The sequence below is a fragment of the Hyperolius riggenbachi genome, chromosome 1 (assembly GCF_040937935.1).
Source record: "Hyperolius riggenbachi isolate aHypRig1 chromosome 1, aHypRig1.pri, whole genome shotgun sequence".
NCBI lineage: Eukaryota > Metazoa > Chordata > Amphibia > Anura > Hyperoliidae > Hyperolius > Hyperolius riggenbachi.
The window spans coordinates 7361256-7432891 of record NC_090646.1 but is presented as its reverse complement, the minus strand read 5'-3'; the positions used below and the strand labels follow the sequence as shown (position 1 = coordinate 7432891).

At 50.6% G+C, this 71636-nt stretch overlaps 1 protein-coding gene across 2 annotated transcripts; it reads left to right on the top strand.

Annotated features, from left to right (window-relative positions):
* The first annotated feature begins 34677 nt into the window (after positions 1-34677).
* LOC137544907 (vomeronasal type-2 receptor 26-like) lies at positions 34678-68483 on the top strand. 2 transcript variants are annotated; one of them, XM_068266012.1, is made up of 4 exons: positions 34678-34794; positions 35690-35789; positions 58669-58792; positions 67544-68483. In XM_068266012.1, the coding sequence occupies exon 4, from the start codon at positions 67573-67575 to the stop codon at positions 68440-68442; it is 870 nt and encodes a 289-aa protein (XP_068122113.1). In that variant the 5' UTR covers positions 34678-34794; positions 35690-35789; positions 58669-58792; positions 67544-67572; the 3' UTR covers positions 68443-68483. The 2 variants fall into 2 exon arrangements, with proteins under 2 accessions (XP_068122113.1, XP_068122109.1); XM_068266008.1 differs by lacking the exon at positions 35690-35789.
* The last annotated feature ends 3153 nt before the right edge of the window (positions 68484-71636 follow it).

Genomic DNA, 71636 nt, shown 5'->3' with positions numbered 1-71636 from the left:
CCTGGACGAGTGCGTTCGGCCAGGGTCGATACATCTCCCTTACCGCGCACTGGGTGAACCTTGTGGAGCCTGGCAGCGATTCCTCACCTGCTACGGCGCGGGTGTTGCCCACGCCGCAAACAGCTGGATAACAGCAGCACCTACCTCTCTGACTCCTTCTCCTCCAACGCATCTCAAAGCTGTACCTCATCCGGAAATGCTAACCCAGCACCAGCAGCAGTAGGATCGTGGAAGCAGTGCAGCACAGCTGTTGGCATGCGTCAGCAAGCGTTGCTGAAGCTGATCTGCCTTGGGGATAAGCAGCACACAGGGGAGGAAATTTGGAGGGGAATAAAGGAACAGACGGATTTGTGGCTGGCACCGCTGGACCTGAAACCGGGCATGAAGCTAGACACCTGGCACGAACTGGCAATGTACGCAATAGAGGTGCTGGCTTGCCCGGCAGCCAGCGTTATGTCGGAACGCTGTTTCAGTGCTGCCGGAGGCATCATCACAGATCGGCGTATCCGCCTCTCCACAGAAAATGCAGACCGTCTGACTCAAATTAAAATGAATCAATCCTGGATTGGAAACGACTACGCAACACTCCTGGACCCCAACCAAGTAACATGACCGATGAACATCTGGGATGGTTTAGCGTTTCCGGTCCCTGTTTATTGAACCTCTCATCTGTATTACATTTATGACTGCATGGCGGCAAAAAGCATTGCTGCTATATCCGCACGCTTTTTGTCCTCATGCAAGGCCTGGGTTGTTGTGTCTCACAAAGCGTGGCCTTCTCCTCCTGCGCCTCCTCCTGTTCCATCACGTGTGCTGCTGCTGCTGCTGCTGCTGGGTTACCGTTGCCGCGTGGTCCCTGTTTATTGAACCTCTTATCTTTATTACATTTATGACTACATGGCGGTACAAAGCATGCTATCCGCACGCTTTTTGTCCTCATGCAAGGCCTGGGTTGTTGTGTCTCACAAAGCGTGGCCTTCTCCTCCTGCGCCTCCTCCTGTTCCATCACGTGTGCTGCTGCTGCTGCTGCTGGGTTACCGTTGCCGCGTGGTCCCTGTTTATTGAACCTCTTATCTTTATTACATTTATGACTACATGGCGGTACAAAGCATGCTATCCGCACGCTTTTTGTCCTCATGCAAGGCCTGGGTTGTTGTGTCTCACAAAGCGTGGCCTTCTCCTCCTGCGCCTCCTCCTGTTCCATCACGTGTGCTGCTGCTGCTGCTGCTGCTGCTGGGTTACCGTTGCCGCGTGGTCCCTGTTTATTGAACCTCTTATCTTTATTACATTTATGACTACATGGCGGTACAAAGCATGCTATCCGCACGCTTTTTGTCCTCATGCAAGGCCTGGGTTGTTGTGTCTCACAAAGCGTGGCCTTCTCCTCCTGCGCCTCCTCCTGTTCCATCACGTGTGCTGCTGCTGGGTTAGCGTTGCCGCGTGGTCCCTGTTTATTGAACCACTTATCTTTATTACATTTATGACTGCATGGTGGTACAAAGCATGCTATCCGCACGCTTCTTGTCCTCATGCAAGGCCTGGGTTGTTGTGTCTCAAAGCGTGGCCTTCTCCTCCTGCGCCACCCTCCTCCTGTTCCATCACGTGTGCTGCTGCTGGGTTAGCATTACCGGTCCCTTTTCCTGGAACCTCTTATATGTATTACATTTATGACTGCATGCCGACAAAAAGCATGTTACCTGTGCAAAGAAAACAGACATTTCCCGCATTTAAAAGACAGTTTTCCCTTTGAAACTTTAAAATCGATTTTCTCAAAAACTATAAGCTCTTTTTGCTAAATTTTTTTTTCCTCTTGTACCCACTCCCAAGGTGCACATACCCTGTAAATTTGGGGTATGTAGCATATAAGGAGGCTTTACAAAGCACAAAAGTTCGGGTCCCCATTGACTTCCATTATGTTCGGAGTTCGGGTCGAACACCCGAACATCGCGGCCATGTTCGGCCTGTTCGGCCCGAACCCGAACATCTAGATGTTCGCCCAACACTAGTCCTGACCTGCAGAGTTACCCTCCTATAGGAAGACCGCAGAGTCCTGACCTGCAGAGTTACCCCTCCAATAGGAAGACCACAGAGTCCTGAGCTGCAGAGTTATCCCTCCTATAGGAAGACTGCAGAGTCCTGACCTGCGGAGTTACCCCTCCTATACGAAAACCACAGAGCCCTGACCTGCAGAGTTACCCCTCCTATAGGAAGACAGCAGAGTCCTGACCTGCAGAGTTACCCCTCCTATAGGAAGACTGCAGAGTCCTGACTGCAGAGTTACCCCTCCTATTGGAAGACCGCAGAGTCCTGACCAGCAGAGTTACCTCTCCTATAGGAAGACCGCAGAGTCCTGACCTGCAGAGTTACCCCTCCTATAGGAAGACCGCAGAGTCCTGACCTGCAGAGTTACCCCTCCTATAGGAAGACCGCAGAGTCCTGACCTGCAGAGTTACCCTCCTATAGGAAGACTGCAGAGTCCTGACCTGCAGAGTTACCCTCCTATAGGAAGACCGCAGAGTCCTGACCTGCAGAGTTACCCCTCCTATAGGAAGACCACAGAGTCCTGAGCTGCAGAGTTATCCCTCCTATAGGAAGACTGCAGAGTCCTGACCTGCGGAGTTACCCCTCCTATACGAAAACCACAGAGCCCTGACCTGCAGAGTTACCCCTCCTATAGGAAGACAGCAGAGTCCTGACCTGCAGAGTTACCCCTCCTATAGGAAGACTGCAGAGTCCTGACTGCAGAGTTACCCCTCCTATTGGAAGACCGCAGAGTCCTGACCAGAAGAGTTACCTCTCCTATAGGAAGACCGCAGAGTCCTGACCTGCAGAGTTACCCCTCCTATTGGAAGACCGCAGAGTCCTGACCTGCAGAGTTACCCCTCCTATAGGAAGACCGCAGAGTCCTGACCTGCAGAGTTACCCTCCTATAGGAAGACCGCAGAGTCCTGACCTGCAGAGTTACCCCTCCTATAGGAAGACTGCAGAGTCCTGACCTGCAGAGTTACCCCTCCTATAGGAAGACTGCACAGTCCTTAGCTGCAGAGTTACCCCTCCTATCGGAAGACAGCAGACTCCTGACATGCAGAGGTACCCCTCCTATAGGAAGACTGCAGGGTACTGACCTGCAGAGTAACCCTTCCTATAGGAAGACCGCAGAGTCCTGACCTGCAGAGTTACCCCTCCTATAGGAAGACCGCAGAGTCCTGACCTGCAGAGTTACCCCTCCTATAGGAAGACCGCAGAGTCCTGACCTGCAGAGTTACCCCTCCTATAGGAAGACCGCAGAGTCCTGACCTGCAGAGTTACCCCTCCTATAGGAAGACTGCAGAGTCCTGACTGCAGAGTTACCCCTCCTATTGGAAGACCGCAGAGTCCTGACCAGCAGAGTTACCTCTCCTATAGGAAGACCGCAGAGTCCTGACCTGCAGAGTTATCCCTCCTATAGGAAGACCGCAGAGTCCTGACCTGCAGAGTTATCCCTCCTATAGGAAGACCGCAGAGTCCTGACCTGCAGAGTTACCCTCCTATAGGAAGACTGCAGAGTCCTGACCTGCAGAGTTACCCTCCTATAGGAAGACCGCAGAGTCCTGACCTGCAGAGTTACCCCTCCTATAGGAAGACCACAGAGTCCTGACCTGCAGAGTTACCCCTCCTATAGGAAGACCGCAGAGTCCTGACATGCAGAGTTACCCCTCCTATAGGAAGACTGCACAGTCCTGAGCTGCAGAGTTATCCCTCCTATAGGAAGACTGCAGAGTCCTGACCTGCAGAGTTACCCCTCCTATACGAAAACCACAGAGCCCTGACCTGCAGAGTTACCCCTCCTATAGGAAGACAGCAGAGTCCTGACCTGCAGAGTTACCCCTCCTATAGGAAGACTGCAGAGTCCTGACTGCAGAGTTACCCCTCCTATTGGAAGACCCCAGAGTCCTGACCAGCAGAGTTACCTCTCCTATAGGAAGACCGCAGAGTCCTGACCTGCAGAGTTACCCCTCCTATAGGAAGACCGCAGAGTCCTGACCTGCAGAGTTACCCCTCCTATAGGAAGACCACAGAGTCCTGACCTGCAGAGTTATCCCTCCTATAGGAAGACCGCAGAGTCCTGACCTGCAGAATTATCCCTCCTATAGGAAGACCGCAGAGTCCTGACCTGCAGAGTTACCCTCCTATAGGAAGACTGCAGAGTCCTGACCTGCAGAGTTACCCTCCTATAGGAAGACCGCAGAGTCCTGACCTGCAGAGTTACCCCTACAATTGGAAGACCGCAGAGTCCTGACCTGCAGAGTTACCTCTCCTATAGGAAGACCGCAGAGTCCTGACCTGCAGAGTTACCCCTCCTATAGGAAGACCGCAGAGACCTGATCTGCAGAGTTTCCCCTCCTATAGGAAGACCGCAGAGACCTGACCTGCAGAGTTACTCCTCCTATAGGAAGATTGCAGAGTCCTGACCTGCAGAGTTATCCCTCCTATAGGAAGATCGCAGAGTCCTGACCTGCAGAGTTACCTCTCCTATAGGAAGGCCACAGAGTCCTGACCTGCAGAGTTACTCCTCCTATAGGAAGACCGCAGAGTCCTGACCTGCAGTTACCCCTCCTATAGGAAGACCGCAGAGTCCTGACCTGCAGAGTTACCCCTCCTATAGGAAGACTGCAGAGTCCTGATCTGCAGAGTTACCTCTCCTATAGGAAGACCGCAGAGTCCTGACCTGCAGAGTTATCCTTCCTATAGGAAGGCCACAGAGTCCTGACCTGCAGAGTTACTCCTCCTATAGGAAGATCGCAGAGTCCTGACCTGCAGAGTTACCCCTCCTATAGGAAGACCACAGAGTCCTGACCTGCAGAGTTACCCCTCCTATAGGAAGACTGCAGAGTCCTGACCTGCAGAGTTACTTCTCCTATAGGAAGACTGCACAGTCCTGAGCTGCAGAGTTACCCTTCCTATAGGAAGACCGCAGAGTCCTGACCTACAGAGTTACCCCTCCTATAGGAAGGCCGCAGAGTCCTGACCTGCAGAGTTACCCCTCCTATAGGAAGACTACAGAGTCCTGACCTGCAGAGTTGCCCCTCCTATAGGAAGACCGCAGAGTCCTGACCAGCAGAGTTACCCCTCCTATAGGAAGACCGCAGAGTCCTGACCTGCAGAGTTACCCCTCCTATAGGAAGACCACAGAGTCCTGACCTGCAGAGTTATCCTTCCTATAGGTTCCTATAGGAAGACCACAGAGTCCTGACCTGCAGAGTTGCCCCTCCTATATGAAGACTGCAGAGTCCTGACCTGCAGAGTTACCCCTCCTATGGGAAGACTGCAGAGTCCTGACCTGCAGAGTTTTCCCTCCTATAGGAAGACTGCACAGTCCTTAGCTGCAGAGTTACCCCTCCTATAGGAAGACAGCAGACTCCTGACATGCAGAGGTACCCCTCCTATAGGAAGACTGCAGGGTACTGACCTGCAGAGTTACCCTTCCTATAGGAAGGCCGCAGAGTCCTGACCTGCAGAGATACCTCTCCTATAGGAAGACCGCAGAGGCCTGACCTGCAGAGTTACCCCTCCTATAGGAAGACTGCAGAGTCCTGACCTGCAGAGTTACCCCTCCTATAGGAAGACCGCAGAGTCCTGTCCTGCAGAGTTACCCCTCCTATAGGAAGATCGCAGAGAATCCTGACCTGCAGAGTTACCCCTCCTATAGGAAGACTGCACAGTCCTGACCTGCAGAGTTACCCCTCCTATAGGAAGACCACAGAGTCCTGACCTGCAGAGTTACCCCTCCTATAGGAAGACCGCAGAGTCCTGACCTGCAGAGTTACCCCTCCTATAGGAAGACCACGGAGTCCTGACCTGCAGAGTTACCCCTCCTATAGGAAGACTGCACAGTCCTGAGCTGCAGAGTTATCCCTCCTATAGGAAGACCGCAGAGTCCTGACCTGCAGAGTTACCCCTCCTATAGGAAGACTGCAGAGTCCTGACCTGCAGAGTTACCCCTCCTATAGGAAGACCGCAGAGTCCTGACCTACAGAGTTACCCCTCCTATAGGAAGGCCGCAGAGTCCTGACCTGCAGAGTTACCCCTCCTATAGGAAGACCACAGAGTCCTGACCTGCAGAGTTACTCCTCCTATAGGAAGACCGCAGAGTCCTGACCTGCAGTTACCCCTCCTATAGGAAGACCGCAGAGTCCTGACCTGCAGAGTTACCCCTCCTATAGGAAGACTGCAGAGTCCTGATCTGCAGAGTTACCTCTCCTATAGGAAGACCGCAGAGTCCTGACCTGCAGAGTTATCCTTCCTATAGGAAGGCCACAGAGTCCTGACCTGCAGAGTTACTCCTCCTATAGGAAGATCGCAGAGTCCTGACCTGCAGAGTTACCCCTCCTATAGGAAGACCACAGAGTCCTGACCTGCAGAGTTACCCCTCCTATAGGAAGACTGCAGAGTCCTGACCTGCAGAGTTACTTCTCCTATAGGAAGACTGCACAGTCCTGAGCTGCAGAGTTACCCTTCCTATAGGAAGACCGCAGAGTCCTGACCTACAGAGTTACCCCTCCTATAGGAAGGCCGCAGAGTCCTGACCTGCAGAGTTACCCCTCCTATAGGAAGACCACAGAGTCCTGACCTGCAGAGTTGCCCCTCCTATAGGAAGACTGCAGAGTCCTGACCAGCAGAGTTACCCCTCCTATAGGAAGACCGCAGAGTCCTGACCTGCAGAGTTACCCCTCCTATAGGAAGACCACAGAGTCCTGACCTGCAGAGTTATCCTTCCTATAGGTTCCTATAGGAAGACCACAGAGTCCTGACCTGCAGAGTTGCCCCTCCTATATGAAGACCGCAGAGTCCTGACCTGCAGAGTTACCCCTCCTATGGGAAGACTGCAGAGTCCTGACCTGCAGAGTTATCCCTCCTATAGGAAGACTGCACAGTCCTTAGCTGCAGAGTTACCCCTCCTATAGGAAGACAGCAGACTCCTGACATGCAGAGGTACCCCTCCTATAGGAAGACTGCAGGGTACTGACCTGCAGAGTTACCCTTCCTATAGGAAGGCCGCAGAGTCCTGACCTGCAGAGATACCTCTCCAATAGGAAGACCGCAGAGGCCTGACCTGCAGAGTTACCCCTCCTATAGGAAGACCACAGAGTCCTGACCTGCAGAGTTACTCCTCCTATAGGAAGACCGCAGAGTCCTGACCTGCAGAGTTACCCCTCCTATAGGAAGACCGCAGAGTCCTGACCTGCAGAGTTACCCCTCCTATAGGAAGACCGCAGAGTCCTGACCTTCAGAGTTACCCCTCCTATAGGAAGACCGCAGAGTCCTGACCTGCAGAGTTACCCCTCCTATAGGAAGACTGCAGAGTCCTGACTGCAGAGTTACCCCTCCTATTGGAAGACCGCAGAGTCCTGACCTGCAGAGTTACCCTCCTATAGGAAGACTGCAGAGTCCTGACCTGCAGAGTTACCCTCCTATAGGAAGACCGCAGAGTCCTGACCTGCAGAGTTACCCCTCCAATAGGAAGACCACAGAGTCCTGAGCTGCAGAGTTATCCCTCCTATAGGAAGACTGCAGAGTCCTGACCTGCGGAGTTACCCCTCCTATACGAAAACCACAGAGCCCTGACCTGCAGAGTTACCCCTCCTATAGGAAGACAGCAGAGTCCTGACCTGCAGAGTTACCCCTCCTATAGGAAGACTGCAGAGTCCTGACTGCAGAGTTACCCCTCCTATTGGAAGACCGCAGAGTCCTGAGCTGCAGAGTTACCCTCCTATAGGAAGACTGCAGAGTCCTGACCTGCAGAGTTACCCTCCTATAGGAAGACCGCAGAGTCCTGACCTGCAGAGTTACCCCTCCTATAGGAAGACCACAGAGTCCTGAGCTGCAGAGTTATCCCTCCTATAGGAAGACTGCAGAGTCCTGACCTGCGGAGTTACCCCTCCTATACGAAAACCACAGAGCCCTGACCTGCAGAGTTACCCCTCCTATAGGAAGACAGCAGAGTCCTGACCTGCAGAGTTACCCCTCCTATAGGAAGACTGCAGAGTCCTGACTGCAGAGTTACCCCTCCTATTGGAAGACCGCAGAGTCCTGACCAGAAGAGTTACCTCTCCTATAGGAAGACCGCAGAGTCCTGACCTGCAGAGTTACCCCTCCTATTGGAAGACCGCAGAGTCCTGACCTGCAGAGTTACCCCTCCTATAGGAAGACCGCAGAGTCCTGACCTGCAGAGTTATCCCTCCTATAGGAAGACCGCAGAGTCCTGACCTGCAGAGTTATCCCTCCTATAGGAAGACCGCAGAGTCCTGACCTGCAGAGTTACCCTCCTATAGGAAGACTGCAGAGTCCTGACCTGCAGAGTTACCCTCCTATAGGAAGACCGCAGAGTCCTGACCTGCAGAGTTACCCCTACAATTGGAAGACCGCAGAGTCCTGACCTGCAGAGTTACCTCTCCTATAGGAAGACCGCAGAGTCCTGACCTGCAGAGTTACCCCTCCTATAGGAAGACCGCAGAGACCTGATCTGCAGAGTTTCCCCTCCTATAGGAAGACCGCAGAGACCTGACCTGCAGAGTTACTCCTCCTATAGGAAGATTGCAGAGTCCTGACCTGCAGAGTTATCCCTCCTATAGGAAGATCGCAGAGTCCTGACCTGCAGAGTTACCTCTCCTATAGGAAGGCCACAGAGTCCTGACCTGCAGAGTTACTCCTCCTATAGGAAGACCGCAGAGTCCTGACCTGCAGTTACCCCTCCTATAGGAAGACCGCAGAGTCCTGACCTGCAGAGTTACCCCTCCTATAGGAAGACTGCAGAGTCCTGATCTGCAGAGTTACCTCTCCTATAAGACCGCAGAGTCCTGACCTGCAGAGTTATCCTTCCTATAGGAAGGCCACAGAGTCCTGACCTGCAGAGTTACTCCTCCTATAGGAAGATCGCAGAGTCCTGACCTGCAGAGTTACCCCTCCTATAGGAAGACCACAGAGTCCTGACCTGCAGAGTTACCCCTCCTATAGGAAGACTGCAGAGTCCTGACCTGCAGAGTTACTTCTCCTATAGGAAGACTGCACAGTCCTGAGCTGCAGAGTTACCCTTCCTATAGGAAGACCGCAGAGTCCTGACCTACAGAGTTACCCCTCCTATAGGAAGGCCGCAGAGTCCTGACCTGCAGAGTTACCCCTCCTATAGGAAGACTACAGAGTCCTGACCTGCAGAGTTGCCCCTCCTATAGGAAGACCGCAGAGTCCTGACCAGCAAAGTTACCCCTCCTATAGGAAGACCGCAGAGTCCTGACCTGCAGAGTTACCCCTCCTATAGGAAGACCACAGAGTCCTGACCTGCAGAGTTATCCTTCCTATAGGTTCCTATAGGAAGACCACAGAGTCCTGACCTGCAGAGTTGCCCCTCCTATATGAAGACTGCAGAGTCCTGACCTGCAGAGTTACCCCTCCTATGGGAAGACTGCAGAGTCCTGACCTGCAGAGTTATCCCTCCTATAGGAAGACTGCACAGTCCTTAGCTGCAGAGTTACCCCTCCTATAGGAAGACAGCAGACTCCTGACATGCAGAGGTACCCCTCCTATAGGAAGACTGCAGGGTACTGACCTGCAGAGTTACCCTTCCTATAGGAAGGCCGCAGAGTCCTGACCTGCAGAGATACCTCTCCTATAGGAAGACCGCAGAGGCCTGACCTGCAGAGTTACCCCTCCTATAGGAAGACTGCAGAGTCCTGACCTGCAGAGTTACCCCTCCTATAGGAAGACCGCAGAGTCCTGTCCTGCAGAGTTACCCCTCCTATAGGAAGATCGCAGAGAATCCTGACCTGCAGAGTTACCCCTCCTATAGGAAGACTGCACAGTCCTGACCTGCAGAGTTACCCCTCCTATAGGAAGACCACAGAGTCCTGACCTGCAGAGTTACCCCTCCTATAGGAAGACCGCAGAGTCCTGACCTGCAGAGTTACCCCTCCTATAGGAAGACCACGGAGTCCTGACCTGCAGAGTTACCCCTCCTATAGGAAGACTGCACAGTCCTGAGCTGCAGAGTTATCCCTCCTATAGGAAGACCGCAGAGTCCTGACCTGCAGAGTTACCCCTCCTATAGGAAGACTGCAGAGTCCTGACCTGCAGAGTTACCCCTCCTATAGGAAGACCGCAGAGTCCTGACCTACAGAGTTACCCCTCCTATAGGAAGGCCGCAGAGTCCTGACCTGCAGAGTTACCCCTCCTATAGGAAGACCACAGAGTCCTGACCTGCAGAGTTACTCCTCCTATAGGAAGACCGCAGAGTCCTGACCTGCAGTTACCCCTCCTATAGGAAGACCGCAGAGTCCTGACCTGCAGAGTTACCCCTCCTATAGGAAGACTGCAGAGTCCTGATCTGCAGAGTTACCTCTCCTATAGGAAGACCGCAGAGTCCTGACCTGCAGAGTTATCCTTCCTATAGGAAGGCCACAGAGTCCTGACCTGCAGAGTTACTCCTCCTATAGGAAGATCGCAGAGTCCTGACCTGCAGAGTTACCCCTCCTATAGGAAGACCACAGAGTCCTGACCTGCAGAGTTACCCCTCCTATAGGAAGACTGCAGAGTCCTGACCTGCAGAGTTACTTCTCCTATAGGAAGACTGCACAGTCCTGAGCTGCAGAGTTACCCTTCCTATAGGAAGACCGCAGAGTCCTGACCTACAGAGTTACCCCTCCTATAGGAAGGCCGCAGAGTCCTGACCTGCAGAGTTACCCCTCCTATAGGAAGACCACAGAGTCCTGACCTGCAGAGTTGCCCCTCCTATAGGAAGACTGCAGAGTCCTGACCTGCAGAGTTACCCCTCCTATAGGAAGACTGCAGAGTCCTGATCTGCAGAGTTACCTCTCCTATAGGAAGACCGCAGAGTCCTGACCTGCAGAGTTATCCTTCCTATAGGAAGGCCACAGAGTCCTGACCTGCAGAGTTACTCCTCCTATAGGAAGATCGCAGAGTCCTGACCTGCAGAGTTACCCCTCCTATAGGAAGACCACAGAGTCCTGACCTGCAGAGTTACCCCTCCTATAGGAAGACTGCAGAGTCCTGACCTGCAGAGTTACTTCTCCTATAGGAAGACTGCACAGTCCTGAGCTGCAGAGTTACCCTTCCTATAGGAAGACCGCAGAGTCCTGACCTACAGAGTTACCCCTCCTATAGGAAGGCCGCAGAGTCCTGACCTGCAGAGTTACCCCTCCTATAGGAAGACTACAGAGTCCTGACCTGCAGAGTTGCCCCTCCTATAGGAAGACCGCAGAGTCCTGACCAGCAAAGTTACCCCTCCTATAGGAAGACCGCAGAGTCCTGACCTGCAGAGTTACCCCTCCTATAGGAAGACCACAGAGTCCTGACCTGCAGAGTTATCCTTCCTATAGGTTCCTATAGGAAGACCACAGAGTCCTGACCTGCAGAGTTGCCCCTCCTATATGAAGACTGCAGAGTCCTGACCTGCAGAGTTACCCCTCCTATGGGAAGACTGCAGAGTCCTGACCTGCAGAGTTATCCCTCCTATAGGAAGACTGCACAGTCCTTAGCTGCAGAGTTACCCCTCCTATAGGAAGACAGCAGACTCCTGACATGCAGAGGTACCCCTCCTATAGGAAGACTGCAGGGTACTGACCTGCAGAGTTACCCTTCCTATAGGAAGGCCGCAGAGTCCTGACCTGCAGAGATACCTCTCCTATAGGAAGACCGCAGAGGCCTGACCTGCAGAGTTACCCCTCCTATAGGAAGACTGCAGAGTCCTGACCTGCAGAGTTACCCCTCCTATAGGAAGACCGCAGAGTCCTGTCCTGCAGAGTTACCCCTCCTATAGGAAGATCGCAGAGAATCCTGACCTGCAGAGTTACCCCTCCTATAGGAAGACTGCACAGTCCTGACCTGCAGAGTTACCCCTCCTATAGGAAGACCACAGAGTCCTGACCTGCAGAGTTACCCCTCCTATAGGAAGACCGCAGAGTCCTGACCTGCAGAGTTACCCCTCCTATAGGAAGACCACGGAGTCCTGACCTGCAGAGTTACCCCTCCTATAGGAAGACTGCACAGTCCTGAGCTGCAGAGTTATCCCTCCTATAGGAAGACCGCAGAGTCCTGACCTGCAGAGTTACCCCTCCTATAGGAAGACTGCAGAGTCCTGACCTGCAGAGTTACCCCTCCTATAGGAAGACCGCAGAGTCCTGACCTACAGAGTTACCCCTCCTATAGGAAGGCCGCAGAGTCCTGACCTGCAGAGTTACCCCTCCTATAGGAAGACCACAGAGTCCTGACCTGCAGAGTTACTCCTCCTATAGGAAGACCGCAGAGTCCTGACCTGCAGTTACCCCTCCTATAGGAAGACCGCAGAGTCCTGACCTGCAGAGTTACCCCTCCTATAGGAAGACTGCAGAGTCCTGATCTGCAGAGTTACCTCTCCTATAGGAAGACCGCAGAGTCCTGACCTGCAGAGTTATCCTTCCTATAGGAAGGCCACAGAGTCCTGACCTGCAGAGTTACTCCTCCTATAGGAAGATCGCAGAGTCCTGACCTGCAGAGTTACCCCTCCTATAGGAAGACCACAGAGTCCTGACCTGCAGAGTTACCCCTCCTATAGGAAGACTGCAGAGTCCTGACCTGCAGAGTTACTTCTCCTATAGGAAGACTGCACAGTCCTGAGCTGCAGAGTTACCCTTCCTATAGGAAGACCGCAGAGTCCTGACCTACAGAGTTACCCCTCCTATAGGAAGGCCGCAGAGTCCTGACCTGCAGAGTTACCCCTCCTATAGGAAGACCACAGAGTCCTGACCTGCAGAGTTGCCCCTCCTATAGGAAGACTGCAGAGTCCTGACCAGCAGAGTTACCCCTCCTATAGGAAGACCGCAGAGTCCTGACCTGCAGAGTTACCCCTCCTATAGGAAGACCACAGAGTCCTGACCTGCAGAGTTATCCTTCCTATAGGTTCCTATAGGAAGACCACAGAGTCCTGACCTGCAGAGTTGCCCCTCCTATATGAAGACCGCAGAGTCCTGACCTGCAGAGTTACCCCTCCTATGGGAAGACTGCAGAGTCCTGACCTGCAGAGTTATCCCTCCTATAGGAAGACTGCACAGTCCTTAGCTGCAGAGTTACCCCTCCTATAGGAAGACAGCAGACTCCTGACATGCAGAGGTACCCCTCCTATAGGAAGACTGCAGGGTACTGACCTGCAGAGTTACCCTTCCTATAGGAAGGCCGCAGAGTCCTGACCTGCAGAGATACCTCTCCAATAGGAAGACCGCAGAGGCCTGACCTGCAGAGTTACCCCTCCTATAGGAAGACCACAGAGTCCTGACCTGCAGAGTTACTCCTCCTATAGGAAGACCGCAGAGTCCTGACCTGCAGAGTTACCCCTCCTATAGGAAGACCGCAGAGTCCTGACCTGCAGAGTTACCCCTCCTATAGGAAGACCGCAGAGTCCTGACCTTCAGAGTTACCCCTCCTATAGGAAGACCGCAGAGTCCTGACCTGCAGAGTTACCCCTCCTATAGGAAGACTGCAGAGTCCTGACTGCAGAGTTACCCCTCCTATTGGAAGACCGCAGAGTCCTGACCTGCAGAGTTACCCTCCTATAGGAAGACTGCAGAGTCCTGACCTGCAGAGTTACCCTCCTATAGGAAGACCGCAGAGTCCTGACCTGCAGAGTTACCCCTCCAATAGGAAGACCACAGAGTCCTGAGCTGCAGAGTTATCCCTCCTATAGGAAGACTGCAGAGTCCTGACCTGCGGAGTTACCCCTCCTATACGAAAACCACAGAGCCCTGACCTGCAGAGTTACCCCTCCTATAGGAAGACAGCAGAGTCCTGACCTGCAGAGTTACCCCTCCTATAGGAAGACTGCAGAGTCCTGACTGCAGAGTTACCCCTCCTATTGGAAGACCGCAGAGTCCTGACCAGCAGAGTTACCTCTCCTATAGGAAGACCGCAGAGTCCTGACCTGCAGAGTTACCCCTCCTATAGGAAGACCGCAGAGTCCTGACCTGCAGAGTTACCCCTCCTATAGGAAGACCGCAGAGTCCTGACCTGCAGAGTTACCCTCCTATAGGAAGACTGCAGAGTCCTGACCTGCAGAGTTACCCTCCTATAGGAAGACCGCAGAGTCCTGACCTGCAGAGTTACCCCTCCTATAGGAAGACCACAGAGTCCTGAGCTGCAGAGTTATCCCTCCTATAGGAAGACTGCAGAGTCCTGACCTGCGGAGTTACCCCTCCTATACGAAAACCACAGAGCCCTGACCTGCAGAGTTACCCCTCCTATAGGAAGACAGCAGAGTCCTGACCTGCAGAGTTACCCCTCCTATAGGAAGACTGCAGAGTCCTGACTGCAGAGTTACCCCTCCTATTGGAAGACCGCAGAGTCCTGACCAGAAGAGTTACCTCTCCTATAGGAAGACCGCAGAGTCCTGACCTGCAGAGTTACCCCTCCTATTGGAAGACCGCAGAGTCCTGACCTGCAGAGTTACCCCTCCTATAGGAAGACCGCAGAGTCCTGACCTGCAGAGTTATCCCTCCTATAGGAAGACCGCAGAGTCCTGACCTGCAGAGTTATCCCTCCTATAGGAAGACCGCAGAGTCCTGACCTGCAGAGTTACCCTCCTATAGGAAGACTGCAGAGTCCTTAGCTGCAGAGTTACCCCTCCTATAGGAAGACTGCAGAGTCCTGACCTGCAGAGTTACCCCTCCTATAGGAAGACTGCACAGTCCTTAGCTGCAGAGTTACCCCTCCTATCGGAAGACAGCAGACTCCTGACATGCAGAGGTACCCCTCCTATAGGAAGACTGCAGGGTACTGACCTGCAGAGTTACCCTTCCTATAGGAAGACCGCAGAGTCCTGACCTGCAGAGTTACCCCTCCTATAGGAAGACCGCAGAGTCCTGACCTGCAGAGTTACCCCTCCTATAGGAAGACCGCAGAGTCCTGACCTGCAGAGTTACCCCTCCTATAGGAAGACCGCAGAGTCCTGACCTGCAGAGTTACCCCTCCTATAGGAAGACTGCAGAGTCCTGACTGCAGAGTTACCCCTCCTATTGGAAGACCGCAGAGTCCTGACCAGCAGAGTTACCTCTCCTATAGGAAGACCGCAGAGTCCTGACCTGCAGAGTTATCCCTCCTATAGGAAGACCGCAGAGTCCTGACCTGCAGAGTTATCCCTCCTATAGGAAGACCGCAGAGTCCTGACCTGCAGAGTTACCCTCCTATAGGAAGACTGCAGAGTCCTGACCTGCAGAGTTACCCTCCTATAGGAAGACCGCAGAGTCCTGACCTGCAGAGTTACCCCTCCTATAGGAAGACCACAGAGTCCTGACCTGCAGAGTTACCCCTCCTATAGGAAGACCGCAGAGTCCTGACATGCAGAGTTACCCCTCCTATAGGAAGACTGCACAGTCCTGAGCTGCAGAGTTATCCCTCCTATAGGAAGACTGCAGAGTCCTGACCTGCAGAGTTACCCCTCCTATACGAAAACCACAGAGCCCTGACCTGCAGAGTTACCCCTCCTATAGGAAGATCGCAGAGTCCTGACCTTCAGAGTTACCCCTCCTATAGGAAGACCGCAGAGTCCTGACCTGCAGAGTTACCCCTCCTATAGGAAGACTGCAGAGTCCTGACTGCAGAGTTACCCCTCCTATTGGAAGACCGCAGAGTCCTGACCTGCAGAGTTACCCTCCTATAGGAAGACTGCAGAGTCCTGACCTGCAGAGTTACCCTCCTATAGGAAGACCGCAGAGTCCTGACCTGCAGAGTTACCCCTCCAATAGGAAGACCACAGAGTCCTGAGCTGCAGAGTTATCCCTCCTATAGGAAGACTGCAGAGTCCTGACCTGCAGAGTTACTCCTCCTATAGGAAGATCGCAGAGTCCTGACCTGCAGAGTTACCCCTCCTATAGGAAGACAGCAGAGTCCTGACCTGCAGAGTTACCCCTCCTATAGGAAGACTGCAGAGTCCTGACTGCAGAGTTACCCCTCCTATTGGAAGACCCCAGAGTCCTGACCAGCAGAGTTACCTCTCCTATAGGAAGACCGCAGAGTCCTGACCTGCAGAGTTACCCCTCCTATAGGAAGACCGCAGAGTCCTGACCTGCAGAGTTACCCCTCCTATAGGAAGACCACAGAGTCCTGACCTGCAGAGTTATCCCTCCTATAGGAAGACCGCAGAGTCCTGACCTGCAGAATTATCCCTCCTATAGGAAGACCGCAGAGTCCTGACCTGCAGAGTTACCCTCCTATAGGAAGACTGCACAGTCCTGACCTGCAGAGTTACCCTCCTATAGGAAGACCGCAGAGTCCTGACCTGCAGAGTTACCCCTACAATTGGAAGACCGCAGAGTCCTGACCTGCAGAGTTACTTCTCCTATAGGAAGACTGCACAGTCCTGAGCTGCAGAGTTACCCTTCCTATAGGAAGACCGCAGAGTCCTGACCTACAGAGTTACCCCTCCTATAGGAAGGCCGCAGAGTCCTGACCTGCAGAGTTACCCCTCCTATAGGAAGACCACAGAGTCCTGACCTGCAGAGTTGCCCCTCCTATAGGAAGACTGCAGAGTCCTGACCTGCAGAGTTACCCCTCCTATAGGAAGACTGCAGAGTCCTGATCTGCAGAGTTACCTCTCCTATAGGAAGACCGCAGAGTCCTGACCTGCAGAGTTATCCTTCCTATAGGAAGGCCACAGAGTCCTGACCTGCAGAGTTACTCCTCCTATAGGAAGATCGCAGAGTCCTGACCTGCAGAGTTACCCCTCCTATAGGAAGACCACAGAGTCCTGACCTGCAGAGTTACCCCTCCTATAGGAAGACTGCAGAGTCCTGACCTGCAGAGTTACTTCTCCTATAGGAAGACTGCACAGTCCTGAGCTGCAGAGTTACCCTTCCTATAGGAAGACCGCAGAGTCCTGACCTACAGAGTTACCCCTCCTATAGGAAGGCCGCAGAGTCCTGACCTGCAGAGTTACCCCTCCTATAGGAAGACTACAGAGTCCTGACCTGCAGAGTTGCCCCTCCTATAGGAAGACCGCAGAGTCCTGACCAGCAAAGTTACCCCTCCTATAGGAAGACCGCAGAGTCCTGACCTGCAGAGTTACCCCTCCTATAGGAAGACCACAGAGTCCTGACCTGCAGAGTTATCCTTCCTATAGGTTCCTATAGGAAGACCACAGAGTCCTGACCTGCAGAGTTGCCCCTCCTATATGAAGACTGCAGAGTCCTGACCTGCAGAGTTACCCCTCCTATGGGAAGACTGCAGAGTCCTGACCTGCAGAGTTATCCCTCCTATAGGAAGACTGCACAGTCCTTAGCTGCAGAGTTACCCCTCCTATAGGAAGACAGCAGACTCCTGACATGCAGAGGTACCCCTCCTATAGGAAGACTGCAGGGTACTGACCTGCAGAGTTACCCTTCCTATAGGAAGGCCGCAGAGTCCTGACCTGCAGAGATACCTCTCCTATAGGAAGACCGCAGAGGCCTGACCTGCAGAGTTACCCCTCCTATAGGAAGACTGCAGAGTCCTGACCTGCAGAGTTACCCCTCCTATAGGAAGACCGCAGAGTCCTGTCCTGCAGAGTTACCCCTCCTATAGGAAGATCGCAGAGAATCCTGACCTGCAGAGTTACCCCTCCTATAGGAAGACTGCACAGTCCTGACCTGCAGAGTTACCCCTCCTATAGGAAGACCACAGAGTCCTGACCTGCAGAGTTACCCCTCCTATAGGAAGACCGCAGAGTCCTGACCTGCAGAGTTACCCCTCCTATAGGAAGACCACGGAGTCCTGACCTGCAGAGTTACCCCTCCTATAGGAAGACTGCACAGTCCTGAGCTGCAGAGTTATCCCTCCTATAGGAAGACCGCAGAGTCCTGACCTGCAGAGTTACCCCTCCTATAGGAAGACTGCAGAGTCCTGACCTGCAGAGTTACCCCTCCTATAGGAAGACCGCAGAGTCCTGACCTACAGAGTTACCCCTCCTATAGGAAGGCCGCAGAGTCCTGACCTGCAGAGTTACCCCTCCTATAGGAAGACCACAGAGTCCTGACCTGCAGAGTTACTCCTCCTATAGGAAGACCGCAGAGTCCTGACCTGCAGTTACCCCTCCTATAGGAAGACCGCAGAGTCCTGACCTGCAGAGTTACCCCTCCTATAGGAAGACTGCAGAGTCCTGATCTGCAGAGTTACCTCTCCTATAGGAAGACCGCAGAGTCCTGACCTGCAGAGTTATCCTTCCTATAGGAAGGCCACAGAGTCCTGACCTGCAGAGTTACTCCTCCTATAGGAAGATCGCAGAGTCCTGACCTGCAGAGTTACCCCTCCTATAGGAAGACCACAGAGTCCTGACCTGCAGAGTTACCCCTCCTATAGGAAGACTGCAGAGTCCTGACCTGCAGAGTTACTTCTCCTATAGGAAGACTGCACAGTCCTGAGCTGCAGAGTTACCCTTCCTATAGGAAGACCGCAGAGTCCTGACCTACAGAGTTACCCCTCCTATAGGAAGGCCGCAGAGTCCTGACCTGCAGAGTTACCCCTCCTATAGGAAGACCACAGAGTCCTGACCTGCAGAGTTGCCCCTCCTATAGGAAGACTGCAGAGTCCTGACCAGCAGAGTTACCCCTCCTATAGGAAGACCGCAGAGTCCTGACCTGCAGAGTTACCCCTCCTATAGGAAGACCACAGAGTCCTGACCTGCAGAGTTATCCTTCCTATAGGTTCCTATAGGAAGACCACAGAGTCCTGACCTGCAGAGTTGCCCCTCCTATATGAAGACCGCAGAGTCCTGACCTGCAGAGTTACCCCTCCTATGGGAAGACTGCAGAGTCCTGACCTGCAGAGTTATCCCTCCTATAGGAAGACTGCACAGTCCTTAGCTGCAGAGTTACCCCTCCTATAGGAAGACAGCAGACTCCTGACATGCAGAGGTACCCCTCCTATAGGAAGACTGCAGGGTACTGACCTGCAGAGTTACCCTTCCTATAGGAAGGCCGCAGAGTCCTGACCTGCAGAGATACCTCTCCAATAGGAAGACCGCAGAGGCCTGACCTGCAGAGTTACCCCTCCTATAGGAAGACCACAGAGTCCTGACCTGCAGAGTTACTCCTCCTATAGGAAGACCGCAGAGTCCTGACCTGCAGAGTTACCCCTCCTATAGGAAGACCGCAGAGTCCTGACCTGCAGAGTTACCCCTCCTATAGGAAGACCGCAGAGTCCTGACCTTCAGAGTTACCCCTCCTATAGGAAGACCGCAGAGTCCTGACCTGCAGAGTTACCCCTCCTATAGGAAGACTGCAGAGTCCTGACTGCAGAGTTACCCCTCCTATTGGAAGACCGCAGAGTCCTGACCTGCAGAGTTACCCTCCTATAGGAAGACTGCAGAGTCCTGACCTGCAGAGTTACCCTCCTATAGGAAGACCGCAGAGTCCTGACCTGCAGAGTTACCCCTCCAATAGGAAGACCACAGAGTCCTGAGCTGCAGAGTTATCCCTCCTATAGGAAGACTGCAGAGTCCTGACCTGCGGAGTTACCCCTCCTATACGAAAACCACAGAGCCCTGACCTGCAGAGTTACCCCTCCTATAGGAAGACAGCAGAGTCCTGACCTGCAGAGTTACCCCTCCTATAGGAAGACTGCAGAGTCCTGACTGCAGAGTTACCCCTCCTATTGGAAGACCGCAGAGTCCTGACCAGCAGAGTTACCTCTCCTATAGGAAGACCGCAGAGTCCTGACCTGCAGAGTTACCCCTCCTATAGGAAGACCGCAGAGTCCTGACCTGCAGAGTTACCCCTCCTATAGGAAGACCGCAGAGTCCTGACCTGCAGAGTTACCCTCCTATAGGAAGACTGCAGAGTCCTGACCTGCAGAGTTACCCTCCTATAGGAAGACCGCAGAGTCCTGACCTGCAGAGTTACCCCTCCTATAGGAAGACCACAGAGTCCTGAGCTGCAGAGTTATCCCTCCTATAGGAAGACTGCAGAGTCCTGACCTGCGGAGTTACCCCTCCTATACGAAAACCACAGAGCCCTGACCTGCAGAGTTACCCCTCCTATAGGAAGACAGCAGAGTCCTGACCTGCAGAGTTACCCCTCCTATAGGAAGACTGCAGAGTCCTGACTGCAGAGTTACCCCTCCTATTGGAAGACCGCAGAGTCCTGACCAGAAGAGTTACCTCTCCTATAGGAAGACCGCAGAGTCCTGACCTGCAGAGTTACCCCTCCTATTGGAAGACCGCAGAGTCCTGACCTGCAGAGTTACCCCTCCTATAGGAAGACCGCAGAGTCCTGACCTGCAGAGTTATCCCTCCTATAGGAAGACCGCAGAGTCCTGACCTGCAGAGTTATCCCTCCTATAGGAAGACCGCAGAGTCCTGACCTGCAGAGTTACCCTCCTATAGGAAGACTGCAGAGTCCTTAGCTGCAGAGTTACCCCTCCTATAGGAAGACTGCAGAGTCCTGACCTGCAGAGTTACCCCTCCTATAGGAAGACTGCACAGTCCTTAGCTGCAGAGTTACCCCTCCTATCGGAAGACAGCAGACTCCTGACATGCAGAGGTACCCCTCCTATAGGAAGACTGCAGGGTACTGACCTGCAGAGTTACCCTTCCTATAGGAAGACCGCAGAGTCCTGACCTGCAGAGTTACCCCTCCTATAGGAAGACCGCAGAGTCCTGACCTGCAGAGTTACCCCTCCTATAGGAAGACCGCAGAGTCCTGACCTGCAGAGTTACCCCTCCTATAGGAAGACCGCAGAGTCCTGACCTGCAGAGTTACCCCTCCTATAGGAAGACTGCAGAGTCCTGACTGCAGAGTTACCCCTCCTATTGGAAGACCGCAGAGTCCTGACCAGCAGAGTTACCTCTCCTATAGGAAGACCGCAGAGTCCTGACCTGCAGAGTTATCCCTCCTATAGGAAGACCGCAGAGTCCTGACCTGCAGAGTTATCCCTCCTATAGGAAGACCGCAGAGTCCTGACCTGCAGAGTTACCCTCCTATAGGAAGACTGCAGAGTCCTGACCTGCAGAGTTACCCTCCTATAGGAAGACCGCAGAGTCCTGACCTGCAGAGTTACCCCTCCTATAGGAAGACCACAGAGTCCTGACCTGCAGAGTTACCCCTCCTATAGGAAGACCGCAGAGTCCTGACATGCAGAGTTACCCCTCCTATAGGAAGACTGCACAGTCCTGAGCTGCAGAGTTATCCCTCCTATAGGAAGACTGCAGAGTCCTGACCTGCAGAGTTACCCCTCCTATACGAAAACCACAGAGCCCTGACCTGCAGAGTTACCCCTCCTATAGGAAGATCGCAGAGTCCTGACCTTCAGAGTTACCCCTCCTATAGGAAGACCGCAGAGTCCTGACCTGCAGAGTTACCCCTCCTATAGGAAGACTGCAGAGTCCTGACTGCAGAGTTACCCCTCCTATTGGAAGACCGCAGAGTCCTGACCTGCAGAGTTACCCTCCTATAGGAAGACTGCAGAGTCCTGACCTGCAGAGTTACCCTCCTATAGGAAGACCGCAGAGTCCTGACCTGCAGAGTTACCCCTCCAATAGGAAGACCACAGAGTCCTGAGCTGCAGAGTTATCCCTCCTATAGGAAGACTGCAGAGTCCTGACCTGCAGAGTTACTCCTCCTATAGGAAGATCGCAGAGTCCTGACCTGCAGAGTTACCCCTCCTATAGGAAGACAGCAGAGTCCTGACCTGCAGAGTTACCCCTCCTATAGGAAGACTGCAGAGTCCTGACTGCAGAGTTACCCCTCCTATTGGAAGACCCCAGAGTCCTGACCAGCAGAGTTACCTCTCCTATAGGAAGACCGCAGAGTCCTGACCTGCAGAGTTACCCCTCCTATAGGAAGACCGCAGAGTCCTGACCTGCAGAGTTACCCCTCCTATAGGAAGACCACAGAGTCCTGACCTGCAGAGTTATCCCTCCTATAGGAAGACCGCAGAGTCCTGACCTGCAGAATTATCCCTCCTATAGGAAGACCGCAGAGTCCTGACCTGCAGAGTTACCCTCCTATAGGAAGACTGCACAGTCCTGACCTGCAGAGTTACCCTCCTATAGGAAGACCGCAGAGTCCTGACCTGCAGAGTTACCCCTACAATTGGAAGACCGCAGAGTCCTGACCTGCAGAGTTACCTCTCCTATAGGAAGACCGCAGAGTCCTGACCTGCAGAGTTACCCCTCCTATAGGAAGACCGCAGAGACCTGATCTGCAGAGTTTCCCCTCCTATAGGAAGACCGCAGAGACCTGACCTGCAGAGTTACTCCTCCTATAGGAAGATTGCAGAGTCCTGACCTGCAGAGTTATCCCTCCTATAGGAAGATCGCAGAGTCCTGACCTGCAGAGTTACCTCTCCTATAGGAAGGCCACAGAGTCCTGACCTGCAGAGTTACTCCTCCTATAGGAAGACCGCAGAGTCCTGACCTGCAGTTACCCCTCCTATAGGAAGACCGCAGAGTCCTGACCTGCAGAGTTACCCCTCCTATAGGAAGACTGCAGAGTCCTGATCTGCAGAGTTACCTCTCCTATAGGAAGACCGCAGAGTCCTGACCTGCAGAGTTATCCTTCCTATAGGAAGGCCACAGAGTCCTGACCTGCAGAGTTACTCCTCCTATAGGAAGATCGCAGAGTCCTGACCTGCAGAGTTACCCCTCCTATAGGAAGACCACAGAGTCCTGACCTGCAGAGTTACCCCTCCTATAGGAAGACTGCAGAGTCCTGACCTGCAGAGTTACTTCTCCTATAGGAAGACTGCACAGTCCTGAGCTGCAGAGTTACCCTTCCTATAGGAAGACCGCAGAGTCCTGACCTACAGAGTTACCCCTCCTATAGGAAGGCCGCAGAGTCCTGACCTGCAGAGTTACCCCTCCTATAGGAAGACCACAGAGTCCTGACCTGCAGAGTTGCCCCTCCTATAGGAAGACCGCAGAGTCCTGACCAGCAGAGTTACCCCTCCTATAGGAAGACCGCAGAGTCCTGACCTGCAGAGTTACCCCTCCTATAGGAAGACCACAGAGTCCTGACCTGCAGAGTTATCCTTCCTATAGGTTCCTATAGGAAGACCACAGAGTCCTGACCTGCAGAGTTGCCCCTCCTATATGAAGACTGCAGAGTCCTGACCTGCAGAGTTACCCCTCCTATGGGAAGACTGCAGAGTCCTGACCTGCAGAGTTATCCCTCCTATAGGAAGACTGCACAGTCCTTAGCTGCAGAGTTACCCCTCCTATAGGAAGACAGCAGACTCCTGACATGCAGAGGTACCCCTCCTATAGGAAGACTGCAGGGTACTGACCTGCAGAGTTACCCTTCCTATAGGAAGGCCGCAGAGTCCTGACCTGCAGAGATACCTCTCCTATAGGAAGACCGCAGAGGCCTGACCTGCAGAGTTACCCCTCCTATAGGAAGACTGCAGAGTCCTGACCTGCAGAGTTACCCCTCCTATAGGAAGACCGCAGAGTCCTGTCCTGCAGAGTTACCCCTCCTATAGGAAGATCGCAGAGAATCCTGACCTGCAGAGTTACCCCTCCTATAGGAAGACTGCACAGTCCTGACCTGCAGAGTTACCCCTCCTATAGGAAGACCACAGAGTCCTGACCTGCAGAGTTACCCCTCCTATAGGAAGACCGCAGAGTCCTGACCTGCAGAGTTACCCCTCCTATAGGAAGACCACGGAGTCCTGACCTGCAGAGTTACCCCTCCTATAGGAAGACTGCACAGTCCTGAGCTGCAGAGTTATCCCTCCTATAGGAAGACCGCAGAGTCCTGACCTGCAGAGTTACCCCTCCTATAGGAAGACTGCAGAGTCCTGACCTGCAGAGTTACCCCTCCTATAGGAAGACCGCAGAGTCCTGACCTACAGAGTTACCCCTCCTATAGGAAGGCCGCAGAGTCCTGACCTGCAGAGTTACCCCTCCTATAGGAAGACCACAGAGTCCTGACCTGCAGAGTTACTCCTCCTATAGGAAGACCGCAGAGTCCTGACCTGCAGTTACCCCTCCTATAGGAAGACCGCAGAGTCCTGACCTGCAGAGTTACCCCTCCTATAGGAAGACTGCAGAGTCCTGATCTGCAGAGTTACCTCTCCTATAGGAAGACCGCAGAGTCCTGACCTGCAGAGTTATCCTTCCTATAGGAAGGCCACAGAGTCCTGACCTGCAGAGTTACTCCTCCTATAGGAAGATCGCAGAGTCCTGACCTGCAGAGTTACCCCTCCTATAGGAAGACCACAGAGTCCTGACCTGCAGAGTTACCCCTCCTATAGGAAGACCGCAGAGTCCTGACCTGCAGAGTTACCCCTCCTATAGGAAGACCACGGAGTCCTGACCTGCAGAGTTACCCCTCCTATAGGAAGACTGCACAGTCCTGAGCTGCAGAGTTATCCCTCCTATAGGAAGACCGCAGAGTCCTGACCTGCAGAGTTACCCCTCCTATAGGAAGACTGCAGAGTCCTGACCTGCAGAGTTACCCCTCCTATAGGAAGACCGCAGAGTCCTGACCTACAGAGTTACCCCTCCTATAGGAAGGCCGCAGAGTCCTGACCTGCAGAGTTACCCCTCCTATAGGAAGACCACAGAGTCCTGACCTGCAGAGTTACTCCTCCTATAGGAAGACCGCAGAGTCCTGACCTGCAGTTACCCCTCCTATAGGAAGACCGCAGAGTCCTGACCTGCAGAGTTACCCCTCCTATAGGAAGACTGCAGAGTCCTGATCTGCAGAGTTACCTCTCCTATAGGAAGACCGCAGAGTCCTGACCTGCAGAGTTATCCTTCCTATAGGAAGGCCACAGAGTCCTGACCTGCAGAGTTACTCCTCCTATAGGAAGATCGCAGAGTCCTGACCTGCAGAGTTACCCCTCCTATAGGAAGACCACAGAGTCCTGACCTGCAGAGTTACCCCTCCTATAGGAAGACTGCAGAGTCCTGACCTGCAGAGTTACTTCTCCTATAGGAAGACTGCACAGTCCTGAGCTGCAGAGTTACCCTTCCTATAGGAAGACCGCAGAGTCCTGACCTACAGAGTTACCCCTCCTATAGGAAGGCCGCAGAGTCCTGACCTGCAGAGTTACCCCTCCTATAGGAAGACCACAGAGTCCTGACCTGCAGAGTTGCCCCTCCTATAGGAAGACTGCAGAGTCCTGACCAGCAGAGTTACCCCTCCTATAGGAAGACCGCAGAGTCCTGACCTGCAGAGTTACCCCTCCTATAGGAAGACCACAGAGTCCTGACCTGCAGAGTTATCCTTCCTATAGGTTCCTATAGGAAGACCACAGAGTCCTGACCTGCAGAGTTGCCCCTCCTATATGAAGACCGCAGAGTCCTGACCTGCAGAGTTACCCCTCCTATGGGAAGACTGCAGAGTCCTGACCTGCAGAGTTATCCCTCCTATAGGAAGACTGCACAGTCCTTAGCTGCAGAGTTACCCCTCCTATAGGAAGACAGCAGACTCCTGACATGCAGAGGTACCCCTCCTATAGGAAGACTGCAGGGTACTGACCTGCAGAGTTACCCTTCCTATAGGAAGGCCGCAGAGTCCTGACCTGCAGAGATACCTCTCCAATAGGAAGACCGCAGAGGCCTGACCTGCAGAGTTACCCCTCCTATAGGAAGACTGCAGAGTCCTGACCTGCAGAGTTACCCCTCCTATAGGAAGACCGCAGAGTCCTGACCTGCAGAGTTACCCCTCCTATAGGAAGATCGCAGAGTCCTGACGTGCAGAGTTACCCCTCCTATAGGAAGACCGCAGAGACCTGATCTGCAGAGTTTTCCCTCCTATAGGAAGACTGCACAGTCCTGAGCTGCAGAGTTATCCCTCCTATAGGAAGACCGCAGAGTCCTGACCTGCAGAGTTACCCCTCCTATAGGAAGACTGCAGAGTCCTGACCTGCAGAGTTACCCCTCCTATAGGAAGACTGCAGAGTCCTGACCTGCAGAGTTACCTCTCCTATAGGAAAACCGCAGAGTCCTGACGTGCAGAGTTACCCCTCCTATAGGAAGACCGCAGAGACCTGATCTGCAGAGTTTTCCCTCCTATAGGAAGACCGCAGAGTCCTGACCTGCAGAGTAACTCCTCCTATAGGAAGACCGCAGAGTCCTGACCTGCAGAGTTACTCCTCCTATAGGAAGATTGCAGAGTCCTGACCTGCAGAGTTATCCCTCCTATAGGAAGACCGCAGAGTCCTGACCTGCTGTTACCCCTCCTATAGGAAGACCGCAGAGTCCTGAACTGCAGAGTTACCCCTCCTATAGGAAGACTGCAGAGTCCTGATCTGCAGAGTTACCTCTCCTATAGGAAGACCGCAGAGTCCTGACCTGCAGAGTTATCCTTCCTATAGGAAGGCCACAGAGTCCTGACCTGCAGAGTTACTCCTCCTATAGGAAGATCGCAGAGTCCTGACCTGCAGAGTTACCCCTCCTATAGGAAGACCACAGAGTCCTGACCTGCAGAGTTACCCCTCCTATAGGAAGACCGCAGAGTCCTGACCTGCAGAGTTACTCCTCCTATAGGAAGACTGCAGAGTCCTGACCTGCAGAGTTACCCCTCCTATAGGAAGACCGCACAGTCCTGAGCTGCAGAGTTACCCTTCCTATAGGAAGACCGCAGAGTCCTGACCTACAGAGTTACCCCTCCTATAGGAAGGCCGCAGAGTCCTGACCTGCAGAGTTACCCCTCCTATAGGAAGACCACAGAGTCCTGACCTGCAGAGTTGCCCCTCCTATAGGAAGACCGCAGAGTCCTGACCAGCAGAGTTACCCCTCCTATAGGAAGACCGCAGAGTCCTGACCTGCAGAGTTACCCCTCCTATAGGAAGACCACAGAGTCCTGACCTGCAGAGTTATCCTTCCTATAGGTTCCTATAGGAAGACCACAGAGTCCTGACCTGCAGAGTTGCCCCTCCTATATGAAGACCGCAGAGTCCTGACCTGCAGAGTTACCCCTCCTATAGGAAGACTGCAGAGTCCTGACCTGCAGAGTTACCCTTCCTATTGGAAGACCGCAGAGTCCTGACCTGCAGAGTTACCTCTCCTATAGGAAGACCGCAGAGTCCTGACCTGCAGAGATATCCCTCCTATAGGAAGACCGCAGAGTCCTGACCTGCAGAGTTATCCCTCCTATAGGAAGACCGCAGAGTCCTGACCTGCAGAGTTACCCTCCTATAGGAAGACCGCAGAGTCCTGACCTGCAGAGTTACCCTCCTATAGGAAGACCACAGAGTCCTGACCTGCAGAGTTACCCCTCCTATTGGAAGACCGCAGAGTCCTGACCTGCAGAGTTACCTCTCCTATAGGAAGACCGCAGAGTCCTGACCTGCAGAGTTTCCCCTCCTATAGGAAGACCGCAGAGTCCTGACCTGCAGAGTTACCCCTCCTATAGGAAGACCGCAGAGTCCTGACCTGCAGAGTTACCCATCCTATAGGAAGACTGCAGAGTCCTGACCTGCAGAGTTTCCCCTCCTATAGGATGACTGCAGAGTCCTGACCTGCAGAGTTACCCCTCCTTTAGGAAGACCGCAGAGTCCTGACCTACAGCGTTACCCCTCCTATAGGAAGACTGCACAGTCCTGAGCTGCAGAGTTACCCCTCCTATAGGAAGATTGCAGAGTCCTGACCTGCAGAGTTATCCCTCCTATAGGAAGATCGCAGAGTCCTGACCTGCAGAGTTACCTCTCCTATAGGAAGGCCACAGAGTCCTGACCTGCAGAGTTACTCCTCCTATAGGAAGACCGCAGAGTCCTGACCTGCAGTTACCCCTCCTATAGGAAGACCGCAGAGTCCTGACCTGCAGAGTTACCCCTCCTATAGGAAGACTGCAGAGTCCTGATCTGCAGAGTTACCTCTCCTATAGGAAGACCGCAGAGTCCTGACCTGCAGAGTTATCCTTCCTATAGGAAGGCCACAGAGTCCTGACCTGCAGAGTTACTCCTCCTATAGGAAGATCGCAGAGTCCTGACCTGCAGAGTTACCCCTCCTATAGGAAGACCACAGAGTCCTGACCTGCAGAGTTACCCCTCCTATAGGAAGACCGCAGAGTCCTGACCTGCAGAGTTACTCCTCCTATAGGAAGACTGCAGAGTCCTGACCTGCAGAGTTACCCCTCCTATAGGAAGACCGCACAGTCCTGAGCTGCAGAGTTACCCTTCCTATAGGAAGACCGCAGAGTCCTGACCTACAGAGTTACCCCTCCTATAGGAAGGCCGCAGAGTCCTGACCTGCAGAGTTACCCCTCCTATAGGAAGACCACAGAGTCCTGACCTGCAGAGTTGCCCCTCCTATAGGAAGACCGCAGAGTCCTGACCAGCAGAGTTACCCCTCCTATAGGAAGACCGCAGAGTCCTGACCTGCAGAGTTACCCCTCCTATAGGAAGACCACAGAGTCCTGACCTGCAGAGTTATCCTTCCTATAGGTTCCTATAGGAAGACCACAGAGTCCAGACCTGCAGAGTTGCCCCTCCTATATGAAGACCGCAGAGTCCTGACCTGCAGAGTTACCCCTCCTATAGGAAGACTGCAGAGTCCTGACCTGCAGAGTTACCCCTCCTATTGGAAGACCGCAGAGTCCTGACCTGCAGAGTTACCTCTCCTATAGGAAGACCGCAGAGTCCTGACCTGCAGAGATATCCCTCCTATAGGAAGACCGCAGAGTCCTGACCTGCAGAGTTATCCCTCCTATAGGAAGACCGCAGAGTCCTGACCTGCAGAGTTACTCCTCCTATAGGAAGACCGCAGAGTCCTGACCTGCAGTTACCCCTCCTATAGGAAGACCGCAGAGTCCTGACCTGCAGAGTTACCCCTCCTATAGGAAGACTGCAGAGTCCTGATCTGCAGAGTTACCTCTCCTATAGGAAGACCGCAGAGTCCTGACCTGCAGAGTTATCCTTCCTATAGGAAGGCCACAGAGTCCTGACCTGCAGAGTTACTCCTCCTATAGGAAGATCGCAGAGTCCTGACCTGCAGAGTTACCCCTCCTATAGGAAGACCACAGAGTCCTGACCTGCAGAGTTACCCCTCCTATAGGAAGACCGCAGAGTCCTGACCTGCAGAGTTACTCCTCCTATAGGAAGACTGCAGAGTCCTGACCTGCAGAGTTACCCCTCCTATAGGAAGACCGCACAGTCCTGAGCTGCAGAGTTACCCTTCCTATAGGAAGACCGCAGAGTCCTGACCTACAGAGTTACCCCTCCTATAGGAAGGCCGCAGAGTCCTGACCTGCAGAGTTACCCCTCCTATAGGAAGACCACAGAGTCCTGACCTGCAGAGTTGCCCCTCCTATAGGAAGACCGCAGAGTCCTGACCAGCAGAGTTACCCCTCCTATAGGAAGACCGCAGAGTCCTGACCTGCAGAGTTACCCCTCCTATAGGAAGACCACAGAGTCCTGACCTGCAGAGTTATCCTTCCTATAGGTTCCTATAGGAAGACCACAGAGTCCAGACCTGCAGAGTTGCCCCTCCTATATGAAGACCGCAGAGTCCTGACCTGCAGAGTTACCCCTCCTATAGGAAGACTGCAGAGTCCTGACCTGCAGAGTTACCCCTCCTATTGGAAGACCGCAGAGTCCTGACCTGCAGAGTTACCTCTCCTATAGGAAGACCGCAGAGTCCTGACCTGCAGAGATATCCCTCCTATAGGAAGACCGCAGAGTCCTGACCTGCAGAGTTATCCCTCCTATAGGAAGACCGCAGAGTCCTGACCTGCAGAGTTACCCTCCTATAGGAAGACCGCAGAGTCCTGACCTGCAGAGTTACCCTCCTATAGGAAGACCACAGAGTCCTGACCTGCAGAGTTACCCCTCCTATTGGAAGACCGCAGAGTCCTGACCTGCAGAGTTACCTCTCCTATAGGAAGACCGCAGAGTCCTGACCTGCAGAGTTTCCCCTCCTATAGGAAGACCGCAGAGTCCTGACCTGCAGAGTTACCCCTCCTATAGGAAGACCGCAGAGTCCTGACCTGCAGAGTTACCCATCCTATAGGAAGACTGCAGAGTCCTGACCTGCAGAGTTTCCCCTCCTATAGGATGACTGCAGAGTCCTGACCTGCAGAGTTACCCCTCCTATAGGAAGACCGCAGAGTCCTGACCTACAGCGTTACCCCTCCTATAGGAAGACTGCACAGTCCTGAGCTGCAGAGTTACCCCTCCTATAGGAAGACCACAGAGTCCTGACCTGCAGAGTTTCCCCTCCTATAGGAAGACCGCAGAGTCCTGACCTGCAGAGTTACCCCTCCTATAGGAAGGCCGCAGAGTCCTGACCTGCAGAGTTACCCCTCCAATAGGAAGACCACAGAGTCCTGACCTGCAGAGTTATCCTTCCTATAGGTTCCTATAGGAAGACCGCAGAGTCCTGACCTGCAGAGTTACCTCTCCTATAGGAAGACCGTAGAGTCCTGACCTGCAGAGTTACACCTCCCATAGGAAGACCGCAGAGTCTTGACCTGAAGAGTTACCACTCTTATAAGAAGACGGCAGAGCCCTGACCTGCAGAGTTACCGCTCCTATAGGAAGACCGCAGAGTCCTGACCTGCAGAGTTACCCCTCCTATAGGAAGACTGCACAGTCCTGACCTGCAGAGTTATCCCTCCTATAGGAAGACTGCACAGTCCTTAGCTGCAGAGTTACCCCTCCTATAGGAAGACAGCAGACTCCTGACATGCAGAGGTACCCCTCCTATAGGAAGACTGCAGGGTACTGACCTGCAGAGTTACCCTTCCTATAGGAAGGCCGCAGAGTCCTGACCTGCAGAGATACCTCTCCTATAGGAAGACCGCAGAGGCCTGACCTGCAGAGTTACCCCTCCTATAGGAAGACCGCAGAGTCCTGACCTGCAGAGTTACCCCTCCTATAGGAAGATCGCAGAGAATCCTGACCTGCAGAGTTACCCCTCCTATAGGAAATTTTGTAGTAGGGGTGGATGAACACCCTGTAGAAAAAGTCACAGGAGACAAAAAACGGGAGCCCAGTAGTGCAATATGTCAATGACCACAATAAAAGAAAATAAATTAAAAGCACTACTCACAAAGGGAGGTTGCTTGGGGCAACCAACCACAGGAAGCAGGTGGAGACAATAAACCCGACTCCACTCGGGGTGGTCCTAGCCAGAACCGGAAGGATGGTCGCTCTCTTAGTGGAAAAAAGGGGACAGAGTCCACTGTGGGGACTCCACTGGTGGTCTGCCACCTCCCCTCGGACAGGATGTGTTCGGGGGTATACTTAGCACGTAAAAGGGAAAGAGGCGCCCTGATATAATAAAAGCATCTAAAATCAGCTTAAAATCGAAAAGTGATATGAGGTAGCTTACCTCAATGACGAAACCTCTGTAGTTAATACAAGGGATTTTTATTAGCACAGGCAACGCGTTTCGCGGGTCTCAGCCCGCTTCATCAGGCCAGTAAAAGTGCCTACAATAGCAACAAGAACTCCTCAATATACTTGTACATGTATTTCAAACATAATAGTAAAAAATGTTCTACCAAGATCATAAACATTGCATCATATCATATTGATCAAATTTTTAGATGCGTTTTTGTACATACATAATGTTTTTTTTTATAAATTATTATTATGTAAGAAAGAGTAATACTGGTGATAATCGTTAGCAGTAAAGATACTAATCGCAATAAAGGAGGAAAACTTAATGGGCCTGATTCACAAAGCGGCGCAAACCGTCCAGCACGGGCGCGCCAAAATAGCCAGCACGCGAAGCGCCGCCCGCGGACCGCCGCACGCGCAAAACGCCACGACCCGCGCGATCGCGGACCCCCGCGAATCGCGGCAAACCGCGCACGCAAAAGCCCGCAACCACACGAACCACGGCACCCCGCGCGCGCAAAAGCCCGCGAACGGCACCCCGCACGCCAACCGCCCAGCACACCCACGCCAAACAGCCCGCACCGCCCCGCGAACCAGGGAGTAAATTCAATAATAATTATAATAATAATAGTAGTCGCTGCTTTATAAAAATAAATAATAAGTATCAACATTGTTGGTAATATTAAGAATCCATAGTAGAAGTATATCGCTCATAAAATCATAATATAAATTTGTATAAACACAAATAACAATTAGGACTTGGCCAGCTATTGAATATAAATATACATAAAGTCAAACTAAGGTGGTATCTCACAGCTACATAAGCTATTCGATCACAGCACTAGTTGCTCTTTAAAAAATAGACTGGTCACAAATAGGCTAAAAGAAAAGACACAGTATTTCATTGTGCTAAGTTTGAGTATGGTGGGTGAACAGCAGGGGGAGCGTTAGGTGGTCTGAAGGAATGAGGGTCAGAGCACTTACCAAATAGAAAAGATCATCTAGCATAGGGAGCCTCTGTAGGGGGCTCTGCAGAGCTGTCTTAAATAACTTCTGTAATGTCTGAACAGCATGCTTGCTGAAAAAGGGGCGGCACCGGAAGTTATTGATGACATCACACAAAGGGCCGCCCACCGGAAGTACTGGCGGCACCATTTTGGTTCTGGGCGATGTATAGGGAAAGGCTATTGAATGCCAGCACTTTGCTGATTTAATAGAGAACATCCAGATGCTGGGGGAAAAAAGTTTTAGTAAATGGACACTAGATGGCAGCAGTGTTAACAATTCTTCAGTATAGAATAGTGCTGGAGCTTTGTGCTTGTTATAAAAGCTTCATTAAACATAGGTGATTGTTGGTAATAGGTGGCTTATAGTGAATTCTCAAGGTTGGTCTGAACTTCACTATCTCAATTGGAACCAATTTTACTAATTACATTATATTAATAATACTAAAATAGTGAATAATAATTATTATGCTAAATTATTACAAAATGCTATAAGTGCATATTGTTGGTATCAGGTGGGGTATCATAATTTGCTCATAAATTTATTAAGAAGTGTGCATGAAATAATATTTTTAGTTATGAAAAATGATAAGAAAAAAAAAAAAAAAAAAGAATACATAAATAAATGAATAAAATATATAATAATTAATAAATATGTTTCAAAGACATCATTATAATGCCGTCATATGTGCATAGTGCGTGTTGTGCTTGTCATTTGATAGCTACTAGCTCATAAGCATTACTATTGGGGAAAAGGAACTGGAGAGGTGGAGGAGACAGTTGGAAACTAGGAAGTGTAAGTATCTGGTCCAGGGGGAAATTATGTATGGACAGAGTTGGTAGATAGTATATCTTATGGGGATACGTATAGTGAGCTGGACCTCTGAGTTAGAAATTGTGCTCTAAACATTCATTTAAACCCTCTAGTTTGAGGGTTCTCAATCTGAAGATCCAGAACATCTCTCTTGCCCGCAACCGAGCTATTCGATCGGAGCAGGAGGGATTGTCGGGTATCTGTTCTATGGGCATGAAGAATAGTGTTTTTGGATCCGAGTTGTGGCACTCCGCGAAGTGCCTTGAGAGACTGTGTTTGGTATATGCTTTGGTGATGTTCCTTCTATGTTGGCCGAGTCTGGCTCTTATTTGCTGAGTGGTACGTCCAACGTACTGTTTTTTACAGGGGCAAGTGATGAGGTAAATAACATGGGTGGTGCTGCAGTGGAATGAATGGGTGATTTCATATGAGTCTTGTGTGATTTCACAAATGAAAGAAAGTTGCCCTGGATGCAGATAATCACAGGCCAGACATTTAGATGACTTGCATTTTTGTATATTTGGAGTGGTATTTGAACTAGGTGCATGGGATACTAGTGCTCGTGGTCTGCTAGGGGCTACAATGTTTTTTAGGGTTTTTGCTCTTCTGAAGACCAGCTTGGGTTTAGCCTCTAGTTTGGGGCAGAGGTAGGGATCCTTTAATAGGGTTGGCCAATGCTTGTTGATTATAGATCTAATATTTTTGTGGTTAGAGCTAAAGCGAGTAATGAATGTGGGTTGAGAGTCTGGGGTTTCGTCTTTTTTAGTTTTTGTCTTTAGGAGGGTCTCCTGGTCAAGTTGTCTAGCTCTATGTCTAGCAGATTGAATAAGTTGTTTTGGAAATGATCGCTCTAAGAACTTGTTTTCCAGATTGTCTGCTTGGGTGTCATATATAGATAAATCGGAGCAGTTCTTACGTATACGTCTAAACTGCCCGAAAGGTATATTGGTCTTCCAAGGCTTATGATGCGAACTCCCATAATGTACATAGGAGTTCGCATCAACCTTCTTGAAACATATTTATTAATTATTATATATTTTATTCATTTATTTATGTATTCTTTTTTTTTTTTTTTTTTTTTTTTTCTTATCATTTTTCATAACTAAAAATATTATTTCATGCACACTTCTTAATAAATTTATGAGCAAATTATGATACCCCACCTGATACCAACAATATGCACTTATAGCATTTTGTAATAATTTAGCATAATAATTATTATTCACTATTTTAGTATTATTAATATAATGTAATTAGTAAAATTGGTTCCAATTGAGATAGTGAAGTTCAGACCAACCTTGAGAATTCACTATAAGCCACCTATTACCAACAATCACCTATGTTTAATGAAGCTTTTATAACAAGCACAAATCTCCAGCACTATTCTATACTGAAGAATTGTTAACACTGCTGCCATCTAGTGTCCATTTACTAAAACTTTTTTCCCCCAGCATCTGGATGTTCTCTATTAAATCAGCAAAGTGCTGGCATTCAATAGCCTTTCCCTATACATCGCCCAGAACCAAAATGGTGCCGCCAGTACTTCCGGTGGGCGGCCCTTTGTGTGATGTCATCAATAACTTCCGGTGCCGCCCCTTTTTCAGCAAGCATGCTGTTCAGACATTACAGAAGTTATTTAAGACAGCTCTGCAGAGCCCCCTACAGAGGCTCCCTATGCTAGATGATCTTTTCTATTTGGTAAGTGCTCTGACCCTCATTCCTTCAGACCACCTAACGCTCCCCCTGCTGTTCACCCACCATACTCAAACTTAGCACAATGAAATACTGTGTCTTTTCTTTTAGCCTATTTGTGACCAGTCTATTTTTTAAAGAGCAACTAGTGCTGTGATCGAATAGCTTATGTAGCTGTGAGATACCACCTTAGTTTGACTTTATGTATATTTATATTCAATAGCTGGCCAAGTCCTAATTGTTATTTGTGTTTATACAAATTTATATTATGATTTTATGAGCGATATACTTCTACTATGGATTCTTAATATTACCAACAATGTTGATACTTATTATTTATTTTTATAAAGCAGCGACTACTATTATTATTATAATTATTATTGAATTTACTCCCTGGTTCGCGGGGCGGTGCGGGCTGTTTGGCGTGGGTGTGCTGGGCGGTTGGCGTGCGGGGTGCCGTTCGCGGGCTTTTGCGCGCGCGGGGTGCCGTGGTTCGTGTGGTTGCGGGCTTTTGCGTGCGCGGTTTGCCGCGATTCGCGGGGGTCCGCGATCGCGCGGGTCGTGGCGTTTTGCGCGTGCGGCGGTCCGCGGGCGGCGCTTCGCGTGCTGGCTATTTTGGCGCGCCCGTGCTGGACGGTTTGCGCCGCTTTGTGAATCAGGCCCATTAAGTTTTCCTCCTTTATTGCGATTAGTATCTTTACTGCTAACGATTATCACCAGTATTACTCTTTCTTACATAATAATAATTTATAAAAAAAAACATTATGTATGTACAAAAACGCATCTAAAAATTTGATCAATATGATATGATGCAATGTTTATGATCTTGGTAGAACATTTTTTACTATTATGTTTGATATACATGTACAAGTATATTGAGGAGTTCTTGTTGCTATTGTAGGCACTTTTACTGGCCTGATGAAGCGGGCTGAGACCCGCGAAACGCGTTGCCTGTGCTAATAAAAATCCCTTGTATTAACTACAGAGGTTTCGTCATTGAGGTAAGCTACCTCATATCACTTTTCGATTTTAAGCTGATTTTAGATGCTTTTATTATATCAGGGCGCCTCTTTCCCTTTTACGTCCTCCTATAGGAAGACTGCACAGTCCTGACCTGCAGAGTTACCCCTCCTATAGGAAGACCACAGAGTCCTGACCTGCAGAGTTACCCCTCCTATAGGAAGACCGCAGAGTCCTGACCTGCAGAGTTACCCCTCCTATAGGAAGACCACGGAGTCCTGACCTGCAGAGTTACCCCTCCTATAGGAAGACTGCACAGTCCTGAGCTGCAGAGTTATCCCTCCTATAGGAAGACCGCAGAGTCCTGACCTGCAGAGTTACCCCTCCTATAGGAAGACTGCAGAGTCCTGACCTGCAGAGTTACCCCTCCTATAGGAAGACTGCAGAGTCCTGACCTGCAGAGTTACCTCTCCTATAGGAAGACCGCAGAGTCCTGACCTGCAGAGTTACCCCTCCTATAGGAAGACCGCAGAGACCTGATCTGCAGAGTTTCCCCTCCTATAGGAAGACCGCAGAGTCCTGACCTGCAGAGTAACTCCTCCTATAGGAAGACCGCAGAGTCCTGACCTGCAGAGTTACTCCTCCTATAGGAAGATTGCAGAGTCCTGACCTGCAGAGTTATCCCTCCTATAGGAAGATCGCAGAGTCCTGACCTGCAGAGTTACCTCTCCTATAGGAAGGCCACAGAGTCCTGACCTGCAGAGTTACTCCTCCTATAGGAAGACCGCAGAGTCCTGACCTGCAGTTACCCCTCCTATAGGAAGACCGCAGAGTCCTGACCTGCAGAGTTACCCCTCCTATAGGTAGACTGCAGAGTCCTGATCTGCAGAGTTACCTCTCCTATAGGAAGACCGCAGAGTCCTGACCTGCAGAGTTATCCTTCCTATAGGAAGGCCACAGAGTCCTGACCTGCAGAGTTACTCCTCCTATAGGAAGATCGCAGAGTCCTGACCTGCAGAGTTACCCCTCCTATAGGAAGACCACAGAGTCCTGACCTGCAGAGTTACCCCTCCTATAGGAAGACCGCAGAGTCCTGACCTGCAGAGTTACTCCTCCTATAGGAAGACTGCAGAGTCCTGACCTGCAGAGTTACCCCTCCTATAGGAAGACCGCACAGTCCTGACCTGCAGAGTTACTTCTCCTATAGGAAGACTGCACAGTCCTGAGCTGCAGAGTTACCCTTCCTATAGGAAGACCGCAGAGTCCTGACCTACAGAGTTACCCCTCCTATAGGAAGGCCGCAGAGTCCTGACCTGCAGAGTTACCCCTCCTATAGGAAGACCACAGAGTCCTGACCTGCAGAGTTGCCCCTCCTATAGGAAGACCGCAGAGTCCTGACCAGCAGAGTTACCCCTCCTATAGGAAGACCGCAGAGTCCTGACCTGCAGAGTTACCCCTCCTATAGGAAGACCACAGAGTCCTGACCTGCAGAGTTATCCTTCCTATAGGTTCCTATAGGAAGACAACAGAGTCCTGACCTGCAGAGTTGCCCCTCCTATATGAAGACCGCAGAGTCCTGACCTGCAGAGTTACCCCTCCTATAGGAAGACTGCAGAGTCCTGACCTGCAGAGTTACCCCTCCTATTGGAAGACCGCAGAGTCCTGACCTGCAGAGTTACCTCTCCTATAGGAAGACCGCAGAGTCCTGACCTGCAGAGATATCCCTCCTATAGGAAGACCGCAGAGTCCTGACCTGCAGAGTTATCCCTCCTATAGGAAGACCGCAGAGTCCTGACCTGCAGAGTTACCCTCCTATAGGAAGACCGCAGAGTCCTGACCTGCAGAGTTACCCTCCTATAGGAAGACCACAGAGTCCTGACCTGCAGAGTTACCCCTCCTATTGGAAGACCGCAGAGTCCTGACCTGCAGAGTTACCTCTCCTATAGGAAGACCGCAGAGTCCTGACCTGCAGAGTTTCCCCTCCTATAGGAAGACCGCAGAGTCCTGACCTGCAGAGTTACCCCTCCTATAGGAAGACCGCAGAGTCCTGACCTGCAGAGTTACCCATCCTATAGGAAGACTGCAGAGTCCTGACCTGCAGAGTTTCCCCTCCTATAGGATGACTGCAGTGTCCTGACCTGCAGAGTTACCCCTCCTATAGGAAGACCACAGAGTCCTGACCAGCAGAGTTCCCCCCCCCCCCCTATAGGAAGACCGCAGAGTCCTGACCTGCAGAGTTACCCCTCCTATAGGAAGACCACAGATTCCTGACCTGCAGAGTTATCCTTCCTATAGGAAGGCCACAGAGTCCTGACCTGCAGAGTTACCCCTCCTATAGGAAGACTGCAGAGTCCTGACCTGCAGAGTTACTCCTCCTATAGGAAGACCGCAGAGTCCTGACCTGCAGAGTTACTCCTCCTATAGGAAGATTGCAGAGTCCTGACCTGCAGAGTTACTCCTCCTATAGGAAGACAGCAGAGTCCTGACCTACAGAGGTACCCCTCCTATAGGAAGACCACAGAGTCCTGACCTGCAGAGTTATCCTTCCTATAGGAAGGCCACAGAGTCCTGACCTGCAGAGTTACTCCTCCTATAGGAAGACCGCAGAGTCCTGATCTGCAGAGTTACCCCTCCTATAGGAAGATTGCAGAGTCCTGACCTGCAGAGTTACCCCTCCTATAGGAAGACCGCAGAGTCCTGACCTACAGCGTTACCCCTCCTATAGGAAGACTGCACAGTCCTGAGCTGCAGAGTTACCCCTCCTATAGGAAGACCGCAGAGTCCTGACCTGCAGAGTTACCCCTCCTACAGGAAGGCCGCAGAGTCCTGACCTGCAGAGTTACCCCTCCAATAGGAAGACCACAGAGTCCTGACCTGCAGAGTTATCCTTCCTATAGGTTCCTATAGGAAGACCACAGAGTCCTGACCTGCAGAGTTGCCCCTCCTATTGGAGGATCGCAGAGTCCTGACCTGCAGAGTTACCCCTCCTATAGGAAGACCACAGAGTCCTGACCTGCAGAGTTACTCCTCCTATAGGAAGACAGCAGAGTCCTGACCTGCAGAGTTATCCCTCCTATAGGGAGACCGCAGAGTCCAGACCTGCAGAGTTACCCCTCCTATAGGAAGACCGCAGAGTCCTGACCTGCAGAGTTACCCCTCCTATAGGAAGACTGCAGAGTCCTGACCTGCAGAGTTACCCCTCCTATTGGAAGACCGCAGAGTCCTGACCTGCAGAGTTACCTCTCCTATAGGAAGACCGCAGAGTCCTGACCTGCAGAGTTATCCCTCCTATAGGAAGACCGCAGAGTCCTGACCTGCAGAGTTACCTCTCCTATAGGAAGACCGCAGAGTCCTGACCTGCAGAGATATCCCTCCTATAGGAAGACCGCAGAGTCCTGACCTGCAGAGTTATCCCTCCTATAGGAAGACCGCAGAGTCCTGACCTGCAGAGTTACCCTCCTATAGGAAGACCGCAGAGTCCTGACCTGCAGAGTTACCCTCCTATAGGAAGACCACAGAGTCCTGACCTGCAGAGTTACCCCTCCTATTGGAAGACCGCAGAGTCCTGACCTGCAGAGTTACCTCTCCTATAGGAAGACCGCAGAGTCCTGACCTGCAGAGTTTCCCCTCCTATAGGAAGACCGCAGAGTCCTGACCTGCAGAGTTACCCCTCCTATAGGAAGACCGCAGAGTCCTGACCTGCAGAGTTACCCATCCTATAGGAAGACTGCAGAGTCCTGACCTGCAGAGTTTCCCCTCCTATAGGATGACTGCAGTGTCCTGACCTGCAGAGTTACCCCTCCTATAGGAAGACCACAGAGTCCTGACCAGCAGAGTTCCCCCCCCCCCTATAGGAAGACCGCAGAGTCCTGACCTGCAGAGTTACCCCTCCTATAGGAAGACCACAGATTCCTGACCTGCAGAGTTATCCTTCCTATAGGAAGGCCACAGAGTCCTGACCTGCAGAGTTACCCCTCCTATAGGAAGACTGCAGAGTCTTGACCTGCAGAGTTACTCCTCCTATAGGAAGACCGCAGAGTCCTGACCTGCAGAGTTACTCCTCCTATAGGAAGATTGCAGAGTCCTGACCTGCAGAGTTACTCCTCCTATAGGAAGACAGCAGAGTCCTGACCTACAGAGGTACCCCTCCTATAGGAAGACCACAGAGTCCTGACCTGCAGAGTTATCCTTCCTATAGGAAGGCCACAGAGTCCTGACCTGCAGAGTTACTCCTCCTATAGGAAGACCGCAGAGTCCTGATCTGCAGAGTTACCCCTCCTATAGGAAGATTGCAGAGTCCTGACCTGCAGAGTTACCCCTCCTATAGGAAGACCGCAGAGTCCTGACCTACAGCGTTACCCCTCCTATAGGAAGACTGCACAGTCCTGAGCTGCAGAGTTACCCCTCCTATAGGAAGACCGCAGAGTCCTGACCTGCAGAGTTACCCCTCCTATAGGAAGGCCGCAGAGTCCTGACCTGCAGAGTTACCCCTCCAATAGGAAGACCACAGAGTCCTGACCTGCAGAGTTATCCTTCCTATAGGTTCCTATAGGAAGACCACAGAGTCCTGACCTGCAGAGTTGCCCCTCCTATTGGAAGATCGCAGAGTCCTGACCTGCAGAGTTACCCCTCCTATAGGAAGACCACAGAGTCCTGACCTGCAGAGTTACTCCTCCTATAGGAAGACAGCAGAGTCCTGACCTGCAGAGTTATCCCTCCTATAGGGAGACCGCAGAGTCCAGACCTGCAGAGTTACCCCTCCTATAGGAAGACCGCAGAGTCCTGACCTGCAGAGTTACCCCTCCTATAGGAAGACTGCAGAGTCCTGACCTGCAGAGTTACCCCTCCTATTGGAAGACCGCAGAGTCCTGACCTGCAGAGTTACCTCTCCTATAGGAAGACCGCAGAGTCCTGACCTGCAGAGTTATCCCTCCTATAGGAAGACCGCAGAGTCCTGACCTGCAGAGTTATCCCTCCTATAGGGAGACCGCAGAGTCCAGACCTGCAGAGTTACCCCTCCTATAGGAAGACCGCAGAGTCCTGACCTGCAGAGTTACCTCTCCTATAGGAAGACCGTAGAGTCCTGACCTGCAGAGTTACCCCTCCCATAGGAAGACCGCAGAGTCTTGACCTGAAGAGTTACCACTCTTATAAGAAGACGGCAGAGCCCTGACCTGCAGAGTTACCGCTCCTATAGGAAGACCGCAGAGTCCTGACCTGCAGAGTTACCCCTCCTATAGGAAGACTGCACAGTCCTGACCTGCAGAGTTATCCCTCCTATAGGAAGACTGCACAGTCCTTAGCTGCAGAGTTACCCCTCCTATAGGAAGACAGCAGACTCCTGACATGCAGAGGTACCCCTCCTATATGAAGACTGCAGGGTACTGACCTGCAGAGTTACCCTTCCTATAGGAAGGCCGCAGAGTCCTGACCTGCAGAGATACCTCTCCTATTGGAAGACCGCAGAGGCCTGACCTGCAGAGTTACCCCTCCTATAGGAAGACTGCAGAGTCCTGACCTGCAGAGTTACCCCTCCTATAGGAAGACCGCAGAGTCCTGACCTGCAGAGTTACCCCTCCTATAGGAAGATCGCAGAGAATCCTGACCTGCAGAGTTACCCCTCCTATAGGAAGACTGCACAGTCCTGACCTGCAGAGTTACCCCTCCTATAGGAAGACCACAGAGTCCTGACCTGCAGAGTTACCCCTCCTATAGGAAGACCGCAGAGTCCTGACCTGCAGAGTTACCCCTCCTATAGGAAGACCACGGAGTCCTGACCTGCAGAGTTACCCCTCCTATAGGAAGACTGCACAGTCCTGAGCTGCAGAGTTATCCCTCCTATAGGAAGACCGCAGAGTCCTGACCTGCAGAGTTACCCCTCCTATAGGAAGACTGCAGAGTCCTGACCTGCAGAGTTACCCCTCCTATAGGAAGACAGCAGAGTCCTGACCTGCAGAGTTACCTCTCCTATAGGAAGACTGCAGAGTCCTGACCTGCAGAGTTACCCCTACTATACGAAAACCACAGAGCCCTGACCTGCAGAGTTACCCCTCCTATAGGAAGAATGCAGAGTCCTGACTGCAGAGTTACCCCTTCTATTGGAAGACCGCAGAGTCCTGACCAGCAGAGTTACCTCTCCTATAGGAAGACCGCAGAGTCCTACCTGCAGAGTTATCCCTCCTATAGGAAGACCGCAGAGTCCTGACCTGCAGAGTTATCCCTCCTATAGGAAGACCGCAGAGTCCTGACCTGCAGAGTTACCCTCCTATAGGAAGACTGCAGAGTCCTGACCTGCAGAGTTACCCTCCTATAGGAAGACCGCAGAGTCCTGACCTGCAGAGTTACCCCTCCTATAGGAAGACCACAGAGTCCTGACCTGCAGAGTTACCTCTCCTATAGGAAGACCGCAGAGTCCTGACCTGCAGAGTTACCCCTCCTATAGGAAGACCGCAGAGTCCTGACCTGCAGAGTTACCCCTCCTATAGGAAGACAGCAGAGTCCTGACCTGCAGAGTTACCCCTCCTATAGGAAGACTGCAGAGTCCTGACTGCAGAGTTACCCCTCCTATTGGAAGACCACAGAGTCCTGACCAGCAGTGTTACCTCTCCTATAGGAAGACCGCAGAGTCCTGACCTGCAGAGTTATCCCTCCTATAGGAAGACCGCAGATTCCTGACCTGCAGAGTTATCCCTCCTATAGGAAGACCGCAGAGTCCTGACCTGCAGAGTTACCCTCCTATAGGAAGACTGCAGAGTCCTGACCTGCAGAGTTACCCTCCTATAGTAAGACCGCAGAGTCCTGACCTGCAGAGTTACCTCTCCTATAGGAAGACCGCAGAGTCCTGACCTGCAGAGTTACCCCTCCTATAGGAAGACCGCAGAGTCCTGACATGCAGAGTTACCCCTCCTATAGGAAGACTGCACAGTCCTGAGCTGCAGAGTTATCCCTCCTATAGGAAGACTGCAGAGTCCTGACCTGCAGAGTTACCCCTCCTATACGAAAACCACAGAGCCCTGACCTGCAGAGTTACCCCTCCTATAGGAAGACAGCAGAGTCCTGACCTGCAGAGTTACCCCTCCTATAGGAAGACTGCAGAGTCCTGACTGCAGAGTTACCCCTCCTATTGGAAGACCGCAGAGTCCTGACCTGCAGAGTTACCTCTCCTATAGGAAGACAGCAGAGTCCTGACCTGCAGAGTTACCCCTCCTATAGGAAGACTGCAGAGTCCTGACTGCAGAGTTACCCCTCCTATTGGAAGACCGCAGAGTCCTGACCAGCAGAGTTACCTCTCCTATTGGAAGACCACAGAGTCCTGACCTGCAGAGTTACCTCTCCTATAGGAAGACAGCAGAGTCCTGACCTGCAGAGTTACCCCTCCTATAGGAAGACTGCAGAGTCCTGACCTGCAGAGTTACCCCTCCTATAGGAAGACTGCACAGTCCTGACCTGCAGAGTTATCCCTCCTATAGGAAGACTGCACAGTCCTTAGCTGCAGAGTTACCCCTCCTATAGGAAGACAGCAGACTCCTGACATGCAGAGGTACCCCTCCTATATGAAGACTGCAGGGTACTGACCTGCAGAGTTACCCTTCCTATAGGAAGGCCGCAGAGTCCTGACCTGCAGAGATACCTCTCCTATTGGAAGACCGCAGAGGCCTGACCTGCAGAGTTACCCCTCCTATAGGAAGACTGCAGAGTCCTGACCTGCAGAGTTACCCCTCCTATAGGAAGACCGCAGAGTCCTGACCTGCAGAGTTACCCCTCCTATAGGAAGATCGCAGAGAATCCTGACCTGCAGAGTTACCCCTCCTATAGGAAGACTGCACAGTCCTGACCTGCAGAGTTACCCCTCCTATAGGAAGACCACAGAGTCCTGACCTGCAGAGTTACCCCTCCTATAGGAAGACCACGGAGTCCTGACCTGCAGAGTTACCCCTCCTATAGGAAGACTGCACAGTCCTGAGCTGCAGAGTTATCCCTCCTATAGGAAGACCGCAGAGTCCTGACCTGCAGAGTTACCCCTCCTATAGGAAGACTGCAGAGTCCTGACCTGCAGAGTTACCCCTCCTATAGGAAGACAGCAGAGTCCTGACCTGCAGAGTTACCTCTCCTATAGGAAGACCGCAGAGTCCTGACCTGCAGAGTTACCCCTACTATACGAAAACCACAGAGCCCTGACCTGCAGAGTTACCCCTCCTATAGGAAGAATGCAGAGTCCTGACTGCAGAGTTACCCCTTCTATTGGAAGACCGCAGAGTCCTGACCAGCAGAGTTACCTCTCCTATAGGAAGACCGCAGAGTCCTACCTGCAGAGTTATCCCTCCTATAGGAAGACCGCAGAGTCCTGACCTGCAGAGTTATCCCTCCTATAGGAAGACCGCAGAGTCCTGACCTGCAGAGTTACCCTCCTATAGGAAGACTGCAGAGTCCTGACCTGCAGAGTTACCCTCCTATAGGAAGACCGCAGAGTCCTGACCTGCAGAGTTACCCCTCCTATAGGAAGACCACAGAGTCCTGACCTGCAGAGTTACCTCTCCTATAGGAAGACCGCAGAGTCCTGACCTGCAGAGTTACCCCTCCTATAGGAAGACCGCAGAGTCCTGACCTGCAGAGTTACCCCTCCTATAGGAAGACAGCAGAGTCCTGACCTGCAGAGTTACCCCTCCTATAGGAAGACTGCAGAGTCCTGACTGCAGAGTTACCCCTCCTATTGGAAGACCACAGAGTCCTGACCAGCAGTGTTACCTCTCCTATAGGAAGACCGCAGAGTCCTGACCTGCAGAGTTATCCCTCCTATAGGAAGACCGCAGATTCCTGACCTGCAGAGTTATCCCTCCTATAGGAAGACCGCAGAGTCCTGACCTGCAGAGTTACCCTCCTATAGGAAGACTGCAGAGTCCTGACCTGCAGAGTTACCCTCCTATAGTAAGACCGCAGAGTCCTGACCTGCAGAGTTACCTCTCCTATAGGAAGACCGCAGAGTCCTGACCTGCAGAGTTACCCCTCCTATAGGAAGACTGCACAGTCCTGAGCTGCAGAGTTATCCCTCCTATAGGAAGACTGCAGAGTCCTGACCTGCAGAGTTACCCCTCCTATACGAAAACCACAGAGCCCTGACCTGCAGAGTTACCCCTCCTATAGGAAGACAGCAGAGTCCTGACCTGCAGAGTTACCCCTCCTATAGGAAGACTGCAGAGTCCTGACTGCAGAGTTACCCCTCCTATTGGAAGACCGCAGAGTCCTGACCTGCAGAGTTACCTCTCCTATAGGAAGACAGCAGAGTCCTGACCTGCAGAGTTACCCCTCCTATAGGAAGACTGCAGAGTCCTGACTGCAGAGTTACCCCTCCTATTGGAAGACCGCAGAGTCCTGACCAGCAGAGTTACCTCTCCTATTGGAAGACCACAGAGTCCTGACCTGCAGAGTTACCTCTCCTATAGGAAGACAGCAGAGTCCTGACCTGCAGAGTTACCCCTCCTATAGGAAGACTGCAGAGTCCTGACCTGCAGAGTTACCCCTCCTATAGGAAGACAGCAGAGTCCTGACCTGCAGAGTTACCCCTCCTATAGGAAGACTGCAGAGTCCTGACTGCAGAGTTACCCCTCCTATACGAAAACCACAGAGCCCTGACCTGCAGAGTTACCCCTCCTATAGGAAGACTGCAGAGTCCTGACTGCAGAGTTACCCCTTCTATTGGAAGACCGCAGAGTCCTGACCAGCAGAGTTACCTCTCCTATAGGAAGACCGCAGAGTCCTACCTGCAGAGTTATCCCTCCTATAGGAAGACCGCAGAGTCCTGACCTGCAGAGTTATCCCTCCTATAGGAAGACCGCAGAGTCCTGACCTGCAGAGTTACCCTCCTATAGGAAGACTGCAGAGTCCTGACCTGCAGAGTTACCCTCCTATAGGAAGACCGCAGAGTCCTGACCTGCAGAGTTACCCCTCCTATAGGAAGACCACAGAGTCCTGACCTGCAGAGTTACCTCTCCTATAGGAAGACCGCAGAGTCCTGACCTGCAGAGTTACCCCTCCTATAGGAAGACTGCAGAGTCCTGACCTGCAGAGTTACCCCTCCTATAGGAAGACAGCAGAGTCCTGACCTGCAGATTTACCCCTCCTATAGGAAGACTGCAGAGTCCTGACCTGCAGATTTACCCCTCCTATAGGAAGACTGCAGAGTCCTGACCTGCAGAGTTACCCCTCCTATACGAAAACCACAGAGCCCTGACTGCAGAGTTACCTCTCCTATAGGAAGACTGCAGAGTCCTACCTGCAGAGTTATCCCTCCTATAGGAAGACCGCAGAGTCCTGACCTGCAGAGTTATCCCTCCTATAGGAAGACCGCAGAGTCCTGACCTGCAGAGTTACCCTCCTATAGGAAGACTGCAGAGTCCTGACCTGCAGAGTTACCCTCCTATAGGAAGACTGCAGAGTCCTGACCTGCAGAGTTACCCCTCCTATAGGAAGACTGCAGAGTCCTGACTGCAGAGTTACCCCTTCTATTGGAAGACCGCAGAGTCCTGACCAGCAGAGTTACCTCTCCTATAGGAAGACCGCAGAGTCCTACCTGCAGAGTTATCCCTCCTATAGGAAGACCGCAGAGTCCTGACCTGCAGAGTTATCCCTCCTATAGGAAGACCGCAGAGTCCTGACCTGCAGAGTTACCCTCCTATAGGAAGACTGCAGAGTCCTGACCTGCAGAGTTACCCTCCTATAGGAAGACCGCAGAGTCCTGACCTGCAGAGTTACCCCTCCTATAGGAAGACCACAGAGTCCTGACCTGCAGAGTTACCTCTCCTATAGGAAGACCGCAGAGTCCTGACCTGCAGAGTTACCCCTCCTATTGGAAGACCGCAGAGTCCTGACCAGCAGAGTTACCTCTCCTATTGGAAGACCACAGAGTCCTGACCTGCAGAGTTACCTCTCCTATAGGAAGACAGCAGAGTCCTGACCTGCAGAGTTACCCCTCCTATAGGAAGACTGCAGAGTCCTGACCTGCAGAGTTACCCCTCCTATAGGAAGACAGCAGAGTCCTGACCTGCAGATTTACCCCTCCTATAGGAAGACTGCAGAGTCCTGACCTGCAGATTTACCCCTCCTATAGGAAGACTGCAGAGTCCTGACCTGCAGAGTTACCCCTCCTATACGAAAACCACAGAGCCCTGACTGCAGAGTTACCTCTCCTATAGGAAGACTGCAGAGTCCTACCTGCAGAGTTATCCCTCCTATAGGAAGACCGCAGAGTCCTGACCTGCAGAGTTATCCCTCCTATAGGAAGACCGCAGAGTCCTGACCTGCAGAGTTACCCTCCTATAGGAAGACTGCAGAGTCCTGACCTGCAGAGTTACCCTCCTATAGGAAGACTGCAGAGTCCTGACCTGCAGAGTTACCCCTCCTATAGGAAGACCACAGAGTCCTGACCTGCAGAGTTACCTCTCCTATAGGAAGACCGCAGAGTCCTGACCTGCAGAGTTATCCCTCCTATAGGAAGACCGCAGATTCCTGACCTGCAGAGTTATCCCTCCTATAGGAAGACCGCAGAGTCCTGACCTGCAGAGTTACCCTCCTATAGGAAGACTGCAGAGTCCTGACCTGCAGAGTTACCCTCCTATAGTAAGACCGCAGAGTCCTGACCTGCAGAGTTACCCCTCCTATAGGAAGACCACAGAGTCCTGACCTGCAGAGTTACCTCTCCTATAGGAAGACCGCAGAGTCCTGACCTGCAGAGTTACCCCTCCTATAGGAAGACCGCAGAGTCCTGACATGCAGAGTTACCCCTCCTATAGGAAGACTGCACAGTCCTGAGCTGCAGAGTTATCCCTCCTATAGGAAGACTGCAGAGTCCTGACCTGCAGAGTTACCCCTCCTATACGAAAACCACAGAGCCCTGACCTGCAGAGTTACCCCTCCTATAGGAAGACAGCAGAGTCCTGACCTGCAGAGTTACCCCTCCTATAGGAAGACTGCAGAGTCCTGACTGCAGAGTTACCCCTCCTATTGGAAGACCGCAGAGTCCTGACCTGCAGAGTTACCTCTCCTATAGGAAGACAGCAGAGTCCTGACCTGCAGAGTTACCCCTCCTATAGGAAGACTGCAGAGTCCTGACTGCAGAGTTACCCCTCCTATTGGAAGACCGCAGAGTCCTGACCAGCAGAGTTACCTCTCCTATTGGAAGACCACAGAGTCCTGACCTGCAGAGTTACCTCTCCTATAGGAAGACAGCAGAGTCCTGACCTGCAGAGTTACCCCTCCTATAGGAAGACTGCAGAGTCCTGACTGCAGAGTTACCCCTCCTATTTGAAGACCGCAGAGTCCTGACCAGCAGAGTTACCTCTCCTATTGGAAGACCGCAGAGTCCTGACCAGCAGAGTTACCTCTCCTATTGGAAGACCACAGAGTCCCGACCTGCAGAGTTACCCCTCCTATAGGAAGACCGCAGAGTCCTGACCTGCAGAGTTATCCCTCCTATAGGAAGACCGCAGAGTCCTGACCTGCAGAGTTACCCTCCTATAGGAAGACTGCAGAGTCCTGACCTGCAGAGTTACCCTCCTATAGGAAGACCGCAGAGTCCTGACCTGCAGAGTTATCCCTCCTATAGTAAGATCGCAGAGTCCTGACCTGCAGAGTTACTCCTCCTATAGGAAGACAGCAGAGTCCTGACCTACAGAGTTACCCCTCCTATAGGAAGACCACAGAGTCCTGACCTGCAGAGTTATCCTTCCTATAGGAAGGCCACAGAGTCCTGACCTGCAGAGTTACTCCTCCTATAGGAAGACCGCAGAGTCCTGATCTGCAGAGTTACCCCTCCAATAGGAAGATCGCAGAGTCCTGACCTGCAGAGTTACCCCTCCTATAGGAAGACCACAGAGTCCTGACCTGCAGAGTTACTTCTCCTATAGGAAGACCGCAGAGTCCTGACCTGCAGAGTTACCCCTCCTATAGGAAGACCGCAGAGTCCTGACCTACAGCGTTACCCCTCCTATAGGAAGACTGCACTGTCCTGAGCTGCAGAGTTACCCCTCCTATAGGAAGACCACAGAGTCCTGACCTGCAGAGTTGCCCCTCTTATAGGAAGACCGCAGAGTCCTGACCTGCAGAGTTACCCCTCCTATAGGAAGACCACAGAGTCCTGACCTGCAGAGTTATCCTTCCTATAGGTTCCTATAGGAAGACCACAGAGTCCTGACCTGCAGAGTTACCCCTCCAATAGGAAGATCGCAGAGTCCTGACCTGCAGAGTTACCCCTCCTATAGGAAGACCACAGAGTCCTGACCTGCAGAGTTACTTCTCCTATAGGAAGACCGCAGAGTCCTGACTGCAGAGTTACCCCTCCTATTGGAAGACCGCAGAGTCCTGACCAGCAGAGTTACCTCTCCTATTGGAAGACCACAGAGTCCTGACCTGCAGAGTTACCTCTCCTATAGGAAGACAGCAGAGTCCTGACCTGCAGAGTTACCCCTCCTATAGGAAGACTGCAGAGTCCTGACTGCAGAGTTACCCCTCCTATTTGAAGACCGCAGAGTCCTGACCAGCAGAGTTACCTCTCCTATTGGAAGACCGCAGAGTCCTGACCAGCAGAGTTACCTCTCCTATTGGAAGACCACAGAGTCCCGACCTGCAGAGTTACCCCTCCTATAGGAAGACCGCAGAGTCCTGACCTGCAGAGTTATCCCTCCTATAGGAAGACCGCAGAGTCCTGACCTGCAGAGTTACCCTCCTATAGGAAGACTGCAGAGTCCTGACCTGCAGAGTTACCCTCCTATAGGAAGACCACAGAGTCCTGACCTGCAGAGTTATCCCTCCTATAGTAAGATCGCAGAGTCCTGACCTGCAGAGTTACTCCTCCTATAGGAAGACAGCAGAGTCCTGACCTACAGAGTTACCCCTCCTATAGGAAGACCACAGAGTCCTGACCTGCAGAGTTATCCCTCCTATAGTAAGATCGCAGAGTCCTGACCTGCAGAGTTACTCCTCCTATAGGAAGACAGCAGAGTCCTGACCTACAGAGTTACCCCTCCTATAGGAAGACCACAGAGTCCTGACCTGCAGAGTTATCCTTCCTATAGGAAGGCCACAGAGTCCTGACCTGCAGAGTTACTCCTCCTATAGGAAGACCGCAGAGTCCTGATCTGCAGAGTTACCCCTCCAATAGGAAGATCGCAGAGTCCTGACCTGCAGAGTTACCCCTCCTATAGGAAGACCACAGAGTCCTGACCTGCAGAGTTACTTCTCCTATAGGAAGACCGCAGAGTCCTGACCTGCAGAGTTACCCCTCCTATAGGAAGACCGCAGAGTCCTGACCTACAGCGTTACCCCTCCTATAGGAAGACTGCACTGTCCTGAGCTGCAGAGTTACCCCTCCTATAGGAAGACCACAGAGTCCTGACCTGCAGAGTTGCCCCTCTTATAGAAAGACCGCAGAGTCCTGACCTGCAGAGTTACCCCTCCTATAGGAAGACCACAGAGTCCTGACCTGCAGAGTTATCCTTCCTATAGGTTCCTATAGGAAGACCACAGAGTCCTGACCTGCAGAGTTACCCCTCCAATAGGAAGATCGCAGAGTCCTGACCTGCAGAGTTACCCCTCCTATAGGAAGACCACAGAGTCCTGACCTGCAGAGTTACTTCTCCTATAGGAAGACCGCAGAGTCCTGACTGCAGAGTTACCCCTCCTATTGGAAGACCGCAGAGTCCTGACCAGCAGAGTTACCTCTCCTATTGGAAGACCACAGAGTCCTGACCTGCAGAGTTACCTCTCCTATAGGAAGACAGCAGAGTCCTGACCTGCAGAGTTACCCCTCCTATAGGAAGACTGCAGAGTCCTGACTGCAGAGTTACCCCTCCTATTTGAAGACCGCAGAGTCCTGACCAGCAGAGTTACCTCTCCTATTGGAAGACCGCAGAGTCCTGACCAGCAGAGTTACCTCTCCTATTGGAAGACCACAGAGTCCCGACCTGCAGAGTTACCCCTCCTATAGGAAGACCGCAGAGTCCTGACCTGCAGAGTTATCCCTCCTATAGGAAGACCGCAGAGTCCTGACCTGCAGAGTTACCCTCCTATAGGAAGACTGCAGAGTCCTGACCTGCAGAGTTACCCTCCTATAGGAAGACCACAGAGTCCTGACCTGCAGAGTTATCCCTCCTATAGTAAGATCGCAGAGTCCTGACCTGCAGAGTTACTCCTCCTATAGGAAGACAGCAGAGTCCTGACCTACAGAGTTACCCCTCCTATAGAAAGACCACAGAGTCCTGACCTGCAGAGTTATCCTTCCTATAGGAAGGCCACAGAGTCCTGACCTGCAGAGTTACTCCTCCTATAGGAAGACCGCAGAGTCCTGATCTGCAGAGTTACCCCTCCAATAGGAAGATCGCAGAGTCCTGACCTGCAGAGTTACCCCTCCTATAGGAAGACCACAGAGTCCTGACCTGCAGAGTTACTTCTCCTATAGGAAGACCGCAGAGTCCTGACCTGCAGAGTTACCCCTCCTATAGGAAGACCGCAGAGTCCTGACCTACAGCGTTACCCCTCCTATAGGAAGACTGCACTGTCCTGAGCTGCAGAGTTACCCCTCCTATAGGAAGACCACAGAGTCCTGACCTGCAGAGTTGCCCCTCTTATAGGAAGACCGCAGAGTCCTGACCTGCAGAGTTACCCCTCCTATAGGAAGACCACAGAGTCCTGACCTGCAGAGTTATCCTTCCTATAGGTTCCTATAGGAAGACCACAGAGTCCTGACCTGCAGAGTTACCCTTCCTATAGGAAGACCGCAGAGTCCTGACCTGCAGAGTTACCCCTCCTATCGGAAGACCACAGAGTCCTGACCTGCAGAGTTATCCTTCCTATAGGTTCCTATAGGAAGGCCACAGAGTCCTGACCTGCAGAGTTACTCCTCCTATAGGAAGATCGCAGAGTCCTGACCTGCAGAGTTACCCCTCCTATAGGAAGACCACAGAGTCCTGACCTGCAGAGTTATCCCTCCTATAGGAAGACCGCAGAGTCCTGACCTGCAGAGTTAACCCTCCTATAGGAAGACCGCAGAGGCCTGACCTGCAGAGTTACCCCTCCTATAGGAAGACCACAGAGTCCTGACCTGCAGAGTTATCCTTCCTATAGGTTCCTATAGAAAGGCCACAGAGTCCTGACCTGCAGCGTTACTCCTCCTATAGGAAGATCGCAGAGTCCTGACCTGCAGAGTTACCCCTCCTATAGGAAGACCACAGAGTCCTGACCTGCAGAGTTATCCTTCCTATAGGTTCCTATAGAAAGGCCACAGAGTCCTGACCTGCAGAGTTACCCCTCCTATAGGAAGACCGCAGAGTCCTGACCTGCAGAGTTACCCCTCCTATAGGAAGACCACAGAGTCCTGACCTGCAGAGTTATCCTTCCTATAGGTTCCTATAGGAAGGCCACAGAGTCCTGACCTGCAGAGTTACTCCTCCTATAGGAAGATCGCAGAGTCCTGACCTGCAGAGTTACCACTCCTATAGGAAGACCACAGAGTCCTGACCTGCAGAGTTATCCCTCCTATAGGAAGACCGCAGAGTCCTGACCTGCAGAGTTAACCCTCCTATAGGAAGACCGCAGAGGCCTGACCTGCAGAGTTACCCCTCCTATAGGAAGACCACAGAGTCCTGACCTGCAGAGTTATCCTTCCTATAGGTTCCTATAGAAAGGCCACAGAGTCCTGACCTGCAGAGTTACTCCTCCTATAGGAAGATCGCAGAGTCCTGACCTGCAGAGTTACCCCTCCTATAGGAAGACCACAGAGTCCTGACCTGCAGAGTTATCCCTCCTATAGGAAGACCGCAGAGTCCTGACCTGCAGAGTTAACCCTCCTATAGGAAGACCGCAGAGGACTGACCTGCAGAGTTACCCCTCCTATAGGAAGACCACAGAGTCCTGACCTGCAGAGTTATCCTTCCTATAGGTTCCTATAGAAAGGCCACAGAGTCCTGACCTGCAGAGTTACCCTTCCTATAGGAAGACCGCAGAGTCCTGACCTGCAGAGTTACCCCTCCTATAGGAAGACCGCAGAGTCCTGACCTGCAGAGTTACTCCTCCTATAGGAAGATCGCAGAGTCCTGACCTGCAGAGTTTCTCCTCCTATAGGAAGACCGCAGAGTCCTGACCTGCAGCGTTATCCCTCCTATAGGAAGACCGCAGAGTCCTGACCTGCAGAGTTACCCCTCCTATAGGGAGACTGCAGAGTCCTGACCTGCAGAGTTACCCCTCCTATAGGAAGACCACAGAGTCCTGACCTGCAGAGTTATCCTTCCTATAGGTTCCTATAGAAAGGCCACAGAGTCCTGACCTGCAGAGTTACTCCTCCTATAGGAAGATCGCAGAGTCCTGACCTGCAGAGTTACCCCTCCTATAGGAAGACCACAGAGTCCTGACCTGCAGAGTTACCCCTCCTGTAGGAAGACCGCAGAGTCCTGACCTGCAGAGTTACCTCTCCTATAGGAAGACCACAGAGTCCTGACCTGCAGAGTTACCCCTCCTACAGGAAGACCGCAGAGTCTTGGCGCCAGTTATCGTAGTTAAAAAACGCCAGTTATCGTAGTTAAAAAACGGCGCCCCATAGAGAACCATTATCACTAGTTATTTTTCGTTTTTTGACAGCTAAAAAATGGCGCCGGCTTTAAAAACGAAATTTATCGTTTTAAAACTTTTTTTTTTTGTCCTGCCTGAACGATATTTATCGTTTTAACCCCTGCTTTGCTGCCGTTTGGAAAATATCTGCCCGCCGGCTTTAATGTTTAATAGCGAAGCCCCCTTAAAAGCTAAAAACACCAAATTTGCAGGGAATGTTAAGAAGAAAATTGTGAACAAGAGGAAAAAATTTTTTTTCAAAAAGACCTTATAGTTTTTGAGAAAATCGATTTTGAATATTCTTCTTCTGACCGTGGGAAAATTAAACGCCCGCCGACTTTAGCGGTTAATAGCAAAGCCCCTTTAAATGCCAGAAACACCAAATGTGTAGGGAATGTTAAGAAAAATAGTGGGAACACGAAGAAAAAAAAATTGTTCAAAAAGACCTTATAGTTTTTGAGAAAATCGAGTTTAAATCTTCAAAGGGAATGTATCTATTTAAATCGCGTACTGACATTTTTCCGTGGAAACTTTTTCCGCCGACTTTAGCAGTTAATAGCAAAGTCCCCTTAAATCCTAGCAACACCAAATTTGCAGGATATGTTAAAAAGATACTGGGAAACAATATTTTAAAAAAAAAATTGTATTTATTTTTTTTTTAAATTAAATTTTTTGGGTTATGTTCAGAGTGTGGGAAAAGTTTTGAAAAAAATGAGGTGGGGTCCCCCCTCCCGAGCCTCTGTAACCCCTTGTCCCCCATGCAGGCTGGGATAGCCAGAATGCGGAGCCCCGGCCGACTGGGGCTTCGCACCCTGAGCTATACCAGCCCGCATGGTCCATGGTATGGGGGGGCTCCGGGGGGGAGGGGCGGCCAAGCCTCCCCCTCCCCCCCGGAGCCCCTTGTCCAATCCATGGACAAGGGGCTCTTCCCCGCCTCCCTTGCCCCAGGTGGAGGCGGGGGCGACGACTCCCTGGGGGGGGGGTTCATGGTGGCATCTGGGAGTCCCCTTTAAGAAGGGGAACCCAGATGCCTGCCCCCCTCCCAGGAGAAATGAGTATAGGGGTGCAGGAGTACCCCTTACCCATTTCCATAAAGGGTTAAATGAAATAAAAACACAACAACGAGAAAAGTCCTTTAATGTTCTAAATTAACCAGAAATACTTACCTGTACCTTTAAGAAAAAAATCCCACGTCAATTAGGTCCCACGACAGTATCCTCCATCTTGCCACCTTCAGTTACATCTTGATTGAAGATCTCCGCCGCCCCGACGCCACACACGCCGCCTCCGCCGAACTGCTCTCAGCTATACTAAGTATAGCTAAGAGCAAAAAGCATCTTTAAATTTTAGCTCCAATGGTCCCCATTGGTTCCTTAACAGACCAATGGGGATCAGGAGGATCCCCATTGGTCGATAAGGAACCAATGGGGAGCCTTGGAGCCAAAATTTAAAGATGCTTTTTGTTCTCAGCTATACTTAGTATAGCTGAGAGTTGCGTCTATGCATCTATATAGACGCATTAGCGCTGGCTGCAGCTGCCCTCCCTGCCTCCCCCCACCTGTCACCCTCACCCATGCTGGCACCCAATGCACCCATGGGTGCCAGCATGGGTGAGGGTGACAGGTGGGGGGAGGCAGGGAGGGCAGCTGCAGCCAGCGCTAATGCGTCTGTATAGACGCATAGACGCAACTCTCAGCTATACTTAGTATAGCTGAGAGCAGTGCGGCGGAGGCGGCGTGTGTGGCGTCGGGGCGGCGGAGATCTTCAATCAAGATGTATCAGAAGATCGCAAGATAGAGGATACTGTCGTGGGACCTGATTGGCGTGGGATTTTTTCTTAAAGGTACAGGTAAGTATTTGTGGTTAATTTAGAACATTAAAGGACTTTTTTCGTTGTTGCGTTTTTATTTCATTTAACCCTTTGTGGAAATGGGTAAGGGGTGCTTTGTACCCCTATACTCATTTCTCCTGGGAGGGGGGTGGGCATCTGGGGTCCCCTTCTTAAAGGGGACTCCCAGATGCCACCATGAACCCCCCCCCCAGGGAGTCGTCGCCCCCGCCTCCACCTGGGGCAAGGGAGGCGGGGAAGAGCCCCTTGTCCATGGATTGGACAAGGGGCTCCGGGGGGGAGGGGGAGGCTTGGCCGCCCCTCCCCCCCGGAGCCCCCCCATACCATGGACCATGCGGGCTGGTATAGCTCAGGGTGCGAAGCCCCAGTCGGCCGGGGCTCCGCATTCTGGCTATCCCAGCCTGCATGGGGGACAAGGGGTTACAGAGGCTCGGGAGGGGGGACCCCACCTCATTTTTTTTTTTAAATTTGCTATCAATTTTTTTTTTAAATCTTCTGAGTGTGGGAAATAAATTTAAAAAAAAACGACGTGGGGTCCCCCCTCCCGAGCCTCTGTAACCCCTTGTCTCCCATGCAGGCTGGGATAGCCAGAATGCGGAGCACCGGCCGCGTGGGGCTCCGCACCCTGACTATACCAGCCCGCATGGTCCATGGATTGGGGGGTCTCAGAAGGGGAGGTGCAGCCAAGCTTTCCCCTCCCCCTCCGAGCCCTTGTCCAATCCAAGGACAAGGGGCTCTTCTCCACCTCCGATGGGCGGTGGAGGTGGAGGCCGCGATTTCCTGGGGGGGGGAGGTTCATGGTGGAATCTGGGAGTCCCCTTTAAAAAGGGGTCCCCCAGATGCCCACCCCCCCTCCCAGGAGAAATGAGTATAGAGGTACTTGTACCCCTTACCCATTTCCTTTAAGAGTTAAAAGTAAATAAACACACAGACACTTTGAAAAAGTATTTTAATTGAACAAAAAACATAACCACGAAAAAAGTCCTTTAATATTCTTAATTAACCATTAATACTTACCTGTCCCTTTAAATAAATGATCCCTCGCAATATCCTCGGAAATGTTCTATCAGTTACAATGTAACAAAGTTATTACAATGTAACAACTTTGTTACATTGTAACTACGCCGCACCCGACGTCACTCGCCGCCACCGCCGCGTCTGCGCTGACCCGACAGAGCTCTGAGCTATATAGCTCAGAGCTCTCTAAGCATCTTTGTATTTGGGCTCCAAGGAGCCCCATTGGTCCTTAGCAGACCAATGGGGTTCCTTTAAATCAGAAGGAACCCCATTGGTCTGCTAAGGACCAATGGGGCTCCTTGGAGCCCAAATACAAAGATGCTTACAGAGCTCTGAGCTATATAGCTCAGAGCTCTGTCGGGTGCGTGCGGGACGCTAAGTCCCCGCCGCCTCCCGCTGTCCTCCCCGCCTCTTCCACATGTCACCCACATGTCGCCCACATGTGGGTGACATGTGGGTGACAGATGTGGGCGGGGTGGACAGCGGGAGAGGGCGGGGACTTAGCGTCCCGCACGGACCCGACAGAGCTCTGAGCTATATAGCTCAGAGCTCTGTAAGCATCTTTGTATTTGGGCTCCAAGGAGCCCCATTGGTCCTTAGCAGACCAATGGGGTTCCTTCTGATTTAAAGGAACCCCATTGGTCTGCTAAGGACCAATGGGGCTCCTTGGAGCCCAAATACAAAGATGCTTAGAGAGCTCTGAGCTATATAGCTCAGAGCTCTGTCGGGTCAGCGCAGACGCGGCGGTGGCGGCGAGTGACGTCGGGTGCGGCGTAGTTACAATGTAACAAAGTTGTAACATTGTAATAACTTTGTTACATTGTAACTGATAGAACATTTCCGAGGATATTGCGAGGGATCATTTATTTAAAGGGACAGGTAAGTATTAATGGTTAATTAAGAATATTAAAGGACTTTTTTCGTGGTTATGTTTTTTGTTCAATTAAAATACTTTTTCAAAGTGTCTGTGTGTTTATTTACTTTTAACTCTTAAAGGAAATGGGTAAGGGGTACAAGTACCTCTATACTCATTTCTCCTGGGAGGGGGGGTGGGCATCTGGGGGACCCCTTTTTAAAGGGGACTCCCAGATTCCACCATGAACCTCCCCCCCCAGGAAATCGCGGCCTCCACCTCCACCGCCCATCGGAGGTGGAGAAGAGCCCCTTGTCCTTGGATTGGACAAGGGCTCGGAGGGGGAGGGGAAAGCTTGGCTGCCCCTCCCGTTCCGAGACCCCCCAATCCATGGACCATGCGGGCTGGTATAGTCAGGGTGCGGAGCCCCACGCGGCCGGTGCTCCGCATTCTGGCTATCCCAGCCTGCATGGGGGACAAGGGGTTAAAGAGGTCTGGGAGGGGGGACCCCACGTCGTTTTTTTTTTATATTTCCCACACTCAGAACGAAGTAAGTAAAACTCTTCCAACTTGGGGGAATCTATGAAAATAATACACTATTGTTACCTGTGCAAAAAAAACTGACATTTTCCGCATTTAAAAGACATTTTCGCCCTTGAAACTTAAAAATCGATTTTCTCAAAAACTATAAGGTCTTTTTGAAAAAAATTTTTTTCCTCTTATTCCCACTGATCCCCTTAATATACCCTGGGAATTTGGTGTTCCTAAACTTTAAGCAGGCTTTGCTATTAACCGTTAAAGTCGGCGGGTTTTTAAATGTTTACATTTTTCCTTTGAAACTTTAACATCGATTTTCTCAAAAACTATAAGGTCTTTTTGAAAAAAAAATTTTTCCTCTTGTTCACAATTTTCTTCTTAACATTCCCTGCAAATTTGGTGTTTTTAGCTTTTAAGGGGGCTTTGCTATTAAACATTAAAGCCGGCGGGCAGATATTTTCAAAACGGCAGCAAAGCAGGGGTTAAAACGATAAATACCGTTCAGGCAGGACAAAAAAAAAAAAAAAACAGTTTTAAAACGATAAATTTCGTTCTGCACTATTTTAACCTTTGAAACGATAAATATCGTTTTAAACATATATCGGGCAGAAGGTGGCGCCATTTTTTGGCCGGCGCCATTTTTCACTAGACGCTCCCTTTCCTGCATGTTTTGGGAGTGCATGGGGCGGGGAAGAGGAGGGAATGGGGCAGTGATATGAAGAAACACTGAAGCAAGCCAGCTTCTTACTGTCTGATAATCTGTAGCCAAAAGTCATCATTTTACAAGAAGTTATTATAGTAACTGGAGGAATGAGGAGAGGGATAGACAGTGAGGGTCCAGCCTAGCATGATCTTACCCCTGCAGTTAGCTCAGGTAGCTTTGCCTGTGGTGGCAGGGGTGCCAGGGGTGCTTTAAGGGTTGCTTGGTCTCCTCAGTGTAGAAATCTTTGCTTTTTTAGTTCCTTTATGCTCTGTGGTGGTCAGACTCATTGTCTGTGTTAGTGATCTGCCAACATACATGTGTTTTATATATACTGTATATGAATCATAATGTATTGAAAATCTATCTCAGGTATCACTAGGTCGATGTTCTCCAGAATGTCCTCCTGGATTTAGGAAAGCTGTAAGAGAAGGATATCACAAGTGCTGCCATGATTGTGCTCCGTGTTCTCCAGGAGAAATATCCAACCTATCAGGTGACCAGAGTGCTCGTGTAATACTAATTCTGAGAAATGGTGGATCATAAATGCTTGTTTTATTTCTTGAAATGGGGAGGTGCAATATTTATTTTCTAATATTTGTCCTGTGTGTTCACTCAACACAACAACTAGGTACATGCAGTGAGGTGGGTTCACTGAACACAAAAGGTAGGTACATGCAGTGAGGTGGGTTCACTCAACACAACAACTAGGTACATGCAGTGAGGTGGGTTCACTGAACACAAAAGGTAGGTATATGCAGTGAGGTGGGTTCACTGAACACAAAAGGTAGTTATATGCAGTGAGGTGGGTTCACTCAACACAGCAACTAGGTACATGCAGTGAGGTGGGTTCACTGAACACAAAAGGTAGGTATATGCAGTGAGGTGGGTTCACTGAACACAAAAGGTAGTTATATGCAGTGAGGTAGGTTCACTCAACACAACAGCTATGTATATGCAGTGAGGTGGGTTCACTCAACACAAAGGTAGGTATATGCAGTGAGGTGGGTTCACTGAACACAAAAGGTAGTTATATGCAGTGAGGTAGGTTCACTCAACTCAAAGGTAGGTATATGCAGTGAGGTGGGTTCACTGAACACAAAAGGTAGTTATATGCAGTGAGGTGGGTTCACTCAACACAACAGGTACTAGTAGGTATATGCAGTACTGGGTATTAAATGTGCAGCTCCCTGTCACACACACAGGTAGTCACTGAATGTGCTGCTGAATGCTGGTGGGCTGCTGGCAGTGGCACACACACAGTATGAATTAGCAAGGCTGTGTCTGCAACACAAGTGTCAGTTTGACACACAGAAGAAAAAAAATTAGATCACAAGAACAGGATTAGCTCTGAAAAGAGCTGCTGAATGAGGGGTGCTATTATAGCAATACAATTCAGCCAGGAGCAAGCTAACAAGCCAAGAGCCTGACTAATCTGTCCCTAGGAGAAAGTGTGCAGCAGCTCACTCTACTCTGTCTATTTACAGGCACACGAGTGAGTGTAATGGCCGCCGGAGCCTGCCTTATATAAGGGGGGAGTGGCTCCAGGGCTGAGTGTAGCCTGGTTGGCCACAATGTGCCTGCTGACTGTGATGTAGAGGGTCAAAGTTGACCCTCATAGAGCATTATGGGGTGAATCAAATTTCCGGGATAGTTCGCCTGGAACCATTAACCGGCGAACCGTTCGGGCCATCTCTAATTCTATCTACTACTGCTCTATTACTGACTGTATACTTGTATTTAGCTAGCCAGTGAGTGATTAACTTAAGTTACCTGTAGTTGGTATAGTAGTCAGTGACAATGTACTGATTTGCTGGCAGGTTCAACTTCACACTGATTCTGCTGCTCTATTACTGTATACTTGTTAGCTAGCTAAGCCAGCCAGTGAATGATCATCTTCAGTTAGTTTCAGTCACTGCCACTGTTGTTCAGTCACTAAGTTTAGTTAGTGATATTGTACTTTGCTACTGGCGTGTAGTCTCCGGTTAGTTTGCTGTGCGCATAGTGCAGGCAGACCGCTGTCCACTGATTTTTGTGCTCTTATTTTACTGTTTTTGACACTTGTATTCAGCCAAAGGAGGGGGCTCAGCGGTTTGGAAATTTTTTAACGTGTGTACCTCAGATCGGAGCAAAGCCGTCTGTTCTCTCTGCCTCCAAAAATCGAGCCATGGAAAGGCCAACTCTCACGTAGGGACAAGTGGCTTACGAAGGCACCTGGAGAAAAGGCACAAACAGCAATGGGAAGAACACCTGAGGAAAAGCAGCACCCAAAAGACAAGCCACCCTCCTTCTCCTCTTCCTCCTTCAGGTGCAGCATCTTCAGCCGCTTTCTCCCTTGCACCTTCACAGGCACCCTCCTCCACTCCGCCTCTGCCCTTGAGCGGTTCCTGCTCCTCTGCCCACAGCAGCCAGGTGTCTGTGAAGGAAGTCTTTGAGCAGAAGAAGCCAATTTCTGCCAGTCACCCTCTTGCCCGGTGTCTGACAGCTGGCGTGGCAGAACTATTAGCTTGCCAGCTATTACCATACAAGCTGGTGGACTCTGAGGCTTTCCGTAAATTTGTGGCCATTGGGACATTTCAGTGGAAGATACCAGGCCGCAAATATTTTTCTAAAAATGCCATACCCAAACTGCACCGTGAAGTTGAGAGGCAAGTGGTGTCATCTCTGGCGAAGAGCGTTGGGTCAAGGGTCCACCTGACCATGGATGCCTGGTCTGCCAAGCACGGGCAGGGCCGCTACATTATGTACACAGCCCATTGGGTCAACCTGGTGAACGATGACAAGCAGGGAGTACGTGGCTGCGCAGCGGACCAACTTGTGACACCTCCACGGCTTGCAGGCAGGCCTCCTGCCACCTCCTATCCTTTTCCTCCTGCTACATCCTCTTCGCTGTCATCCTCCTCCTCCTCCTTGGCAGAGTGGCAGTTCAACTCTAGTGGTGCTGCCATCTCCTCCTCTCCAGCTACACAGCCCCATCTCCCCAGAGCCTATGCTGCATGCCAGGTATGACGGTGTCACGCCATCTTAGACATGTCTTGCCTCAAAGCAGAGAGTCACACTGGACCAGCTCTCCTGGCTGCTCTTAACAAACAGGTGGAGCAATGGCTGACCCCGCACCAGCTGGAGATCGGCAACGTGGTGTGTGACAACGGCAGCAATCTCCTTTCCGCTTTGAATTTGGGAAAGCTGACACATGTACGCTGTATGGCACATGTGCTGAATCTGGTCGTTCAAAGATTTGTGTCAAAGTACCCAGGCTTAGAAGACGTCCTGAAGCAGGCCAGGAAGTTGTGTAGGCATTTTTAGGTGGTCTTACACGGCCATGGCACGCTTTATGGACATTCAGCGGAGAAACAACTTGCTGGTGAGACGCTTGATATGCGATAGCCCGACTCACTGGAATTCGACCCTGCTCATGTTCTCTCGCCTGCTAGACCAGGAGAAAACTGTCACCCAGTACCTGTACAATTACAGTAAAAGGACACAATCTGGGAAGATGGGGATGTTCTGGCCACAGAACTGGACACTGATGCGAAATGCATGCAGGCTCATGCAGCCGTTTCAGGAGGTGACCAACCGGGTGAGTCACGCTGAAGGCACCATCAGCGACTTGATCCCCTACACTTACTTCCTGGAGCGTGCGATGCGTAGAGTGGTGGATAAAGCTGTGGAGGAGCGTGAAGAGGAACAGTTACGGCAGGAAGAGTCATGGAAACAATTTTCATCTGAACCAGATGTTTCCTCAACACCTGCGGCAGCACAGAGGGGGGAGGAGGAGGAAGAAGAGGAGTTGTGTGGGGACGAAGAGGAGTCAGACTTGGATGATGAGGAAGGTGGTTCTATGGAGGAGGAGGAAGGCGGTGGCAGAATAACAACCGCAGCAGCCATCACAAGGGGCTTGTGCTGCTACACGTTCCCGTGGTATTGTTCGTGGCTGGGGGGAGGAAGAGAACTTGAGACTCAGGAAGAGCAAGAGGAGATGGATAATACATCTGGATCCGACTTTGTGCAGATGGTCTCTTTCATGTTGTACAGCCTGTTGAGGGACCCCATATAAAAAAACTCAAGTGGAATGACCTGTACCGGGTGGCCACGCTACTAGACCCTCGGTACAGGCACAAAGTGGCGGACATGGTACCAACTCGCCTGAAGGTGGAAAGGATGCAGCACATGCAGAACAAGCTGACAATGATGCTTTACAATGCGTTTAAGGGTGATGTGACAGCACAACGCAATAGAGGTACCACTGGCAGTAATCCTCCTCCTCCCAAGTCCACGCAGGCAAGAACAGGACGCTCCAGTGATCTCATGGTGATGTCGGACATGCGGACATGCTTTAGTCCAACGCCTCGCCGTAGCCCTTCCGGATCCACCCTCCACCAACGCCTGGACCGGCAGGTAGCCTACTACCTGGCGTCAACTGTGGATGTAGACACTGCGAGCAGCGACGATAAACCCTTGGACTACTGGGTGCGCAGGCTTGACCTGTGGCCAGAGCTGTCCCAATTTGCAATCCAACTTCTCTCTTGCCCTGCCTCAAGCGTCCTGTCAGAAAGGACCTTCAGCGCAGCTGGAGGCATAGTTACTGAGAAGAGAAGTCACCTAAGTCACAAAAGTGTTCAGTACCTGACCTTTATCAAAATGAATGAGGCATGGATCCCGAATGGCTGCTGCCCGCCCAAAGAGTAAGTCAGTCCCCACACACAGCATCTCTGCCTGCACGCCGTGTGACTGCTGGCTGCCTGCACCAAGACTAAGTCAGTCCCCACACAGCACCACTGCCTGTCGGCCGCTTGACTGCATTCTCCGCCACCACCAACAGGGTCCAGGACTCTAGGCGGATTCCTGAATTTTTTAGGCCGCTGCTAGCAGCGGCCGCTATAATAATTTTTCTGGGGCGTCTACATGCCTGCCTAATTTTTCTGGCTGCACTGCGGGCGGCTGCAACAACAAAACAAAAGGCATGTACAAGTGCCCATCCCCTGATCATTACCTTGCCGTGGTGAAGGGGCTTGCGTATCACAATGAAGCAATGACCGGCGCCTAGATGAGTGTCTCGGGGGGCACACCAAAGATAAAAAGGTTGTTGCTTCATTGTGGTCAGACCAAATTTGATCAGCTGGACAGTCACTGTTCTGTCCTTCAGCTACATCAGCCGGGCGACCATGTGGGCTGTAAAGTCACCATCACCTGCACTCTCGTCATGGTGCGCACCGGTCCAGCACGGCTGTCACTACACAAACAGCTGTTTGCAGCCACTGCATACCTTTCACTGCATCTGTGACTGCACATTGTATTATACCTGGCAGTCAGTGCATACCTTTCACTTGAATGGATGGCAGACTTGCCCTCCATAACTGATTCTCGTTAAAGGATTTAAAGTAGATTCATTAAATTAGTGCCTCAAAAGTCCTCCTGAGTCCTGTATTGTTATTTTTGGTCACTACCTCGGGGCAGGCATGCCTGCTGCCCTCCTTGCCTGGATGTGTGGTGGTAGCCGTTTATTAGGCTACAAATCTGGACCGAAATCACACCAGGAAGGATGTCCCGGCCATTACCCATGGTCAGTGGTCACAATGGCAGACTTGACCTCCATAACACATTCTCGCCGGAGACCAACCAGGTGAATCGCAGTGAAGGCACCATCAGACTTGCCCTCCATAACTGATTCTCATTAAAGGATTTAAAGTAGATTCATTACATTAGGGCCTCAAAAGTCCTCCTGAGTCCTGTATTTTTATTTTTGGTCACTACCTCGGGGCGGGCATGCCTGCTGCCCTCCTTGCCTGGATGTGTGGTGGTAGCCATTTGTTAGGCTCCAACTCTGGACCGGAATCACACCAGGAAGGATTCCCCGGCCATTACCTTTGGTCACAATGGTAGACTTGCCCTCCATAATAGATTCTCGTTGCAGGTACTGAACAGCAAGTAAAAAATGTAATGTAAAAAAAATAGATGTAAGCTTTAACAATGGTAGAGAAAGAACCATCGAAAGTTGATAAGGCAGAAAGACATTACCTAACCAGACATCACTGAGTGAGGAAGAGCAATCTCGCCATGGTGCGCACTGCGCAGTTGTCCACCACGGTCATCACTACACAAACAGCTGTTTGTGGTGCGTTACACAGTGAGTTTGGTGTGTTAGTGTGAAGCAGTACTCTAATTACACTACCTGATTGATGTATACACATGCAAGATGTTTTAAAGCACTTTAGGCCTGTAATTTAGCATACAATGTGATTTCTGACCTTAAAACGCTGCTTTGCGTCACATCCAGATTTTTCCAGGGGACTTTTGGCATGTATCCCACTCCGCCACCTGGGGGTTCAGGTGTTAGACCCCTTGAAACATCTTTTCCATCACTGTTCTGGCCAACATAAGTGTTTCTAGTTTTCCAAGTTCGCCTCCCCATTGAAGTCTATTGCGGTTCGCGAAAGTTTGTGCGAACCGAACCTTCCGTGTTCGGAGGTTCGGGCCATCTCTAGATAGAATCAGTGAACCTGCCTGCACTGCACTAAGAACAGCAATCAGTACACGCTCTCACTGACAACTACACTGACTACAGCTAACTGAAGTAATCACTCACTGTTGGCTAGCTGAATACAAGTATCAAGCACAGCATAAACAATGTTAGGAGTAAAAACTCTATGATTTTAGGACAAAATGCACTTGCTGAAGCAACAAATGGCCTGGAGATGATCCTCTCAGTGCCACAGTCTAGCAAAGATGGAACTTTTCATCATGGCCGCCGCATTATATAGAGGAGAGAAGGGGAGGGCAGAGCCTCCCCTCCTATGATCGGTTGCTAGGGCCTGGCTGGGGGCCACTGATTGACCCAGGAACATAATTTCTGCCCAATCACGACCTAACCACAGCTTTCCACCGCGATCATGAGCGTGATCACGGCCTGAATATTTGTAATCACGGCTGCCTCGTGGTTGAATACTGTGATTAATAATCGATCACGGCTTCGGATTCGGCAGACAAATAGAGAAAACAATTCTTGTGAATCAGCTATTCTGTGATTACGGAAATTGTCTGAGCACCACTGGACACAGGTAAACATGGATACAGTGACATCACTAGCAGACACCGGTAACACATGAATACAGTGACATCACTAGCAGACACCGGTAACACATGAATACAGTGACATCACTAGCAGACACAGGTAAACATGGATACAGTGACATCACTAGCAGACACCGGTAACACATGAATACAGTGACATCACTAGCAGACACAGGTAAACATGGATACAGTGACATCACTAGCAGGCACAGGTAACACATGGGTACAGTGACATCACTAGCAGACACAGGTAACACATGGATACAGTGACATCACTAGCAGACACAAGCAACACATGGATACAGTGACATCACTAGCAGACACAGGCTACACATGGATACAGTGACATCACTAGCAGTCTCAGGCGACACATGGATACAGTGACATCACTAGCAGACACAGATAACACATGGATACAGTGATATCACTAGCAGACACAGGTAACACATGGATACAGTGACATCACTAGCAGACACAGGTAACACATGGATACAGTGACATCACTAGCAGGCACAGGTAACACAGGGATACAGTGACATCACTAGCAGGCACAGGTAACACATGGATACAGTGACATCACTAGCAAACACAGGCAACACATGGATACAGTGACATCACTAGCAGACACAGGTAACACATGGATACAGTGACATCACTATCAGACACAGGTAACACATGGATACAGTGACATCACTAGCAGACACAGGTAACACATGGATACAGTGACATCACTAGCAGACACAGGTAACACATGGATACAGTGACATCACTAGCAGACACAGGTAACACATGGATACAGTGACATCACTAGCAGACACAGGTAACACATGGATACAGTGACATCACTAGCAGACACAGGTAACACAGGGATACAGTGACATCACTAGCAGACACAGACGACACATGGATACAGTGACATCACTAGCAGACACAGGTAACACATGGATACAGTGACATCACTAGCAGACACAGGCGACACATGGATACAGTGACATCACTAGCAGACACAGGTAACACATGGATACAGTGACATCACTAGCAGTCACAGGCGACACATGGATACAGTGACATCACTAGCAGACACAGGTAACACATGGATACAGTGATATCACTAGCAGACACAGGGAACACATGGATACAGTGACATCACTAGCAAACACAGGTAACACATGAATACAGTGACATCACTAGCAGACACAGGTAACACATGGATACAGTGACATCATTAGCAGGCACAGGTAACACATGGATACAGTGACATCACTAGCAGACACATGTAACACATGGATACAGTGACATCACTAGCAGACACAGGTAACACATGGATACAGTGACATCACTAGCAGGCACAGGTAACACAGGGATACAGTGACATCACTAGCAGACACAGGTAACACATGGATACAGTGACATCAATAGCAGACACAAGTAACACATGGATACAGTGACATCACTAGCAGGCACAAGTAACACAGGGATACAGTGACATCACTAGCAGACACAGGTAACACATGGATACAGTGACATCACTAGCAGACACAGGTAACACATGGATACAGTGACATCACTAGCAGACACAGATAACACATGGATACAGTGACATCACTAGCAGGCACAGGTAACACATGGATACAGTGACATCACTAGTAGGCACAGGTAACACATGGATACAGTGACATAACTAGCAGGCACAGGTAACACATGGATACAGTGACATCACTAGCAGAAATGTTGATTTATCTTTCTGGTTTTAAGATTTCTGCAGAATTGTATTTTTTTGTCATTAAAGGTATTTGTAAAATAAATAAATAAATAAATAAATACATACATAATTAAATAAATACATTTAAAAAACAATTCCGTGTAATCTTGATTTCTGCATACTTATTCCTGCGGCAATAAACCCAGTTTTTCAATTCCATATTATTTTCTTGACCATCCCTAATCACTAGCAGACACACACGTGCACGCACGCCTGCGCACACATACACACACACACGCACGCATGCACACATACACACACACATGCACACATACACACACACATGCACGCATGCACACTCTCTGTCTCTCTTTCTCTCTGTCTATACTTAATAATAAGCCACACCATCACAGCTGATAGCGTTCCTCCTGTTGTGTGTTTTGTGTGATTGTATCTCCTGCTTTTGTTCCACAGACAGTGAGAGCTGCCAGCGATGTCCTGCCATGGAATGGCCCAATAATAATAACACTCTTTGTATTGCCAAGGCTGTGGAGTATTTGGAATATGGGAAGGATGTTTTAGTTTTAGTGGTTTCAGTATCTTCTATCTTACTTTCTGCTGCATCACTCTTCATATTTGGGCTATTTGTTTGCTATGGTAATACTCCCCTAGTCAGAGCTAATAATAGAAACCTCAGCTTCATTCTGATTTCCTCTCTCATGCTGAGCTTCCTCTGTGTGTTCCTGTTCCTCGGTCATCCCACACAAATCACTTGTATGCTGCAACACATTTCCTCTGGAGTTTTCTTTACTGTCTCCTTATCTTCAATCCTGGCCAAAACCATCATGGTGTTCATCGCTTTCAAAGCCACCAGGCCTGGTAGTTCCTGCAGGAAATGGGTGGGAGTGACACTCTCTAATGCCGTCATGCTGATCTGCTCATCCATTCAGGTCATGAATGGTGCACTTTGGTTGTCCATCTCTCCACCATTTCAGGAGTCTGACATGGAATCTTATGAAGGGAAGATCCTCCTTCGCTGCAATGAAGGCTCCACTTTGGCCTTTTATTTCATGCTCAGCTACATGGGGCTTCTGGCCGGTGTGAGTTTTGTTGTGGCTTTCATGGTGAGGACATTACCGGACAGCTTTAATGAGGCCAAGTACATCACGTTCAGCATGCTGGTGTTCTGCAGTGTCTGGATTGCCATGATCCCGGCCTATGTGAGCACCAGAGGGAAGTACACAGTGGCTGTGGAGGTATTTGCCATACTGGCCTCCAGTGCTGGGATATTAGGCTGTATATTTCTTCCCAAACTCTACATTCTGCTGATGAGACCGGAGCTGAACACCAAGAAACGTCTGATGGGAAAATAATGAGATAACGTACTTCCTGAATATTAGTGTGAGTAATCATAGCAAATAAACCTAAAACTGACAGCTCGTTTAGTGTGTTTATTTCTGTCACAGATGAGCAGTAACCTTCAGTCAGGGTGTCATATTAATTCATAAATGATGATAATATGATATTATTATTGTTATTAATTACAGCCATACAGCCTTTTCCTTTTTTGTTTTTAAAATAAAAGTACAGAGAGTATCTGCTCACAGTAATTGTGAATGTTACACAAGATAATGGATATCCTGATGTAAGAAATAAGTGTGATTGCTCGCAGGGAAATTTAGTGTTTTCATTTTCCAAAATGATGTTTCTTGAAAATGTATTAGATTGAAATAAATATGACCAGAAAAAGATAGTGTTAGGAACCATGTACTGTTATTTCCTGCCTGCTGGTGGCAGTATTGGCTTCCGCTGCCATGGACTTCCACCATCCACCAGCAGGTGGCTATTTCCTGATCCAGACAACCCTGGGCTCCCACTATCCACCAGCAGGTGGCTATTTCTTGATTCAGACAACCCTGGGCTTCCACCATCCACCAGCAGGTGTCCTTTCAGTTACTGTACAAAGGACTTGCAGTTCCCATTCTGGCCAGCGGGTGATTTAGGAGCACTGTTTGCAGAAACACACCTCCAGCTTCTTCCTGATTCTGATTACATGGACTATACAAGAGAACCTGAGGCGGCAAATTTTCATAAAAAATACCACTGCCTTATCCCAGGGCTAGCCCAATTAGGTAGCCTCAATTCCTGCTACTCTTTGCTGCTCCTGTTACTAGATATCAGCCACTTTAACTTTCAGTGACTCCTGGGGTCATGAGGATGGGCAGATGAGATCCAGAACTGGACAGAATGGCCCAATGACATCTGTGAAACGGGGTTAGTAATGCCCACAGTGGGTGTCTTGCAAGAGTGCCTCTCCTGCAATGGACACCCCATCTCCTTAATCACTTCTCTAACACAGTTTTTTCCTCTTCAAAAGCTGTTCCCATTTATTTGGTAATAACTTTATCACTAATTATCACACTGAAATGATCTATACATTATTTTTTGCGGAACAAACTAGGCTTTCTTTGGGCAGTACTTTATGCTAAGAATTATATTATTTTATATGCATTTGACAGGTAAGAAGAAGAAAAAAATAACCAATTCGGGGTATCAGTTGAAAAGGGCGCCTCAGCTGCCTGCATGAAAAGGGTGCCGCCATAGACGTCAATGTTATTTCTGGAAATATGGGCTACAAGGTGTTGAAAAGGGTGCCCGAGTTTTGATATGGGCTACAAGCACTGGAAGCCGAATAATTTCATTCCCCCACTATCCATGGCGGCCTGGAGGGGAAATAGTAATTAACATGGCTCAGACTTTTTTCATAGCCAAAGTTTTTATATGGGCTACACGAGGTGCCTTTTTTGTAGCCGAAGTTAGTTTAAATGGGCTCCACCGGGCACTCTTTTTTACTGGCACCCTTTTCATATAAACCCCCATTTCTGAGCTAAAATAAAATGTGCTATTGTAGGTAAAACAGCGAGTCAGCGACATTTTATTTGCCCATTTGCCTGGTTATTACAATGTTTATATTGTGTCTCTAGTACAATGTACGACGATAATATTTTATTTTGGGTTAGGTTTGAAGGAGTTAAAAAAACAATGAAAATGTATTTAATTTTCTATGGTAAGTGTATAATGGTGTATTTGGATGTAGTTTTACTTTTTGGCCACAAGATGCTATACTAACTCAGTTTCCTAAAAACTGAAAACAGAACCAATTGTTTACATGTGTTTCTAGCTGTTTATAAACAAGGACGTAGAAAAGCGCTGCAGAAGTTACTAACATGTGGCAAGCCACATGTCTGCAATTTATGGGTTTAAAGCAGGGCACAGAGGGGCAGAGAATGAGACATTGTGGTATGTCATGGATCAGGGAACATGCCACTGTGTTCTTTCTGCCCCGCCCACACCACCTCCTTGGGTACATTTCCACCACAGATCTTCTGTGGCTTACTCACATCCTTCTTTCTCTTCATGTCATTCCAGACTTCCACCATCCACCAGCAGGTGGCTGTTTCTTAATCCTGACACCCCTGGTCTTCCACCATCCACCACCAGATGTCCTTTCAGTGACTGTATGAAGGACTTGCAGTTCCCATTCTGGCCTGCGGGTGATTTAGGAGCACTGTTTGTGGAAGCACACCTCCAGCTTCTCCCTGATTCTAATTACATGGACTATTTTTTTTTTTTTAAGTTTAAATTTTTATTGAAATTTTTTGATAATTACAATAACAATTATTATACAAGGATATCCAATCCCAAGGTAATTATTAGTGACTAGCTGACCCGCGGCGTAGCATACGCCGCATAAGAGGGTAGAGGGCAGGAAGGGGGTTGGACCAGCCCCCTCACCTGGGTCCCCCATGTGCGCTCCCCCTCCTGCTTAAGCTCAGCAGCAGCCGCCACTATTAGTAAGAGGCAGCGGGCGGGGATGACTCACCTCTTCCACGTTCCATCGTGCGTTCCACTGTCGTCACTTCCTGCAATGCCGCCCACTGTATTGGTGTAATTTGCCTTTTTAAAACAGAAGGAAATCTGCAATAATTCAGCTAGAAGTGAACATTTGTGGTTACCCACAATGCACTGCTACTAAATATGCAAATTACCCCTTTTCCCCCTTGGTAAGCCAAGCAAGCATCCAGAGCCGCTGGTGTATAACAAGCATATAGTTTTAAATTTAACACAGCCATATCAAACCCACATGTGACAGCCTGTTTCAGACTTTTGGTCCTCATCAGTACATGTCAGGGATTGATACGGCTGTACAAGATAGGGCTTGGACCAGTACAACAGAGTAACCAAGCAGCTCAGGGTGACCCAAACCACTCGGAATGTATAGGGGTATAAAAGGGACCAAAAAGACCTCCTACTAAAAAAGCAAAGCTTGGTGTAATTTGTCTTCCTAAAACAGAAGAAAATCTGCAATCATTCAGCTATAAGTGAATATTTGTGATTACCCACAATGCACCAATATTAAATATTCAAATTATTCATTTTCACTCTTGGTAAGTCAAGCAAGCCTATAGCTCTAAATTTTACACAATCATATCAAACCCACATGTGACAGCCTATTTCAGATGTTGGGTCCTCATCAGTACTTGGCAAGGATTGATATGGCTGTATG

What these genes read in the sequence shown, in the direction of transcription:
- LOC137544907 (XM_068266008.1), top strand. Translation starts at nt 34,771, where the DNA reads ATGCTAGATGATCTTTTCTATTTG. An exon ending in TAGATGATCTTTTCTATTTG is followed by an intron (nt 34,795 to 58,668) that starts GTAAGTGCTCTG and finishes AATCTATCTCAG; the next exon opens with GTATCACTAGGTCGATGTTC. An exon ending in AGAAATATCCAACCTATCAG is followed by an intron (nt 58,793 to 67,543) that starts GTGACCAGAGTG and finishes TTTGTTCCACAG; the next exon opens with ACAGTGAGAGCTGCCAGCGA.